This window comes from Wyeomyia smithii, chromosome 3 (assembly GCF_029784165.1).
Source record: "Wyeomyia smithii strain HCP4-BCI-WySm-NY-G18 chromosome 3, ASM2978416v1, whole genome shotgun sequence".
Lineage (NCBI taxonomy): Eukaryota > Metazoa > Arthropoda > Insecta > Diptera > Culicidae > Wyeomyia > Wyeomyia smithii.
The window spans coordinates 256,118,308-256,190,396 of record NC_073696.1 but is presented as its reverse complement, the minus strand read 5'-3'; the positions used below and the strand labels follow the sequence as shown (position 1 = coordinate 256,190,396).

The window sequence follows — 72,089 nt, the reverse complement described above, 5'->3', positions numbered from 1 at the left end:
CCCTTTTTCTTATTACTCACGTGGGAAAATAGTGTAACGCCGGCCCTTTAATACGGTGCCGTTTTTGATTTTATCACGGTCAAAAAAATGTACCCTGAATTTCGAGAAATGATAAAAATCAGTTTTTTTGTTGAAAACTATTGAAATTACCGTGAACTTCGGAAAACTACGCGAGTTATAAGCATTTAATATTGGGGAAGAATTATTACATATTACGATTTCAAACATTCATTCTACAACCTTCCTTACAAGCACGACGAAAGGATTTATCCTAATTGCAAATAATCGAAAAAAAGTTATCGAAAAAATAAAAATTGAGAGAGGTCGAAATATTTAAAAGAAAAGTAAAACAGCCAAAAACAACACAGCAGACGATAATTTGAAAAAGTCTGAGGTTAAAAATGTTAAACTAGCCAGAAAAGTGCAAAGCAACATAAAACCCAAAAAGGAAAAACACAATAATTCTAATGTGAAATAATTGAGAAAGGTTAAAATATTGAAAGTGTCAAGAGACAAGGAACAACAGCATATCCGCAATCTCGTAAAAAAAGAAGCATGAAGGAATTGAAAAGTAAAAAGATACTACAAAATTAAGGTAAAAAATTAGAAATCATTCGCAATGTCGAAAAGTGCAGCGCGCCTTGCTCTTTACTCTTTAAACATTCTGATTGAGAAGATTTTTTAGAACAATAGTAATTTATTTTCTAAAGAAAATCGACGACAGGCCACCAAACCTCACCTTCCATCTTTGAATTCTAAATGGAGAATTTTGCAATTACCTGACTAACTCAATTAAATTTCATTAATTATGAAACATGATATCCTGCAACACCGATACTCGTTCATTCGGCTCATTAAACAAGTGCAGATCGGTCTTGTTTAATGAATTGATGAATCATTCCGGCTTGACGATCGAAATCATGTTTGCCATCGGTTATCGATTCCAATACACACAACCGCTACTGCTGCTGGCGCTGCATCAATTTTCTTCAATCAAGCGAGTGTTTTATTAGAGACCACGTTTCGCTAATTGGAATAAACGAAACCATCCGGGGCTCGTGCCACATTACTTCTTCCATTTTGCACGCGCGTTTGAAAGTTGCCGGACGGCCGCTGGCTGTTTGTAAAAGGAAATGTTGGGTAAATCTTTCTGGGATCGGCTGGCATACTTTGTACGGATTTGTAAGGAAAAAAGTCTTAATTAGTTATCGTCGCAAAGTGCTATGCGAAACATGTGATATTGGGTTTGAGCTTTAAGGTTTCGCCTTGCTCGGCTAGCTTACTCGGAGCTACTACTTGCCTAGTTCCCCACAAAGCCACTGAAATTTTCGGAAGAAGCTTCATCGAATATACCGCCCGTCTCGTGAATTTTCATTGCTGAGCATCATTAGGATGTATCATCAAGCCAAAGTACGTAACGTTAATAAGATTAGTAATGTTTCCGATGATAACTCAAGTTGTAATTACTCCTAATTATCATGTTCGCAAACTCTCGCGTCAGCACCAATTTGTTCGCTGTCTGTTTGAATCCAGTTGGCTTGTGGGTGGATTTCTGAGAAGGTTGTCACGAGCATCATTCAAAATTTGTCGTTGTTATATTCATTTGGCTTGGAATCTCGTCAGGAAGATTAATCGGTTTTAACACCAACACGCTGGTAAATGCTTTAAGAGGCATGAAAGTTAATTTTAACCTTACCTTACCTTACCAAACAGTCCCAAGCCGTGGTGTGGCTTTGCTGTACGTAAGAGTCGTCTCCATTCCACTCGGACCATGGCTGCAGTTCGCCAGCTCTGCAGTCTGCGTAGGGTCCGCAGGTCGTCTTCCACCTGATCGATCCACCTTGCCCGCTGTGCACCTCTCCGTCTCGTCCCTGACGGATTGGTTTCAAGAACCAGCTTTACCGGGCTGTCGTCTGACATCCTTACAACATGCCCAGCCCACCGCAGCCTGCCTATCTTAGCGATGTGGACGATAGATGGCTCCCCAAGCAGCTCCTGCAGTTCGTGGTTCATTCGCCTTCTCCACACTCCGTTTTCCATCTGCAGTCCACCGAAGATGGTACGCAACACCTTCCGCTCGAAGACCGCAAGGGCGCGTTGGTCCTCCATAAGCATAGTCCATGACTCATGACCGTAGAGGACTACCGGTCTGATCAGCGTCTTGTAGATGGTGAACTTGGTGCGGCGACGAATTCTACTCGATCGGAGCGTCCTCCGGAGACCAAAGTATGCACGATTTCCTACCATAATGCGCCGTTGAATTCCTCTGCTGGTATCGTTGTCGGCAGTTACCAGTGAGCCCAGATTCACGAACTCATCAACCACCACGATTTCATCACCACCAATTTGAACTCGAGGTGGGAGGTTAGCACTGTCCTCTCGTGAACCCCTTCCTTTCATGTACTTCGTCTTCGATGCATTGATGACCAGTCCAATCCGTTTGGCTTCAGCCTTTAGTCCGATGTACGTATCCGCCATCTTCACAAAGGTCCTAGCCACAATGTCAATATCGTCGGCGAAACCAAACAGTTGAACCGACTTTTGGAATATCGTGCCACTCGTGTTAATTCCCGCTCTTCTAATGACACCTTCCAGGGCAATGTTAAATAGTAGGCACGAGAGCCCATCACCTTGCCTTAGACCTCTTCGGGTTTCGAAGGGGCTCGAGGGTGCCCCCGAAACCCGAACTACACACATCACTCGATCCATCGTCGCTTTGACCAACCGCGTCAGTTTGTCCGGAAATCCGTAGTCGTGCATAATTTGCCGATCGATTGTGTCGTACGCCGATTTAAAATCGATGAACAAATGATGTGTGGGCACGTTATATTCGCGGCATTTCTGCATAACCTGCCGAACCGCGAATATCTGATCCGTGGGGGCGCCGGCACCCATAAATCCCGCCTGGTAGTGCCCCACGAACTGCTTCGCAAATGGTGATAGTCGACGGCAAAGTATTTTGGAGAGTACCTTGTAGGCGGCGTTCTACAGAGTGATTGCCCGGTAATTGCAGCACTCCAGTTCGTCGCCCTTTTTGTAGATGGGACACACAATACCCTCCATCCACTCCTCCGGTACTCGTTCTTCCTCCCAAACCTTGACAATGACCCAGTGCACGGCTCTAGCCAGTGTTTCTCCACCGTATTTCAATAGCTCGCTGGGAAGTTGGTCCACTCCAGCAGCTTTATTGTTTTTCAGCCGACCAATCTCCTCCTCCACCTCCAGAAGATCGGGGGCAGGAATTCTGATGTCTTCTGCTCGTGCACCAAGATCAATTGCTATACCGTCCTCGCGCTCTCCTGCATCGCCGTTTAGATGCTCGTCGAAGTGCTGCCTCCACCTTTCGATCACCTCACACTCGTCTGTTAGGAGGTTGCCGTCCAAGCTCCTGCACATATCGGCTTGCGGCACAAAGCCTTCGCGGGAGCTGTTCAGCTTCTCGTAGAACTTCCGAGTGTCGTTAGCTTGGTACAGCTCTTCCATCGCTACGCGATCTCGGTCCTCTTGCTGGCGCTTCTTCCTTCGGAGGACTGAGTTTTGGCTGTTCCGTGCCTGTCGGTATCGTTCCACGTTCGCTCTCGTACAGTGTTGCAGCATTCTCGCCCGTGCTGCATTCTTCTCCTCGACTAACCGTTTGCATTCGCCGTCAAACCAGTCATTTCTATGATTCGGGGCCCTTGTACCTAGTAGCGCTACTGCAGTGTTACCTATGGCGGATCGGATGCTCCTCCAGCCATCTTCAAGGGTAGCTGCGCCAAGCTGCTCTTCCGTAGGAAGCACTGCCTCCAGCTGCTGCGCGTATATCTGTGCAGCCTCGGCGTCCCGCAGCTGCTCAATATTTGGTCGCGGCGTTCGACTTCGGCGGGTGTTATACACCGTCGATAGTTTTGAGCGCATGCATACAGCTACTAGGTAGTGGTTCGAATCTATATTCGCACTGCGGTAGGTGCGAACGTTGATGATGTCGGAGAAAAACTTGCCGTCGATTAAAACGTGGTCGATTTGGTTCTCTGTCTGTTGGTCGGGTGATCTCCAGGTGGATTTGTGGATACCTTTGCGGGGAAAGAAGGTACTTCGGACTACCATACCACGGGAGGCCGCAAAGTTTACGCACCGATGGCCGTTATCATTAGACACGGCATGCAGGCTATCTGGTCCGATTACCGGTCTGTACATTGCCTCCCGTCCTACCCTAGCATTCAAGTCCCCAATAACGATCTTCACGTCCCGTCGCGGGCAGCTATCGTAGACCTGCTCCAGCTGCGCGTAGAACGCTTCCTTCTCGTCGTCGGGTCTTCCTTCATGTGGGCAGTGCACGTTGATGATGCTGTAGTTGAAGAACCAGCCCTTTATCCTCAACTTGCACATCCTTGCGTTGATCGGCTGCCACCCCATCACGCGTTGGCGCATCTTACCCAGTACTATGAAGCCGGTTCCCAGCTCGCTGGTGGTACCACAACTCTGGTAGAAAGTAGCCGCCCGGTGCCCGCTTTTCCATACCCTCTGTCCTGTCCAACAAAGTTCCTGCAGCGCTACGACTTCGAAGTTGCGTGGATGTAGCTCGTCATAAATTATCCTGTCGCATCCTAAAAGCAGAGCGATTTGCAGTTCCATGTCCCAAGTTTCCAATCGTAGTCCTTATTTCGTTGCCTAGGTCTATGCCGATTATTCCGATCCGTATTATCTCTTACGTTGTTTGTAACATGTTGTTTTCCGGGGCGGCTCGTTGGGCCTTCCCCAACCCCCTGTCTCGCCGGGGGACCATCGTGTCAGCTCTGTTTAGAGTCCCACGCTGCCACCAGGACGTTGATCAGCCGCTCCTAACATGGAGATCAGACGCTGTTTTGAGCCGCACCATCTTGGTGAACAGTCACTCGGGTTGGCGAAGCATTTCCTCCACCGCCGGAATATGGTTAACGCGCCAATGATCGCGTCGCACCTTCTCACTTAGCTATTGTCGGATGACAACATTGCCCAGGCAACACCAACCAGTTGTATCCATGTTTCAACCGGCAGTCTAGTGTGATCATATGACTCGTGGAGGTGTGAGATAGGAACTTGTGAAGGCCGAAGCTATGTTTGACACTCCTTCCAGGTTGTCAACTCACCATTTGATGCCCGTTAATTTTAACCTGTCGGTACCAAATAAAACCGCACAACTAAGGGTGGTTTTTTGGGCTCAAGACATTCCGCCTTCCAGGAAAAGAAGATAAAAAATCTTTTTGATGAAAGAGTTGAGAAAAAATTGACTAGGAGCTAATTAAATTATATGAAAAAGTCAAGGTCGTGAACTGCGGTTATTCTGGTAGAATATTGCAAAATTCATAACAATGCGCACAAATTTACGAAATCCAGTCCGGTGATTAAAAAAATTGCCCTAATGGTAAGGAATGAGCACTTGGAAGGCAATACTGAAACTGATAATTTTTCAAATGGCTTATGCAAAAATAATCTGGAAAAAATTAAATCTTATCTTAAGTCCATTTTATTTCTAATTTTCTACCTTTTAAGCATAAAACTAATAAAACTTCAGAATGTCCTCCTACTTTTTCCAAACAAAAATTCTGCACATAACTATGGAACGAAAGTACAAGCCGGTACCAACTTTGAAACTGTTATTATAAAATTCAAACCGGTAGATAGTTTCAAACTATCATTGATTACACACATGACTTTTACAAATCGTACAGTAATTAGTATTCTATCAGCAATGGAAGAATAAATTTCGCATTTGAACTCAGGATAGCATCCATAAAACCGACTAACAATTAAATATTTCTGCACGAACATAATACCGAACAACTTCGTTGAACTGCACATTTCCGGGTGACCAACGCCAGATTTAAGTTACCCAACTGAGGGGAATTATTATTCCTGCTGCGGTTTCCGGATAAATGCCGGAAAATCAAACCATTTCGTGGAGGGTCGAAGGGAGGGACTCGCTGTAAGTCGCTGCTCTCTCTAGAGTGCAGAGACAGCAGAAAAGCACAGCCGAATACACACAAACGATATCGTTCGCGTCGTTCCCGCGCCGCTACGGCGATGCTGTCGGTGTCCGGATCGTGCTGCAAATCTCGAATGGTGCATAATGGTGCAGTTTAACACAGGCAAAGCGGCAGCGGATCGAACCGACCGCCAACTGTGAGCCCCCAAAGTTGGATATTGTGGCTTCCAGTTAACGAGAGGCGGTAATTACTTTGTATGCAAACAATTGCTGGTCCTTGGTGGAGATTCATAAATACTCGGGGTGGGCGGGATTAGCAAGCATGGTATTTTACTGCAATAGCGGACCCAAATAAGTGATGTTCATTGAGAAAATAATTTTCGAGGATTCACACCTTCCGATTCCAATGCAACTTATTTAAATAACTTCCCCAATCATTCGAATAAACTGAGTCAGAATGAACAAACAAAGTGAGAAACTATTTGTGTGACTTCTACTGCGGTGAAATGATATTCGTTGCTTAGCATTCTATCACATTAGTGGATAAAGTGGAACAAATCATTCTTCAAAGTAAATTAATTGTCTGGCCCACGCGCCGGAGCGCAGCTTATTAAACTGCACGAAAGCCTTTATTGCCTTACCGCTACTTATTATCAACTGCGGTAGCGGAATTAAATCCCTTCCTGCCGCACAACCGGCAGAACTCACCTGGTCGAAAACATATTTCGCATGAATAGATAATGACTGTTTCATGTAGTGAGCTGAACTGCAAACAAAAGCGCCAGCTCTATTCAATTGCTGCAACAAACGCACACATACATACACGTGTCCTTTTCTTTCTTTAATCGAACACTGTCATCCAACTTTTCCACCCGTTCAATCCATTATTGTGGCGGTTGGTTTAGGATATCCTCTATGGGTGAAATAGTGTAAGACGCGCTACTAGTGTGACTCTAGTACATATTTGACATTTTTACCATTTCTGATATTTATGTTATTTTTTACATTTTTGACTTTCTTTAATTTAAAGTTATCATCGAAGAGATAAAAGAAGTCAGAGTACAAATACAGTGAAAAAGAGGATTAAATAAAATGAATAGGTTGAAAAATGATGAAAATAACAGGAGGGTTGTGTGCAAAGCCACGACCGCAAGGTTGAAGTAGAATACTTTTACAAGAAAGATAACCTTGCGTGTCAGTCATTTTTTCTAGTAAATAAACGTTGACTAATCAGATCAATCAAATTTTGCGCTTCAACAAGGATTGACAATTTTCAATAGTATAGTAAGTTGCTTGTCATGGTTGGGGCTTGACAATTTTTAAGTTTTGAGATGAAATTTTTTCGGATGTCGTGCTCATGATTGAAGAAAAAGATTATTGAGTACGTTTTGAGACACGGAAATAAAGTAAAATTTATAACTTTTACAAATTTAAAAATGTAAATTAACTCATTATAAAATATTAGCTCTTCAATCAAGTTTTTTTTTTCATCCTGAAAAGGACAATTTGTTGTTCAATTTAGTATCGGATAAGATGCCGATTACATCTTTGCGTTATCACTGATAGTGCGAACAAAGCATTCGTTGTGATAAAGTAAACAGTGAAATGCTGATATAACACTCAAAACTAGACGGATCACGTGTTGTCAAAATGAGTGAACTTTTCATTGAATGCATTTACTAGAGCCCACTACCGCACAGAGACTGCATTTCACTAAAGTGCCTCACTGCATCAGCCGCTATCGATGCTGAGATCCGCTGCAACTAGTGCGCTATCCATATCCATGCCACAGTTGTGGCCGCTATACGCTGCCATTTGGTATCCGCTGTTTATGCATGAGCTGGCCCAGCTGCTATCGTTGCTGGGATCCGTTGAAAATAGTGCGCTATCCATTCCTACGGCACAGCTGTGGCCGCTATCCGCTATCGCTGGTGCTGCTGCTAAGGGAGGACGACTGCTGTTGTCGCTGTCTAGAACTATTATGAGCGGCTTCGATTGATTGATTGATTTCTTTTGAAGGGACTTCAACCCCAAACGGTCATTCGTCCCTAATATGAGCGGCTTCGACTAAAACAGGCTCTTATATAGAGATGAAAAGCTTATCGATAGTTATCGATAGGAGTAAGAAATCATCGATAACTATCGATAGCCGCATCAGTCGATATTTCCCATCGTCACTTATATACTGACAAAGAGCACATTTCAAATTCTAAAGTCTATGTTTTTGTCGACTGTGCTTGGGAAGCAATCATGTTAACGACTAATCAATCAATCAAATTTTGCGCTTCAACAAGGATTGACCATTTTCAATAATATAGTAAGTTGCTTGTCATTATTGGGGCTTGTTTTTTAATTTTGATTATGCGAAGAATTGATTTTTATGCAGATAGTAAAAGTTTCGGCTGTCGTGTTCATGACTGAACGAAAAGATAATTCAGTACGGTCTGACACACGGAGATAAAGTAAAATTTATAACTTTTACAAATTTGAAAATCCGAATTAACTCATTAGAAAATATTAACTCTTCAATCATGTTTTTATATCATCCTGAAAAGGACAGTTTGTTGTTCATTTTAGTATCGGATGAGATACCGATCACATCTTTGCGTTATCATTGACAGTGCGAATGAAGTGTTCCTTGTGATAAAACAAACAGTGAAAAGCTGATTTAACACTCAAAACTAGACGGCTCACGTGTTGTCAAAATGAGTCAACTTTTCATTGAATGCATTTACTAGTGCCCACTATCGCTCAGAGACTGCATTTCACAAAAGTGCCTCACTGCATCAGCCGCTATCATTGCTGGAATCCGCTGCAACTAGTGCGCTATCCACTGCTACGCCCAGACTTCCCGTGCACGTGCTTTTTTTTTTCAAGCGACGAGAGAAATCTTTCTCTCGCTCGTAGAATTTCCATGTATGTGCGACGAGACGAGACACGTCACATGCAATTTGCAGGTTGCTCTTTCGCTTCTCTTTCGCACTACGAACTGAGCGAGACGCCCGTACTGTACATACTTGATACAGCTAGTGCGCTACAGCTCGTGACTCGTGAGACTTTCTCGTGTACACAGACTTCCTGTACACGCGCTTTTTACTCAAGCGACGAGAGTTTTCTTTCTTTTTTTTTCGGTAAGAGACTGCGGCGCACCAGACGATGTCTCATAGCTTTACGAACTAAGCTAGACGCCCGTACTGTACCTTAGTGAACTTGTATATTAGAGAAATGACAAAGCATTCACCGTTAAGGAAACTGTCAACATCAAAACGGGGGAGCTGTATAATTTTGCATTGCCGTTATCCGTTTTGATGTTGACAGTTGCCTTAACGGAGAGTGTCTCTGCGTCTCTCTGGTGTATAGGCTGCCTAACGTACCTACATACGATATATGCCGTCAGACCCTTCTGTAGGTGTATTAATCGGAAGAATTCACAAAACTATATAACTACGATCAGATTATTACGAACCTTCAGAACCTGATTTGCAATATCTATACACTAAGGTCACTTTTTACGCGGCTTTTTTACGCGGATTCCGGAATTCATTCGGTGTTTTTTACGCGGATTCCTGAATTTAAGCGGTATTTTTTTGTGTGCGGATTTCGGTTCCTCTTCACTCGGATTGCAGAATTTACGCGGTTTTTTTCACGCGGATTCCGGAATTTACGCGGTTTTTTACGCGGCATGTATTTCCCGCATAAAAAGCAACTTTAGTGTACTCAATTCGAAAATTCTATCCAACATCAACATGTACTAGAAAATATAAACAATTCTAATGGTTTTACTATTTTTAACTCCGGAAAACTTATGTTGTAATTTCAAACCACATTTTTTATTCTTAGAACTACAAAACAGAGTTCTATCATAAGATAGTCAATGACATCTAAACCGACGAAAGAAACACTTCTGTTAACCAACGTAACACACTCTGCATCCGGTGAAAAGAAAAATATTACTCATTTTCATACCGTTAGCATAATAAGTATAGTAACAAAACGTTCTTAACTCATGTTAACAAAAGTCGAATGAATTAATCATAGAATTTTGAATTGATAAATAAATGAACTAGGTTATATCATTGATAGTTCTAACAGTGTTTTGATGCATGCTGCTATAACACCGTAAATAAAAAAACATAAAATCCCCTGCCTGTATCCTTCTGCGCAAAATCAATTTCCTTCTCGCACCATTTGCGCGAAGCAACATGCGAGGCAAGCTCGCGAGACGAGCTCACGAGATTTTGCACGCAAGCTGTCTCAAGTACGCGTCGCCCATGCACCGCACTCGTTAAGTTGCGAGACGAGGTATCTTCGTGTACGTCGCAAAAAATTCCCATGTGACGAGACATGGCTCGTACGAATGGTAAGTTTTCTCGCTCGCACGCTGCACACAGCACGTAGCGACTGAATGAGAAACGAGACTTGTAGCGCAAAGCACACTGTCTCTTCTTTGTGCGAGCGAGATTTCAGGAAGTCTGGCTACGCCACAGCTGTGTCTGCTTTCCGCCATCGCTGGTATCCACTGCACTGCTACTGCTGCTGCTAAGGAATGACTGCTGTTGTCGCTGTCTAGAACTATTATGAGCGGCTTCGACTGAAACAGGCTCTTTTATAGGCCAAATGGCATGTTTAAAATTGCAAGCTATATGATTCGACCGTACTTGGGAAGCAATCATATAACGACCAATCAGAGGTCGAATTTTTTGTTTTGACAAGGCTTGACTATTTTCAATAGTACAATAGTGTGAATAATAAATTTACAATTATCTTCTTTTGGAAAGAATCTTAAAAGATTTTCCAATCTATTGCTACAAGAACGAAGGAAATCCATCGAATACTAACCGATTTATTAGCATTTGAAATTGGACATATTTTTCACTTTTTTCGGTTTTAGATTTTCATTTCACATCCCTATGTAGCCGAACTTCCCGAGAGAAGTATTCTTCTTCAAAAAATGATTGGAAATCCAGAAATCGTCTAAAATGTTTTAAAAGAAAAATAGAAAAGTTAAATGATACTGAAGAAGTCAATGATAACACAACTAATCCGATAAAATTATCCCGTTTGAAGTTGAAAATTTGTCGGAGCTTTTTAATGAAATTACTTAAACAAGTAAAAAATACAGTCATCTCGTCATGACTCGATGTTGAAGGGATCATCGAGAAAATGAGGTATCGAGGAAAGAATTTACCCAAAACCCCCTGCAGATGATCTGAGGTAGGACACAAAGTGCTTACAAGTGTAACAACTGTACTTGCGCTTGTGATTAAGTTTTCATCAATTTTGCAGTATGAAGCAAAGAAGTCAGCTATGTCCTTCTCGTCCATAGTGCTTTCAGAATCAAGCTCTGGTAAATCATTTTAAGGTGTTTGAAGTATAAACCCTTCTTTCGTTTTCAGACCTAGCTCATGACCTTATGAACAGATTTCGCGCCCAAGTCTAAAATCCTTTTTTCAAAAATAACAAACTTCTTCTAGGTTTTCAAGCGTGCTTTATGAGTGACAGGAAGAGACTCCACATTCTAAAAACACTGAGGTGTCTTCTTTTTTCCATCTATGCTTGCAGAGCATATGATGGACAACCGTCCTTCGAGTATTTTATACCGTGGCAGATCTCTGAATGAATGGTATACGTCTTGTCAGGTAAAACTTTGTGAAAAGGTCTAGAACGGTTCGGCCAACCCAGCCTAAGATCTCCTACTTTCCGTACTTTTTTCATCAACAGGTCCCTGGTGGAACCTTTCTTCTAAAGCCATTTATTTTTATCCTCGATTATAGTCGATACAATGCTTTGAGGAATACCGAATATTTTTGCCATTTCTTCAGACGTTGACCTATCTAGAGATACATTTCGAATGGTCCTATCTGGCATTGATGCTAATTAGAGAAAAATGAACTTGAAGTTTCGTAAATCTATTTCAAAAGCCAATTTCAACAGAAATAAAATTCAATCACTTTTATGACCTCCAGTGTACAGAAAGAACATCGGCTATTATGGCTATTTGAAGCACTTCATTTTTAACGCCTGAATATGTGAACTGGAGCACCCAAATGGGGCTACCTACTCACAGATCGATTGTTGCCACTTCAAGGATCGGAGTGTCTGATGAAGTATTGCCCTCGAACTGGTTGTAAGATCTCATAACCCCTACAAACCGATAGGTATGCCTTTACAAAAAGGCCACTGCTTGTACTGTAGCTTTTATCGAGACATACCTTTTTGTCAAATAATTCTCTTCCGCTCCCTGTTCCGCTGACAGGGGCCGTTGCAGCGAACCTTTGTCAACGAATTCTAGTGTGGTTTTCGAGAGGGACGCTCCACTACGGATCTTGCCGCAACTCTTGGAAAATTCCGAGAGTTCGATTTGCAAACTCACAGCCTGTTTATAGACTTCAGGACAGCGTACGATTCAGTTAAGAAAAATGGGTTATGGCGGATATACTCAAATACGGTTTCCCAACAAAACTGATTAGACTAATACGTGCCACCCTGGACGGTTTCACATCAAGCGTCAGAGTAGCCGGTGAGATATCGGACGCTTTAATGACGTCGAATGGTTTGAAGCAGGGTTTGACGGGTTGTCAAACTTATTGTTCAACATTGCATTGGAAGGTGCTATGAGGGCTGAGGTGCAGAGAAGTGGCACCTTTATTACGAAGTGTAATATGTTCCTGGGGTTTGCGAACGGTATCGTCATAATTGGTATTAACCGTAGAGCAGTGAAGAAAGCCTCTGGACTTCTCAAGAGAGACTGCGGGAGTTGCGCTTATCATGAACTCTACCAAAACGAGGTGCATGTTGACTGGTAGAGAACGTGGTAGCCCGTCGGATGTTGACCAGCGGTGGTGATTTGAAGTAGTCGACATTGATGATGTCCGACGATGATGTTAGCCGTGAGATAGAGAGGCGGATAGCAGCCGCAAACTCGTACAAAACTTGCACTCCATAAAACACTGATTCTCCCGGTGGCCCTCTGCAGCTATGAAGCATGGTCACTAGCTTAGCGGCAAGCTCTTGGATTTTTTGGGCGTAGGATCTTGCGTTGAAAGCATGGCAGCAAACTGGTAAACGGCTGACGGATGAACCATGGACTGTACCAGGCACGCAAATCAGCGGATATTGTCAAGCTGATAAAACACGGCAGGCTTCAGGCACATGCCCAGCCTAAATCCAGTGAAAGAATCAGGAAGAAGGAATCCCGATAGAGACCGTCAAGACCGTCTTTTTGTTGTCTAGAAATAATGAGCGAAACCGATCAATAGCGGCAGCGGCCAAAGTCGTTTAACCCTCTAGTGCCCAAGTTAAGTTCTAGACGGGCTTCGGTAAAATCACTATGAATCGTTATAAACACCTTTTAAGTATTTATAGAAGCTTTTTAGAGGTTTGACTGAAGACCGCCATAAGGCGGCATTGGGCACTAGAGGGTTAATCGAGGTTTCTTGGCGCAGATCAGGAAAGCCCCTCTGGAGAGGTAACCTAAAAGATAACTGGATAACACGTGTACTTTATAGGAAGAAGCATCCAATTTAACTGCGGCCCTCATTAAGGGAAGACCCGACGGGAAGGAAACGTTCTACACGCAGTTGAAGCAGGTTTACGATAGCCACCCGCGACGGGACGTGAAAGTCGTGCCAAGATTCGGGAGAAAGAACGAATACCGGAGGAGTGGATTGAAGATAAAGTGTGTCCCAGTCGTCGACACTCATGAGTCCCTTCGAATGTTGAAGAGGGTTACGGTAAGGTGATGGGTTATCCTTCTAATTCAACATCGCTTTGGAAGGTGAGATACCGTAAAACGGGGCGAATATAAACAGTCTGCGATATATATTGCAGTGTACAAAAAATACTATAATGTATAGAATGAATATAAAAGTTTCAAAACATGGGTCTTGCCTCCCTTTATTAAGGGTGTAACGTCCATTTTAATAAAATAAGTAATTCATTGTTTTATTGAAAAGAATGTTACATGTTTCTATTCACCCCGCAATGGGGCGAATAGAAACACTCGCAATAAAATACGTTTTCCTTGTTCTGATAGAAAATTCTAGTTTTAATTTGAAGAAAACAGAACAATTGCATCATATTTATTGATATGAGAGGCAAGAAAACGATATAAAATATCAAAATAGTGGAAATGTTCGGTTTATTACTTCATGTTTGTTATCTTATGAATGAATATGTTCTATTAAGGTCCTTATTAGGAACAGAAGGACTCGGGGTTGGGTCAAGCATTTCCACCGGTCTGGCATCTTCCGGTGTTTCATCTAGGACACGACATCCGGGAACCAGTGCTGATAAAAGTCATTTTCCTCAGCAAATTTTTTCGAAAATTACAGCCAATCATTTTCAATTTTCACTTCCAATGATCGCAGCACTCTTTCAGATACACTAGATTTTCGTCCTTGTAACGTGCTGTTATACTCAGATGAAATAGATCGCGCGCATCGTTCACGGTTACGGAATAAAATTTGACGACAAATCCAACCAAATGATCTTCACTTCAAAGCGAAAAAAAAAAAACAAACAGTCCACTCAACCAAAATGAACCTCACCGAAACACTTTTTCACTGACACTGACCGATGCCTTGACAATCTTCGGTTACTGATAAACTGATTTTGTTGTCTTACTTCCATCGCATGAAATATAATGAGGTGTTTTGACAGTTCACTTCCATGCCAAAAACGGGAAGGGAGAACTCTGAAAGGATTGTAAAAAAATAACGTTTATGGATGCTTTTTTCACTTTCACTCAAGAGTGTCAACAAATATCAACCCTGCCGGGAACATTTTGTCTTGGTGGAACTGAAACCTTGATTCATATCTCTCGGGTCAGTCCTTGTCGAGCATCATGCAGCAGATAAATCAGACTTTCATCACGTTTTTGGAAACTAGCGTGCTGGTCTACTGGATTGAAGTCTAAAGGTAACATCCGATTTATCACAGAGTAGTTGATTCTAAATTTCGTAACCGCTTGACAAGGAAACAGTTTTTTTGCGTAAAATCTCAACAGCAACAGGCGGAGCGAATACGTTTTTGGACTCTTTTGTTGGTAAGTCCTGACCACCATGGGCTGAAAATACACAAAACAATGTTCAAGACATCATTGTACATATAAAACATTATAGCATTTCTCAAATCCACATGTTTTGGTACAAAAAATAGCCACTACGGCGTTGTTTCTATTCGCCCCGTTAATCTGAGAACCGCGAGTTTTCCATGAAACATAGGTAACGTGGTGATGAATAACTTACGGCAATCCTTTAATTCACCGTAAAAACTTGAAATGCTTAACTACCGACCCAGTATATCTCACGAACAAGTTCTAAGTGAAGCAGAAGGGCTTCCACAGATAAAGTTTTCTGGTACTCGGAAACGTTCAGAATTTGAGCCCCCATTTTGCATTTTTTTAAGCAAACCGACAGTAGTGCTGTTAACCCAAAAATGGGTTTGCAGGACTTGTTTATTATTGAACTATCCAAGAAAATATTTTTTGCATGGTTTTCAAATGTAATCGAAGACTTAAAATCGCATTTTTCAAGTTCGGAAGTTTTGTTTCTATTCGCCCCACTGTTTCTATTCGCCCCGTTTTACGGTACGTAGAGCTGGTATCGACACGAGTGGCACGATATTCAGGAGGTCTGTTCAGCTTGTCGTCTTCGTCGATGATATTGATATTGTAGCGTACAGCAGGAGGCGCACATCAGACTAAAGTCTGAAGCCGGGCGGGTTTGACTAACCATGAACGCGTCGTAGATTAAGTACATGAGTGAAGGCGGTTCCCTAGAAGACAGGGACAACCTCCGAATTTAAATTAGCGATAGTGAAATTAAGGTGGTAGACGAGTTCGTAGAATTGGGTTCACTAGTGACCAGCAGAGAAATTCGTCGACGCCTTATGGCTGGAAATCGTGTCTACTTTGGACTCCAGAAGGTGCATCACTTAAAAACAAAATCGCCGCCGCACGAAGTTGATCATCTACATGAGCAGGATCAGTAGTTGTCTACGTCCACAACACTTGGACCATGTTCGTGATGGATCTCGTGTCATCCGCAGAAAAACTTAGTCATCCGCATTAAAAACTTAGTTTTCGTGATGCTATGAGCTGTGTATTCCAAAGATTAAAGTATCCTTAGTATAATGAGTGGTAACTTTAAACAATTAATGTAGAAAGTGATGCGTTATTGAATCGAAAAGTTTGATTGGTTGTCGGATGAATCCCGTAGTAGCTATGTGAAGCAGTGCGACGAGTCTGTTTTTTTTGGAGTAGGAAATGAGGATTATTGAATTGAATTAATGTCCAAATATTCTATCAAATTTTAAGTGTTAAAGTTAGTCTTTAATGTTCTAACTTCGTGTAACATCTAAAGTAGACTGATAGGATTTCGTTACAAGGATTTTTTTCTAGCCTTCAATTGCGTGTCAATGTTCATGAGATGAAGATAGACTGGGATGAATAATGGAAGAAATACTGCTAAATGCTAAGAAAATAACCACTTGATGCAGGAATTCTTCAATACTGATCATGCAAATATTTCAAATTAATTGGGCTATGGAAGCATTAAATCAGCTTTCAGCTTGTGTTTTACTGCTCATGCTCAATCAAAGCAAAGCAAAGCCTTGGTGCTACATTCCGTATCTGAACTCGACCATCTGTTTATTACACAGACTCCACAGCCAACTGTTAAGTGTACAGGACAATTGCGGGGCTAGTGCTACGATCCTACTGACACTAACAGTCTCTCCCGAGCCGAGACTCGAACCTACGACTACTGGCTTGTTAGGCCAGCATCGTATCTCGAGACCAGCTGGGTGCTCAATCATGGTGCTTAATTATCTACTTTCCAACTGTTGAATTAATATTAAAATTACATTCAATTCCCAATGGTGGCCCTTTTTATCCTGCATTTCCCCTGTCACACCGCAGACACGGCCGAGACAAGTCGACGCGCAGGTTGAAAAATGAACAATCAGAACAGCCAGTCTATTGCATAGCGACACAATACAGGAACAAACTGCATGCGATGGGGGAGAGGGGAGTAAACATCGACGAGAAATCCATCAATCGGCTTCCGGAACGCAAAACGCCCGTCGCTAGCCCGGTAGCGTCACCGTGGCGCACTCTATCTAGCGGGCCATTTGTTCGCTGAGCCGCATCGAAAGCAGTGCCGGACAGTCACTGACGGACATCGTTACCGTCAATATCTCCTCATCCGGAAAAGCGCTGGTCAGTTGTTCGGTTTGTAGGTAACTTGTGGTTGGTGGATTATTTTTTCGCCATGTCGCTGGGAAGCGGTTGAATTGGACCATTATTCACAAGTGAGTGAAAATACGGTTTTTTGTTTTCTGTAACTATCTCTACTGACACGCCTTGCACGAATCACGTGGATGTGACGTCAGTGCAGCACTTTTTACCAACTATGTTTGCGCGCTGAACCTTGACACAATTTTGCACCAGGCACAATGCGAAAAAAAAGAACAACAACAAAACGAATCACTGCCAGTCGTAGCTTCCCACACCACCTCCCGGCTTTTTCCTTTCGGTTCTACGCCCAGTTATAAACCTCAAAAGACGTCGGGTTTCACAGTTTAGCTGCTCTGTGTATGTCGCTACAAGTCAGGGATTTTTCCGATTGCAGCTTGCAGCGACGGCGGCTCGGCAGCAGTAGCAAATAATTGTGTGGCCGGTTGTGAACAATTTGCACGCAAAAAAGAAAAAGGAGAAAAACTAACACCCCTGGCGACACAAAATATGAACCGGCTCCAGTTTGTAACGACGATATGCGGACGTTGCTTCGAAGGTGCCCTGTGGGTTTGGACATCTCTCGGTTGACTCGGTTACTGGCTCCGTTCGCCGGTTGACTGGTTTTACAGGCAGAGTAGCACAAAAAGGATTTTTTTCCTTCACCTGAATATTTGGTTACTTTTTCTTCCTCGTTTTTGTTGTCTTGTTTGAACTATAACTTCAACTTTAACTTTAACAAAAAAATAAAACCTTGGTACTATATTTCGATTCGGAACTCGACCTTCTGTTTATTGTATACAGATTTCGCTGACACTAAAAGTCTCTCCCGCGTCGAAACTCGAACATACGACGACTGGCTTGTTGGGCTACAATCGTACCTCAGGACCAGCTGGGAGTCTATAACACTGTTTGTTTTTTAGTTTTTTGCTGCTTATTGTTTTTTGTCGTATCAAGCAACACGAGTAGCTAGGTTGAATTATCATTTGGATCGTGGATTATTGTGGTGGTTTGCTCAGTATTCCAACGATAGTTACAAGCTGTATTCTGTTGGTTTGAATTTTTTTTACATTTTTCAACCGCAAAGCCGAGGAAGTTAATGAAAGTGAAGACCAACATTTCAGTAGTCTCCTCGACAACATTTCTATTTTTTAATTTATTCTAGCGGTGTTTTGACCAACTGGTAATTTTAATTTAATTGTTTTGACTATCATACAGTTGTCTGTCAATTTTCATCGGCATATTTTTGGCTGAAAAGATAGATAAGTCCGGAAACACTTGAATGCTGCATGATTCAAACACCAGTACACATGCAGTTTTTCTAATTAAATATTAACTTTAATCGTCAGAAAAATGTGTTAATTATTTTCTACAACCAAAACGTTGTTAGACTGGTGTGTCATTATAAGTGATATGAAGATTGTTCGTGATTAATAGACATAACATTATTACCATTTTCTCTTGACAAATTGTAAACAAATGTACAGTTGTTATATTCTGTCGAATTTAACCAGCCGCTTTAGAATAAGATCAACTCTTTTGCTACATTCAAACACACATAAAGTACTCAGCAGTAGATAAATATTGCAAAACTTATAGTTAAAGTACATATCGGAACGTTCGATGCTTCATTGTGTGCTTGTTGATATCCTGCTATGACCGCACTAACATGCGAAGAAACTTCTTGACTCATACAACGCAGATGTGAAACTGCAACTTTTCATGCAGCAGAAAATATTTCCGCCTGTTAGCCCATTTGCCAGTCACATTTCCTGCTGTTCGTTTTTCGAGCAGTTCCGGAATGTGTATCGGAAAAGTTTCTTTTTGCCATGAAGTCACTGTACAAGCAATGCTAGCTTTTCACATCATGTCGAACCTCTATACTGGGGCAGTACTCTAACGACAATATTACTTCCTAGTATAGAATAACAAACAGCTGCTAGTGGGCTGCTAATTGTACTCCAAACTACAACTGCTTTTACTACTACTAGCGAGTATTGTGGGCAGTGAAACATGGAACACTTCCGTGCTTTACTCGTTGGCATTGCTTCTGGAAAAGGCGGATGCGTTTGTCATGCAACCGGACGACGGTCGGTGGCACAAACAGTTTCATGCAGACATTCGTGACAATCCTCGGCCCCGTCGTCTGTCCTGCTGCTAACCCTTTTTACGACTTATTAGCGTTAATAGCAGTTTCCGGTTTAGCTTTAACACGCACGAGACTGATAAAGTAGAAATAGGTCAGTATTATTGAGGGGAATCTGTTTAACGCTGTTCTAGCGGAAGTGGGGTGGAAAGTTTATGTTCCTTAATCCGTTTTGTGATGTTAATGTTTAGACACCCAAAGTTTATGATTGATTAAGAGCGGTTTAGAGCGATTATTGGTTGTTCTAAAATTTCTGCGTTCCAACTAACACGAAAAACATTTTAGATTTCTCTTAGTTTTTATTATAAGGTAGATGATTTCCTCAAACTTTTGGTGAAGACAGTACTTTAGACGCTAACCTGTACCATAAAAAATATAGCTCAAAAAAAAAAAAGGCTTACTTCCTCCTGATAGTAAACAAGTTTTCACCAAGTCATCTTTAAAAATAATTATCCTTCCTGCAATATTCGGTCACTGCGAGACGTGTCGGTATAAAAGGTGTGCCACAGGCACCCCACTTATTTCCAAAACTCTAAATATTAATGTTAAGTAACAAAACCACAAAAACGGCGTGACGCGGTGTGGCCGGGCCGTGGGCAAACTGAGATGGTTAATTATATGTACACAGCTCGCTGGCTATTACGGTCACCCCACCACCGCTAGATAGAAGTGTCTTCCCAGGCGTAGTTATGTTCGTTGGCTTATCCGCGCTGTTTGTCAGCTCCGAGCGTAATTTATTTGTAATCAGTTATTTAACCACCTGGCGGGGTGGATTCGTTTATTCTCACGCGTGGACTGATTTGGCACCTTAATACAGGCGTTAGGTCGATGATCCTTCGGCGTGGGTTCAGCGGGAGAGAAAAAGGTTCATCGATCGAAACTAAGCAAAAGGACAGTACTGTTTTTAAATCTGTATCATTTTTTACGACCGTAATAGAGCAAAACTCGAGCTAAGATTTTAACATATTCAGCATAGCATGTAAAGAAACTTAAAGATGAAAATATATTAATAGAAAATTTACTATTTTATTCTCAACAGCTCATTCCTTGAAGCACCGTACTGCATAGCACTCAGTGCAGAATGGCGACTAAGCGGATTTGGACCACAGACCAGCATATTGAGAGTGAGTAATTTGTTACTGCTTACTAATTGTTGTACGTTTTCATAGTTGAATTGAATTTTGCATTTTTTTAGTAGGTGTTAAAGAATTTACGCAGGCTTTGAAATCATAAAATTCTACAGTTTTTTGAATATTAAAAGAACTTTTTGTAATTTAGAATGCAAAATCAATCGATTATTTTTTTATGTGTAAGCTCTTACTGAAAATTGCTTGTACTTGACATGTAAAGTTTTTCGAGCCAAATTACTGTAACGAATTTGAACATTTTCGCACAAACCGCACGATCGACATGCGGGTATGCGTTACGCACATAACGGCAAATTCAAGAAGGAAGCCAACATTCTAAACACTCTATATGAAAACCTCTTAATGTGTACTGCATAATGAAGTGATGTTTGCAGGGCGGTTTCGCAGCCAAATTTTTAGATATAGCTCGATAAAAATCTGAAATTCTCACTTTTCTTAAAACTTGTTGACTCCTTAGCGAAGCACACGCCCGAAAGAGTCCGCCGATATGACCTTGATAATTTCTGCTGGATTTGTTATTCATTCTAAACAACAAATTTTTGGTAGCCAACAGCACAACTACACCGAACATTTGAAATATAACATTCTTACACATATGAACATATATTAACACATATACATGCAATTATCATTCAATTTTTTTCAAATATATGATGCGATTTTGTTTTGATTGTGGTATAATCGATTTGTACTCATATACTGCGTATAAATATTTAGATTGTTTATGTCAACTTTAGTCAGTGGATTTCGAATAATGTATAATTAAATGTTGTTACTTATACATCAATTTGAATGATCTTATCAGTGAAAATAGAATATTTTAACGCAGTTGATATTACTGATCGTTTCTGAGGAGCATCCAATGAATGGGCAAATACCAATCAATATGGGTTCTTGAAACCTGGATTAAACCCAGAATCCGACCTCAAACCCCATTTTTTATCCAGATGACCATTTCTGGTTACCTGATAATCATAAAATCATAACATCCATCATAAAATTGCCGAACTGCCTAATCAGGGTATTTCTATGGCGACAGTTTCCGATCAACAGCCTAAAGTGACAAATATTATCCAATACGATTTGGGGTAGTGGTATGATACCCGGGGGCCAGAAATCATCTTCAGACGCCATTTTAAATTACTAGACAATAGCTTCAGGTTTCTGGAAACCAGTCTAAAAGGGACAAACATTACGCAATGTGAGTTTTTTAGTACCTGGGATGATGCTCAGAGGCCAGGAATCAACTTCTTACTTCATTTTGAAATCCGAATTTGCGACTTCCGATTTCTAGGAAACATCCTTCAATTTCAAAATATAATCCAATAAAGGTATCTTTGGATTTTAAAATATTGATGTTGTAGGAATTGATTTTAGAATATTGATGTTGAAGGAATAATTGGAGCATTGTATTTGAAATTTAACGTAATATTTGTACTAAATAAATAGTTTTTCTATCATAATGACTCCTAATTTCAAACTTTGGTCAAAGCAGCTAGTTTTAAACAGCCTTTGGGTTTTGATTCTTTGTAAGTTTGAGGAACAACCTGTTCGTTTGACACCTGTTTTCTTTCAATAAGTCGTGTAATCTTTGAGAGAATAGACTTTCAATATTTATACAATTTAACACATAATGGTTAAAATAAAAATCCGATTACAACAAAAGTGTGGCTTCGAAGGTCAAACTAAGAAAAAATGAAAAAGTGAAGTTTTCTGAACACGTTTCTTTACATACCCTTCGAACTACATGTTCAATCATCATAAAATTCGTTATTTGAGGGTTTTGAAGACAGTCCTATTTTGTTCAAATCGGTTGTGTAGTTTCTGAAATAAAGGTGAAACTCCACTCTTACATTTTGATACATAACTGACAAAGTTACAGTCCAATCATTAAAAAATTATTTTACAAACGGTTCAAAAAACAAGCTTGTTCTTTTGATACCAATTTTGTTCGAATCGGTTGTGTAGTTGGAAATCCGATAACAATTAAATTCAATAGGGTCTTATGGGGCAACTCGACCTTTCATTTGCGATTAGATTCATGCCATTCATTCATGCCATCTCTGAGAAAATCGAGTGAGAATGGGAGACCGTTACAAACATACACAGACACACACACACACACACACACATGTGGTGATTTTTTTCCTGTCCACCTTGGAGTTCGTAGCAATCACGTCCGCGCGCTGTAAATCTCGTCGAATGAATGTCTAACGTCTCTCGAATCTTTGATTTCCACACGCATACTCTGGCAACCAAGGGAGAGAACATTCTCTCTTTTTCTCTCTCTCTCGCATCAAAACTTTAGAATATCGATTGTTGAGCACACGCACACACAGCTGGCGGACTAGGAAAGCAACAAACCAATACACACGGTATCTGTAGCTTATGTCGTGTGAGCAAATCACATTGCAAGCGGAGGGATTCAACGTAATAAATAACCGTGTGTGCATATGTTACAAGTATTTAACTCCACTCTTAGAAATTCTCTCGGTAACAATGATATATATACACCGTTTTAGTATGTTGATTTTGTTTGTTATTCGGTTACATCGTCTCACCTCCCACAACACACACATACAGAAAATGCTCAGCTCGCCAAAATAAGTCGATTGATATACAAAATTTGACCCTTTGGAGCACTTTTATACCTTTCATTTTTTCAGTTATTGCTATACCTTTCTAGGAGAAAGGAGAAAGATAATGTTCCCAAATTGAGCTCAGAATGGCTGAAATCGTCTTCTAAAGACAAAAAAAGAAAATGATCCCAAATTGAGCTTAGAATGGCCGAAAACGCCTTCTTAAGGCCAGAAAAGGCCAAAAAAGGAAATGATCCCAAATTAAGCTCAGAATGGCTAAAATCGCCTTCTAAACGCCAGAAAAAGACATAAAAGAAAATTATCCCAAATTGAGCTCAGAACGGCTGAAATCGTCTTCTAAAGGCCAACAAAGGAGAATGATCCAAAATTAAGCTCAGAATGGCTAAAATCGCCTTCTTGAGGCCAGAAAATGCAAAAAAAAGAAAAAGATCCCAAATTAAGCACAGAATGGCTGAAATCGTCCACTAAAGGCCAGAAAAGGCAAAAAAAGAAAATGATCCCAAATTAAGCTCAGAATGGCCGGAAACGCCTTCATAACGCCCGAAAAGGCCAAAAAAGAAAATGATCCCAAATTAAGCTCAGAATGGCTGAAATCGTCTTCTAAAGGCCAGAAAATGCCAAAATAGAAAATGATCCCAAATTAAGCTCAGAATGGCCGAAAACGCCTTCTAAACGCCAGAAAAGGCCAAAAAAGAAAATGATCCCAAATTGAGCTCAGGCCAGAAGAGGTCAAAAAAAATGATCCCAAATTAAGCTCAGAATGACTGAAATCGTCTTCTAAAGGCCAGAAAAAGCCAAAAAAGAAAATGATCCCAAATTGAGCTCAAAAAGGTCGAAAACGTCTTCTTAAGGCCAGAAAAGGCCAAAAAAGAAAATGATCCCAAATTGAGCTCAAAATGGCCGAAAACGCCTTCTAAACGCCAGAAAAGGCCAAAAAAGAGAATGATCCCAAATTAAGCTCAGAATGGCCGAAAACGCCTTCTTAAGGCCAGAAAAGGCCAAAAAAGAAAATGATCCCAAATTGAGCCCAGAATGGCTGAAATCGTCTTCTAAAGGCCAAAAAAGAAAATGATCCCAAATTAAGCTTAGAATGGCTGAAATCGTCTTCTTAAGGCCAGAAAAGGCCAAAAAAGAAAATGATCCCAAATTAAGCTCAGAATGGCCGAAATCGTCTTCTAAAGGCCAAAAAAGAAAATGATCCCAAATTAAACTTAGATCTAAAGGCCAGAAGAGGCCAAAAAAGAAAATGATCCCAAATTGAGCTCAGAATGGCCGAAAACGCCTTCTAAACGCCAGAAAAGGCCAAAAAGGAAAATGGGCTCAGAATGGCCTAAAACGCCTTCTTAAGGCCAGAAAAGGCCAAAAAAGAAAATGATCCCAAATTGAGCCCAGAATGGCTGAAATCGTCTTTTAAAGGCCAAAAAAGAAATTGATCCCAAATTAAGCTCAGAATGGCCAAAATTGCTTTCTAAACGCCATAAAAGGCCAAAAAAGAAAATGATCTTTAATTGAGTTCAGAATGGCTGAAATCGTCTCCTGAAGGCCAAAAAAGAAAATGATCCCTAATTAAGCTCAGAATGGCTGAAATCGTCTTCTAAAGGCCAGAAGAGGCCAAAAAAGAAAATGATCCCAAATTAAGCTCAGAATGGCCGAAAACGCCTTCTAAACGCCAGAAAAGGCCAAAAAGGAAAATGATCCCAAATTGGGCTCAGAATGGCCGAAAACGCCTTCTTAAGGCCAGAAAAGGCCAAAAAAGAAAATGATCCCAAATTGAGCCCAGAATGGCTGAAATCGTCTTCTAAAGGCCAGAAAAGGCCAAAAAAGAAAATGATCCCAAATTGAGCTCAAAAAGGTCGAAAACGTCTTCTTAAGGCCAGAAAAGGCCAAAAAAGAAAATGATCCCAAATTGAGCTCAAAATGGCCGAAAACGCCAGAACAGGCCAAAAAAGAGAATGACCCAAATTAAGCTCAGAATGGCCGAAAACGCCTTCTTAAGGCCAGAAAAGGCCAAAATAGAAAATGATCCCAACTTGAGCCCAGAATGGCTGAAATCGTCTTCTAAAGGCCAAAAAAGAAAATGATCCCAAATTAAGCTTAGAATGGCTGAAATCGTCTTATAAACGCCAGAAAAGGGCAAAAAAGAAAATGATCCCAAATTGAGCTCAAAATGGCCGAAAACGCCTTCTAAACGCCAGAAAAGGCCAAAAAAGAGAATGATCCAAAATTGAGCTCAGAATGGCCGAAAACGCCTTCTTAAGGCCAGAAAAGGCCAAAAAAGAAAATGATCCCAAATTGAGCCCAGAATGGCTGAAATCGTCTTCTAAAGGCCAAAAAAGAAAATGATCCCAAAATAAGCTTAGAATGGCTGAAATCGTCTTCTAAGGCCAGAAAAGGCCAAAAAAGAAAATGATCCCAAATTAAGCTCAGAATGGCTGAAATCGTCTTCTAAAGGCCAGAAAAGGCCAAAAAAGAAAATGATCCCAAATTGAGCTCAAAAAGGTCGAAAACGTCTTCTTAAGGCCAGAAAAGGCCAAAAAAGAAAATGATCCCAAATTGAGCTCAAAATGGCCGAAAACGCCTTCTTAAGGCCAGAAAAGGCCAAAAAAGAAAATGATCCCAACTTGAGCCCAGAATGGCTGAAATCGTCTTCTAAAGGCCAGAAAAGGCCAAAAAAGAAAATGATCCCAAATTGAGCTCAAAAAGGTCGAAAACGTCTTCTTAAGGCCAGAACAGGCCAAAAAAGAGAATGACCCAAATTAAGCTCAGAATGGCCGAAAACGCCTTCTTAAGGCCAGAAAAGGCCAAAAAAGAAAATGATCCCAACTTGAGCCCAGAATGGCTGAAATCGTCTTCTAAAGGCCAAAAAAGAAAATGATCCCAAATTAAGCTTAGAATGGCTGAAATCGTCTTATAAACGCCAGAAAAGGGCAAAAAAGAAAATGATCCCAAATTGAGCTCAAAATGGCCGAAAACGCCTTCTAAACGCCAGAAAAGGCCAAAAAAGAGAATGATCCCAAATTGAGCTCAGAATGGCCGAAAACGCCTTCTTAAGGCCAGAAAAGGCCAAAAAAGAAAATGATCCCAAATTGAGCCCAGAATGGCTGAAATCGTCTTCTAAAGGCCAAAAAAGAAAATGATCCCAAATTAAGCTTAGAATGGCTGAAATCGTCTTCTTAAGGCCAGAAAAGGCCAAAAAAGAAAATGATCCCAAATTAAGCTCAGAATGGCTGAAATCGTCTTCTAAAGGCCAAAAAAGAAAATGATTCCAAATTAAACTTAGAATGGCTGAAATCGTCTTCTAAAGGCCTGAAGAGGTCAAAATAGAAAATGATTCCAAATTAAGCTCAGAATGGCTGAAATCGTCTTCTAAAGGCCAAAAAAGAAAATGATCCCAAATTAAGCTTAGAATGGCTGAAATCGTCTTCTAAAGGCCAGAAGAGGCCAAAAAAGAGAATGATCCCAAATTAAGCTCAGAATGACTGAAATCGTCTTCTAAAGGCCAGAAAAAGCCAAAAAAGAAAATGATCCCAAATTGAGCTCAAAAAGGTCGAAAACGTCTTCTTAAGGCCAGAAAAGGCCAAAAAAGAAAATGATCCCAAATTGAGCTCAAAATGGCCGAAAACGCCTTCTAAACGCCAGAAAAGGCCAAAAAAGAGAATGATCCCAAATTAAGCTCAGAATGGCCGAAAACGCCTTCTTAAGGCCAGAAAAGGCCAAAAAAGAAAATGATCCCAAATTGAGCCCAGAATGGCTGAAATCGTCTTCTAAAGGCCAAAAAAGAAAATGATCCCAAAATAAGCTTAGAATGGCTGAAATCGTCTTCTAAGGCCAGAAAAGGCCAAAAAAGAAAATGATCCCAAATTAAGCTTAGAATGGCTGAAATCGTCTTCTAAAGGCCAGAAGAGGTAAAAAAAAATGATCCCAAATTAAGCTCAGAATGACTGAAATCGTCTTCTAAAGGCCAGAAAAAGCCAAAAAAGAAAATGATCCTAAATTGAGCTCAAAAAGGTCGAAAACGTCTTCTTAAGGCCAGAAAAGGCCAAAAAAGAAAATGATCCCAAATTGAGCTCAAAATGGCCGAAAACGCCTTCTAAACGCCAGAAAAGGCCAAAAAAGAGAATGATCCCAAATTAAGCTCAGAATGGCCGAAAACGCCTTCTTAAGGCCAGAAAAGGCCAAAAAAGAAAATGATCCCAAATTGAGCCCAGAATGGCTGAAATCGTCTTCTAAAGGCCAAAAAAGAAAATGATCCCAAATTAAGCTCAGAATGGCTGAAATCGTCTTCTAAAGGCCAAAAAAGAAAATGATCCCAAATTAAGCTTAGAATGGCTGAAATCGTCTTCTAAGGCCAGAAAAGGCCAAAAAAGAGAATGATCCCAAATTAAGCTCAGAATGGCTGAAATCGTCTTCTCAAGGCCAAAAAAGAAAATGAGCCCAAAATAAGCTTAGAATGGCCGAAAACGCCTTCTCAACGCCAGAAAAGGCCAAAAAAGAAAATGATTCCAAATTAAGCTCAGAATGGCCGAAAACGCCTTCTCAACGCCAGAAAAGGCCAAAAAAGAAAATGATCCCAAATTGAGCTCAGAATGGTCGAAAACGTCTTCTTAAGGCCAGAAAAGGCCAAAAAAGAAAATTTTCCCAAATTGAGCTCAAAATGGCCGAAAACGCCTTCAAAACGCCAGAAAAGGCCAAAAAAGAGAATGATCCCAAATTAAGCTCAGAATGGCTGAAATCGTCTTCTAAAGGCCAAAAAAGAAAATGATCCCAAATTAAGCTCAGAATGGCTGAAATCGTCTTCTAAAGGCCAGAGGAGGTCAAAAAAGAAAATGATCCCAAATTGAGCTCAGAATGGCCGAAAAAGCCTTCTAAACGCCAGAAAAGGCCAAAGAAGCGAATGATCCCAAATTGAGCTCAGAATGGCTGAAATCGTCTTCTAAAGGCCAGAAAAGGCCGAATAAGGAAACGATCCTAAATTAAGCTCAGAATGGCCAAAATTGCCTTTCAAATGCCAAAAAAAAACGCAAAAAAAAATCCCTAATTAAGCTCAGAATTGCCAAAATCTCATTTTGAAGGCCAGAAAAAAACCAAAAAAGGAAAATCCCAATTTAAACTTAGAATCGCCAAAAACGTCTTCTAAAGGCCAGAAAACGCCAAAAAAGAAAATGTTCCCGAATTAGGCTCAGAATCGCCAAAAACCCCTTTTAGAGGCCAGAAAAGACAAAAAAATGATCCCAAATTTAACTCAGAATCGCTCAAAACCTCTCCTGAAGGCCAGAAAAGAAAATGATTCCAAATTAAGCTCATGGATATTTCATAAGGGTATTTCCAGAATCGTGTTGATATACAGAATACTCTTACCGGATCAGCAAGTTTTCTATACAATTGGACAAAAAATCAGTAGAAACTGTAGCATTTTTTCATTATATTTTCTCAACAACAAAAAAGCATTTGTTCAAATGCATATCAAGTAGGTAGTTAGTCTCCAGTTTATGGGTTACTCTTTTTAGGTTTAAATTTGTGTCACGCAGATGTTGGCCTCCTCAGTCGTTTGTCTGCCTGGAATTTACTTTGCTCGCATTTAGTCGACAGCTATCTAACAGTTGGACTTCCCAAGTGTGATAGAATTGTGTAACAGAAACTCTTTTCCTGCACTTTGCATAAATGCAAACTCACTCTCATTCACTGGTAATCCACTGTAGAGGGTCGATGAACCGAACTCAATCAACAATCGATGAAAAAAGTTCAAAGTGCTCCTACGGGCTCCAATTGATTGTTGCACAGTTACACATCGCACTGTGGAGACAAACAGAGTGTACTCAATAAAATGTAACTTCCGTCACGTGTTCATAACCAATATCGCACAAAAAAGGAACTAAAGAGAAAAAATGTAAAGTATGAGAGTAAGAGAGATAGACAGAGTGATACAGTAAAACCGAAGTGCTGAACTGCCATCATGCCCAGCAATCTATCGGAAATGGAAATGTTTGAGCGGGGTTAAAATACAGCGCACTTCCTCATCCGGCAGCGGGTGCCATTGCTGCAGTATGCATTGTGCCAAACCCTCCCCCTCCCCCTGGTCAGTTGCATCGTCCTTGGGACAGTTGCGTTTTACGTTTTACAGCACAGTTTCCATCCATATATATTGAGGTAGGATTAGGGTGCAGGAGGCGAGTAACGATAAAGCCGGTCAAACAATTTTTTTCCTCCCTCGCTTTTTTTTTTGTCCTGTAAAGTCAGTAGCCAGTGTGGTGGAAAGTCATAGGGGAAAACAAGCATCTAACCGGAATGGCCTATTCTGTCGGTTTAGTCGTGCTGAAACTTCATTTCTGTCGCCGGAATTTAAAACTGAATGATAAAATACTTTGAATTGAATTGAGTTTTTTATAAAATGTTAGATCTCGTTCCAGTGCACATGAACAAGCTTTTTGTAGAGCACTTTTTTTCTTGTACACTAACCAAGCAGAAGAGAGCAGAAAATCGAATCGAGTCTAGTTACGACGATCGAAGCACAGACAAATCAAACGTAACACTTTGATTATGATACCGATTAAGGCGTAGATTATTGGGGCGAAGGTCAGTTATAATGTTTGATACTCAAATGATCACCATCAAGTTTATTTGTCAATGATAGCGAGTAGCAGCTGAACTTGTATGTGGTTGCTTGCTATTGGAAGTTGTACTGCAACTAGTTATCGCGCTTCTATGGTCACACACTGCAATTGGCCACTGGCGGATGTCAGTTTACGGCATGCTGCTGATTCCGTATTCACGTCAGGGCGAACGCGGAGACGAGAGCCTTGTAAATGTTTCATAAGGAAAGCATGCATACCTTTACCTACATTGCCCTTTGATTATGGTTTGAAGAAAAAGATGTTTTTGTTGAGTTGGTTCTTCAGGGTATTTAGAGTCATATATAACTTACTTTACAATTCTATCTAAGTTATCCAACTTTGGCATTCGAAGCAAAAAACAAAATCGGCAATCGAATTCAACCGTTTATCATTACAAGTTTACATTTTCGATGGGAAAAAATCGCATGCAAATTTCTATTTATGCATGAAACGTGGTATAAAAATGACTGCTCAAGTAACATTGTTCGGCGATACATTAACGCATTAAAAAACAAAGCGTCTCCATCACAAGTGAACATGACACTTATTGTGTTCAAATCAGAGCCACAGTCTCTGAGAGTATTAGGGTATTACGATTTTAATATTTAGATAAATGATGGTAGAACTTAATATCGGAATATTCGCGAAGCCCGAAAGGTTGGGAACCGCTGGTCTAGCCAAATGCTTACACAAACTGAAAGCTTGTAAAAATAGAATAGAATAGAATTTCTATCAACAAGCAAGAGATAACGTTATCATAGGTTTACATTGGCTTAAAAAAGCAGTAGAAATTTGATTTTCCCATGCTTTTGTTGAATAATGGTTTTACATATCCAATCCAAACAAAGCGGATGTGACCTTTTTTCTCACATTAACCAATATCTATCAGGGTGGTGTGTGGAACCATGTTTTACCCATCCGTCACCCATCACATGCCACATTTCCATTTTCACTGACACATGAAAGTTCAAATAATAACCATAGCTCAACATACACTCTAATATGTCAGTCATCAATTAAACCGACAGTTACAACTTCACTCAACTCTGTGATTGAATTCAAGCGAATCGGTGCGATACCTCTAACTTCAATCCCTCAGTGCACTAACCAGATTCTACCCTGTTGTTTTTTTTCATCGCTCTTTTCCAACGCATTTCCATTCCGACCCACCGTCAGGCCAGCTGACCGCCAAGATAAACAATGCGATTCACAGCAGCAGCGCAGACAGACCATTCACCGACAGTACGGGTTCGGGTACCGGGAATGGCATCAATACCAGCCGGAATCCCTACCTCGTGGGGGTGCAATCAAGGTAATGAGTTGAGTTATTTGCTTTATCGCCCCGCTCGGGCTGCTCGTCGTCATATTTCGAAACAAAGCGCTCTGATGTCGAGTGAAAGCGTTTCTCTTATCTATTTTGCTATTTTACTCGTAATGGGTCGTTTTTTATTTTCTCCAGGACAAGAAGAACAGAATGGAGCATTTTATGTGATTAGTCCTATTCAATTAATAATGTATTGTATTGTTTGACGGATATTAGTTTGCATTATTCTTTCAAAAATATCAAAGCAAGGCGTGGGTGAAAAATTGATTGCTTATTTATTTCTTCTTTTCTCATTTTCCACGGATTACACGGAAACACGGCATGTGGGATGCGTTTGAACGGTAGATTTCGACGACGCTACTACCACAAATCCATCTTTATCATACTGATCGTGGTGATCGTGATTCTCCTTATCGGACTCATCGTTGTTGCCTGCTTACGTAAGTATATAAAAAATTGATGGATTTATTCAACCCTCACTCAAGTATTACATTCGGGTTTGATTACAAATCTCCAGAGTTTTTTAGCTCTATCTGAAAGTTTTTTTTCGGAATGGTTCACTTCATAGCTGTGGAAATGCTGCCAAAACACAGAACATAATTTATATCTTACGCGTAGAAGGCGAATGAAAACTCAATTACCCTTCGGTCAAGTTTGTAATTGTTTCGTATACTCTCGCATGGTAAGGTCTATTATTTTCATCAGTTGAAGAAAACGGGCCTCAAACTCCGGAATTTTGATCAATATCGACAATTTCAATTACGGGAACGAATTCTCTGATTAATTAGCTGTCTTACGAATATATGACCGTTCATCACAGAAAAATTTTTGAATAACAAAAATTGCAGTCAGGTACTGACGGAATCTCCCCGCAAAACAGGTGCAAACAGCCTTAAAAAACGTTTTGGTGATTTGTAGAAAATTGTCAAAACAGTTTTAGAGGCTAAAGGCTGGAGTTGTTACAAAGAAAGAGATACTGAATAAATTGATACCGCAATGCACAGGAAGCTGCATAAGCTGCTTAAAGTAGGTTCCTTACCCTACGTTTCGCATATTTGTTCCCATCTTGTTCGAATTCCATCGGCCTTGTTAAAGCACGAGGGATATTGATTATGATACATTTTTAGATAAAAAAGCTGAAAGTTCAATTCGATGTTTCTACATTTAATTGGCGTTTGGTGAATCGTGAACATTCTCTTTTACTTTCTTCTTCCAGCTCGAGGAACCAAATTTTTATAAATAATTGCTGATCATTATAACCAGCATCGTTGCAATAATTTGAATGAAAAATAGTCCTACGCACAGCCTGATGAACAATTCCATAATATTCCGATTTGGCTGAAACTTTGTATAGATGTCATTTGGTCGGTGTTAAGTCATACCGGGCCAAGTCGCAAAATTGGTAAAAAAAACGAGTTAATGATAGCATTGAATCAAGATTTACTTCAGCTACAACACACAACAACCAGAGTTGATTTATCTCTCAAATAGCACAAATTATGGCATATTTTTTTCTGAATGATCGAAGAAAAGCAATCATAGTGTGCAGTCAGAACAAACCAAGTGTTAGGTTATCGGCAACTACAACCCAGTCACTTTGTAAAAATCAGCAAATGGACGAATATTCAAGTGATTTTTCGGATTTCTCTTGATTAGAGGATACTTTCTTCCATCATTCATCGGAATCATGTATGTTTTACACACAGAAATGTACTTGAATGTATTTTTTTGACGAATTTTGCTATCGCTACGCTGACCATATATCACGCTTTATAGTATTCAGACAGAGTGGACTATGTGCCAAGCAGGAAAAAGTTGTAATTTCCGGAATTATTTGCATAGGTTTGAAGACAGCATAAGTTAATTTAAAAGCTGCAAGGCACCTTATAAAAAAGTTTCAGAACCCGTTAGCCAAACGAGTATACTTTACCAGTAAAAGTAACGAGTGTGAATGGTCCACTATGATTGAACATATAACTAGAAAATGTTAGTCTTTAGTGTGAGTAACACAAAAATTTTCATTTTTAAAAACAAGTTACGATTATAATAACGATTCTGACCTCAAAAATAACGACTCTACCAAGGAATCATATCCTAAAAAGGTTGATAAAAATGATAATAAAGTGAGAGAGGATGATTGCGAGAACATTTATTGAGTTTGTTCAATTACATTTTATATAACTTGTATTATTTTTGGTGCTAAAGAAGCGAAAAATGAAATTTTAAAACTTTTTAACTGTTCGAATGATTGGCTATAAATATTTTTTTTTTTCAATTGATCAGTCACAATGAACCAACTTATTACATATCATTCTTTTGTTCAGTCAGAGTGGACCAACTTCACCTAGTCAGTTAAGTTACCGGTCATTGTCGAATTCATAACGCTGTTTTTCTTAATTGTCACTTAACATGATACAGTCAAAGAGTAACTCCTGCTCTTACTTTACTTACTTTTTTGGCTAACTAATCGTTCACCGGTCTAGGGCCGAACGAATTAGAGACGTCCAGCTTCTTCTGTCTTGGGCAGCCGTTCTCCAGTCTCCCCGTACACCAGCAGATCATGCATCTTCTTCCACCGCGTGCGAGGCCTACCACGGAGTCGACGGCCTCTTCCTGGTTCTCTACTGAAGGTAGTTTTGGCGGCTCTCTCGTCAGGCATCCTGGCTACGTTTCCAGCCCACTGAAGCCTGCCCCGCTGTATTACCTTCACTATATCAGCATGTTTGTATACCTGGTACAACTCGTGATTCATGCGTCTGCGCCACACTCCATCTTCCAGTTTACCGCCAAGTATCGATCGCAGAACTTTACGCTCAAAAACTCCGAGCACTCGTCGATCAGCTTCCTTCAGCGTACATGCTTCATGTCCGTAAAGGGCCACCGGGAGTATCAGCGTCCTATAGTTGTAGCTAGTTTTGTGCGAGTTTGCAAACTACGGGACCTTAGCTGGTTACGCAGACCGTAGAAAGCCCTGTTCGCAGCTGTAACTCGTCGTTTCACTTCACGGCTCATATCGTTGTCACATGTCACAAGCGTACCAAGATAAACGAATTCGTCAACCACTTCAAATCGTTCCCCATCTATCTCCACCTCAGCACCAACACCACGGGGACTCCCACGCTCTCTGCCAGCTACCTTGTACTTCGTTTTGGCAGAGTTAATGACAAGTCCCAATCTCGCTGCTTCTCTCTTAAAAGGTACGAAAGCCTCCTCCACGGCCTTACGGTTGATACCGAGGATATCGGCGTCGTCCGCAAAACCATCAAGCATGTAAGATTTCGTGATGATCGTACCGTTTCTTTCCACGTTTGCTCTTCGTACTGCACCCTCAAGAGCGATGTTAAACAGTAGGTTGGAGAGCGCACCCCCCTGCTTCAGTCCATCCAACGTTACGAACGCGGCTGATGTCTCGCCAGCTATCCGCACGCACGATTTTGATCCCTCCCCTGGAACGCCCTTGTCGAAAACCAGCCTGGTATTCGCCAACAAAGGATTCCGTTAGCGGTCTCAATCTGAAGAACAGGATACGGGAGAGCACTTTATATGCGGAGTTGAGCAGCGTTATCCCTCGATAGTTGCCACAATCCAATCGATGGCCCTTCTTATAGATAGGGCATATGAGGCCTTCCAACCAGTCGTTCGGCATTTGTTCGTCCGCCCAGATTTTTAGTATTATCTGGTGGATCGCATAGTACAGCCGCCCGCTTTCCGCTTTTAGAAGTTCGGCCGGGATACCGTCCTTCCCAGCGGCCTTGCCGTTTTTCAGCTCACTAATCGCCTTTTTCACCTCCTCCTGTGTTGGTGGCTCCACAGCTTGTTCGTCACTCATAATCGATCTGGGAGCAGGCATCTCCATTTGGATGCCTCCAGGTGTGTTTCCGAATATTCAAACATGGAAAATAGGAGCTACATATGGCCATTCCTCTGGCCGCGGCAAAGTTTATCAGCCTCAGGCCGTTTTCATTGGTTGACGAGTGGAGGCTATGCCTTCCAATGACCGGACGGAAGAATTCCTCCCTCCCAACCTGTGCGTTTGCGTCTCCGATGACGACTTTTACGTCGTGTTTTGGGCACTCGTCATAGATTCGCTCAAGCTTGTCATAGAACTCATCTTTGACTTCATCGGATTTGTCGTTTGTCGGTGCGTAGGTGTTGATTAAACTGTAGTTGAAGAATTTGCCCTTAATCCTCAACACGCATACACGGTCATCTACGGGCCACCACCGGATGACTCTTGTTTTCTGATTTCCCAGCACTACAAAACTGACGCCCCGTTCCGCTGCTTTGCCGCCACTGTAGTAGATGTGGTACTTGAAAGAAGTGCGTGCAATAGGGTCTACTGCACGGAATTCCCTTTCTCCGGAATTTGGCCACCGAACCTCCTGAATCGCTGGGATTTCGACTCCCTACCGCTGTAGTTCTCGAACAAGCAAGCCAGCCCGCGCCGGTTCATTGAGAAATCGGACGTTCCAAGTACCCAATTTCCAATCGTTCACTTTAATCTTTTTCCGTGTTCGTAGCCTAGGTCGTTGCCGATTGATCCGTTCCTTATTTCTAAATTCGTTGTTCGTGGTTGATGAAACGTATCGGTATGCTACCTTACCAGGGTCGCGATACCTACATCCTACTGATGGGGCTGCCATCTTAGGTGTAGCTGGCGAGATACAGCATTCCATAATTCAGCCGCCCGCTCCGGGTCAGACGCTGTTGTACGCCGCCCCTATGGGGATACAGCCGCGTACGACCCCCTTCCCAGTCAGCATACGACCATAGTTTCCACCGGGGATAATACCAACATTACGAGGAAATATGAAAATCTTCAAAATTCACAGAGTAGTAAACTTCAAACTCGTTTTTCTCGAAATAACCAAAATGTTACTTGGTCCGGTCTGACTTAACACCGACCATTTTGTACTTTCATATGGTACGGTATTGATGATTATAAATATTTTTATAGCCGGAACGGTTTATTTGATCAGTGTGACGTCTTCGCAAAAGTTGTTAATATTTTTTTTTGTTTTTCCGAAAAAAACATGCACAATAAAAAATGTCTTATTTCAGAAAACTTATTCTCGAATATCTTATTTTTTATAAAGGTTAGCTAAACATTGATGATTGTCATTGATGATTATAAATCCATTATAAACCGTAAGACTACTAAATAATTTCAAGAAAAAAGTCAAAAATGTTATTCTTCTTCTTCTATTAAATAAAAATAAGCTAGTGCCTGTAAAACGGCGTTTCGCTTGAATTAGAATCAACAGATTTGAATGATTCTTTTTGTGTTTGTTTTGTCTTGATCTCCGACGAGTTAATAAGCAATAAAAATAACAATAATCAACTGATAAAGTTAGAAAAAAATTGAAATATATTTTCGGTTTTTCCCGCCTTTCACTCCAAGAACAACTCCATTAAATTACTATGATTGCAGGCTATGACCGGTAGACAAGTTGTTGTAGCGTTGTTATTGAGGCGTCGTTGTTGAGTAAACAAGCACCTGTTATTGATTCACATATTAAGTGATATTTGTTTTCGCTGCATACTACACCATTTCTATGCAAAAGAACTATAGCGTGGTAGCAACAAACTCGACATGCATGTGAATACTCTCAACGTGGCTTCGATTTTATTCAAGGGCATATGCTTGATAATGTAAATCTTATTTCTGGCTTATTTGAGCAAAGTTGCAAATAATCGTTTTATTTATCTGATAAATGAAAATAAAGAACAAGAATAACACTACATGAGACGACTGGCGCTTTTCGATCTCTTACTGATGCAGTAAACCCCACTGTGACGTGAGAGTTACGAAACAAAAGCCAGCCACCAAACAATACTCTCTACTGAGTAAATGATGACGTGCGATAAAGTGTGCAAGCGATGCAAAATTGCTATTTAGCGAGGTCGTCCTATAGGTCTTGCGGTGGTGTAATCGTAAACGCATCTGACCGGAGATTAGAAGTTGTGGGTTCGAGTCCCACCTGCTGGACTATATTCCTCGTAAATTTCTAATTAACTATTTCCCCAGTTAGTACATTTTTCAATCGTCATCTCCACATTTACTGCTTGAAATAGACAATCAATAAAACTCAAGGCGGCGGTACGAAGTTTGCCGGGTCAGCTAGTTATGAACTAAATATCCAAAAGGGCCTAATTTCAAACAAAAAAATACCTACGAAAACTAACTAAACAATGCTACAAACTTACTTGACAATGCCATAAACTAACTAGCTAAACGTTGATTAATTGTTTGAAATTCGAGAAATGAAAAATAATATGTTTAAAATTTTCCAAAATGATTTTATCATTATTGAACACGCAGCTCGAGATATACACTAAGGTCGCTTTTTACGCGGCTTTTTCTACGCGGATTCCGGAATTCACGCGGTTTTTTTACGCGGCATGTATCCCCGCGTGAAAAGCGACTTTAGTGTACTCCCAAAGTTAGATTTCCCGTGAGCACAAAGAACTTTGAGCTGAAATACAAACCAACTGAGCCGAGTGCCTACTAATGATAAACAAATTTTTAGATCTAGAACGCACAGTGGTTTAGAAGTAGAATTTCAGTAGATTTTCATTCAATCACCGTAACTTATTAAACACATTTTATGACACATTATTTGCACAAGTTGATAACGGAGGGATCACTCTAGCCTTGTGAACGAAAACCACGCTTGGCAGGGTTACTTATGCTGAACCATCACCAAAATGAAAAGATCTTCCGGTAAAACGATGAAAGCCCATTAGTTTCGAAAGTTCAATTTTTCGCCTTTCCAAAACAGCCAAAATATAAAAAATCGGTTAAAAATTAACCGCATTAAACATAAAAATGTGAGCTAAGGTCAAAAAACATGTTTTGACCATTACTTCTAATTTTTGTAATTTTGCGCAAGTAACACTTGACTAAAGCTACAACCCACACTAAGTCACATCAGAAGTTTTTGCATTTTTACATCATTTGTAGCACCGTGAAATAATTGTGCGATAGAAGCCAAAAATTCTGGTTTTCTTGAAAAATATATAACTTAGCCAAATATCAACCGATTTCCACAAAACTACTTGCATTTGATTTGGAATTGAATATACTTTCATAATTAAGAAGGGTTGGTAAATGGCTGGGCAGTGCGTACCAGCAACACACCCGTAGGGGTTCCTGGGGTAAAACGCACCAGTTAACGAAAGCAGAGTATATTCTTGTTAAAGCTGAGAGATAAAACTAATGCTATATACTGATCAATATATAAAAACCCTTATTTAATTTTTCCAACTCGTATCTGATGCTTGAACATCATAGAAAATGCAAAATACACATTTTTTTAAGTGAGTGTAATAATTTTATAAAAGGGGTCAATCGAGGCAAAATGCACTCTTCCTGGGGTAAAATACACCGCAACAAAGGGGTAAGAAGCTCCATGCAAATGAGGTAAAATGCACCCCGTCTACGGGGCAGAACTCACTCCAATATTGGGGCAGTACGACTCATTTTGTCATCTAATAAATAAAGGCAAAAAAGTTTCCTATGGAATCCCATACACTCGAGCGACATACACTATAAAAAATCGACACGTTACTGCCAAGTAGATTCTACTTACGTCTGTGCTAATAGATGATACATTTCATATCTAAGTGGAATACACTTGAGTTTCACTTCACAGCACAAAATCAAGTGTCTTACACTTCGGTTTGCCATGTCATCCATACCAAAATCAATCTTTTTACACTAAGATTTCGATGGTAGAACGCGTCAAATGCCAAAACACATTAAAATATCGTGAATTCCATTAAAAATCATTATGGGTCGACCTGTTAAAACGCTTGGGTTGGTTTATTGGTATTCATGTGTAAAGAGCATTTAGTATGTGCGTGTGATTTTTTTTCAGTGTAGTTTTGAGAATCACCGTTCTTGATTGCCTCTAGCACCGATCGTAGCTGTTCAACGATCCATGACGCCGGTTGAACTACCGGACAATGCTGCAAACGAGATGAAATGTAAGCACAAAACTTGTTTACAAAGAATCCTTTTGCCCCGAGCTAAGGGAAGCGTTATACCCCGAACGTAACAAGAGAATGTTTCTGGTTACATAACGGTAATTCTTATTGAAACTCACTGATATTTCATCAGAAATATGTTGCTCGACATATATTCGATGCTATAACACTTTTCGCTGGTGGAAAACATCAATTCAAGAGCTAAAAACACTTAATTTAGCTTAGAAAAAAAAATTAAACCGTATGCAACGAAAACTTTTTTTTTGGATTTATTCACATTTTCTGACATTTCAGTGCTGCCAAATCGACAGGGTGACTATAGAAAATATAGATTCAAATAATAGAACTATTATTTTGTTATTAAAAAGTTTCTCCATTGTAAATCAGAGAAGGTGCATCTTGCCTCAACGGTGCCTATTACCCCAGGTACCCCTACTAGTTGATATGAAATAGATCCCAGTGTGGTCCATAGCATAATTCCCAGCAACTCCTATCCCTACCTCCACGTGGTACCGACTAGGATACGAGCAACCAAGGGAAGATCGGTGAACCGGTGGGAACTTGGTCGTATGCTGACAGGGAAAAGGGAGCTGGTCTCCTTGGAGAGCAGCTTGCCTGAGCGTCTGTTCTCCAGGTTAGGGGCGGCTCAAACAGCGACTGATCCGGAGCGGACGGCTGAACTATGAAATGCGGTGTCTTGCCGGCTACACCCAAGGCGGCAGCCCCGTCGCGAGACTAAGCATCGCAGCCCTAGTAAGGCAGCATGCTGAAAATAAACATACTACGAAAAATCCAGAGAATGATAGAGGAACTGCTCCATTATTCATCTCAGCCCGTATATTCATCTCATTCAACATGTAAACACAATTGAAAGCAGGAAAAAACACATCTCTTCTTCTTAAACCCATCTGCTAATCCATGGAATGGATTCTTCTTAGTTCACTTTAGATTTCTCATAAAGTATAATCCCCAAAAACTCACTTAAGAGCAAGCCCACCAGTGGCTAAATTGAAGTTTCTAAAGCTAGTTTGGCAACTCCCATCTTAACGCGGCAACCGCACCGGGCGTTGCTATGTTGGTTTGGGAAATAACAATCCTCACCTCATTAAATTTGGCAACGCGATAGCAACGAGCCGAATCGTTGCTATTTGATGAAATGTCAAACTGTTGTTTTTTTTTGTGCTCGATAGTTGATCGGCCTCGGAAGACGAAGCGTTTTGCCTCGCTTGTTAAACACGTCGTAGGACGCAAGTGTTGGCGTGAACCACTACTCAATTTTATTTCCGATTGAGCTGAAATTTTGACAGGGTGTTTTTTCGGGCAGGTAAACATTTTGTATAGGTTTTTTATTGAGATGACCATTTTGGTTGGCATTTTGGTCTGCAACCTACACGATGCGGAAAGCTCAAATTCTCACAAGATTGGCCAACATTATTCAATAAACCTGGAAGGTTTGAGCAAATCTGCTCGGGAGTATTACCAACTATTTTCCCGTTTTGTTCGGTCGTTTTATAAAAAACCATTTTTCTCCTTTTCCGCTGTTTCAATCTTCAAAAATAACCCAAGATGCGTTCGAAAGCGGCGTTGGAAATGGTCACCGGTATAGACCGGTGTTTCCGATAAAAACATTGTTAAAACGCTGGATGGCACCTTCCTCCGCATGGCGGTCAATATTTGGCTATTTACTAGGCTGAGAGCCGCCCCGAATCTTTCCAAAAACCATTTTCTTAATCGCGTATAAGGAAATTTGTTCTGCGAAATCATTTTCTCCATCACTAGAATCAACCAAATACTCGAAAACAATTTATGCGTTCTATATTTAAGTTTTTTTTTTTTTTTGGCGGCAAATTTTCAAATATTAATAGCAAACTGTGGGAACCGAGACAGCATGAAATACATAATACAACTAATGACAGTTCGCCAGCTTTCAGTAGAATAGTCATTTAAGCCAACGTTGCGGGACGTGCCCAGTTTTACGGAATTACTTTAAATAAACATATAAGGATGAAAAAATCCATGTACGCACAAGTAAAAAAAAAAAAACCTGCAAAAGAATTATGTTATCGATAACTTGGGAAAACGGAAACAAAGTTAAAACAAAGTTTCATGAGATAGAGGGAACATTTTATGAAGTAGAAAGAACGTAGCTCATTCCGGAAACGATTGACTGACGGATAGGTTGGTGATTACTAAATCCGCAAAAAATATGCGAAATACATCACAAACAAATATTTTGCCAACGCTGGCTAGTGACGGTCTCCAGAAATTGGCAACTGCCGGTGTGAAAAAGAAATAGGGGAATTGGTAATCCCCATTAGCAACGACCGGTGCGAAAATCCAAATATCCAAAATAGCAACGGCCAGCGTTGTGAAAATAGCAACTCAAATGGCAACTCACCGATGCGCTTGCTCAAAAGCACTAAATTTGATATTACAATCGGGCATCTGCACTCTAAAACTCATTCAATTCAATCACCTGCCTCAGAAAACAAAATTCGCGCATTGTTCTATACGGTTACAACGGGACTCGTTCAGCAGCCAACCAAAGTTTTTTTGATTACTAGCGGACCACTTTTTATTTTAATCAATAAACAAAATCACTCAATACACTAAGAATACTTTAATCTTCGAAAGGTTCACCTCAAATTTCGCAAAACAAGCTTGAATTAGCAGAAATAGGGGAACTGCGCCATTATTCATCTCAGCCCATATATTCATCTCATACAACATGAAAACACAATTAAAAACAGGAGAAAACGCATATTTTCTAACTTAATCGATCTGCTAATCCATGGAATGGATTCTTCTTAGCTCACTCTAGATTTCTCATAAAATAGAATCCTCAAAAACTCACTTAAAAGCTCTAAATCTACCTCAGAAAACAAAATCCGCGCAACGCTCTATACGGCTACAACGGAACTCGTTCAGCAGCCAACCAAAGTTTTTATCATCACTAGCGGACCATTTTTTATTTTAATCACTCAACAGAATCACTCACTACACTAAAAATAGTTGAATCTTTGAAATGTTCACCTCAAATTTCCAAAAGAACAACTTGTATTAGTTTAGGTTACCATATTTGCACGTAAACAACTACAGCGGATATGTAGGTAACCTACCACGACTATAGACACTATATATATAGACCTGCGTAGTGGATGACAGCAGCACTGGAATCGCTGGTTTTTTATATTCTTGTTATTTGTTTGATACAAATTTTTCGTTATGTTCATTTTGGCTCGCACGTTTGACAGTTATTTTGGCTCGCTGCGATTCAGTCCGCAGGTCTATATATATAGTGTTTATAACCACGACGGGCTGCGACTATGTTCATTCATGATAATGTGTTTCATTCATGATCAGCGTTGCCAGGTATCCAGATTTAGCTGGATTATCCAGATTTTTGAACATGTATCCAGGTAAACAGATTTGATGTCTAATTATCCAGATTTTTCATGAATGATCCAGATTTTATCCAGATTTTATTTTCTCTGTTCCGCAAAAAGGTCATCACTTCAAATTTGGCGCGAAATTTTGCAATTTTGTCACCTTAAATTTTACGTACCTCAAGACTTATATCCGAAGAATTTAACTTTCACCCCACGAAATGACTTCCAGATTTTTTCCAGATTTTTTTTTGCCTTTTCCAGATTTTTAAAAAAATGACCTGGCAACGCTGTTCATGATTAACAGTGTGATGAATATGGGAGCGTCGTGAGATGAAAAATTGAGCAGTTATTCAAGTTTTAAGATGGATATGGAAGCGTTGTGAAAAATGGTTTTGTTTTACAAAATTTTGGATAAATCTAGCCAATTCTACTAAATATACAATGCTAAACGATTCCATAGGAGTATGTAAGCATATTTAGTTTATTTGTTCAATGATTCTGTGAAAATTTGGTGTTTAATCCGTGCATTCTTCGTGAATATCGGCTTAATGAGATGAATAATGGAGCAGTTCCCCTACGTATCGGAACAATCGTTATAGACCTAGGCAAACGAAAAAGGACAACGATTGGAAACTTGGTACTTGGAATGTTAGGACTCTGCTCGAACCGGCACGTTCGGGCATCTTGGCCAGAGAGCTACGGAAGGCAAAAGTGGAGGTAGCAGCAATACAAGAGGTGCGTTGGTCTACAACCGGAGAACGTGAATTCCGGGCGGTTGATCCAACCTCGGGCACTTCTTTCAAGTATCACATCTACTACAGTGGCGGCAATAGAGCGGAACAGGGCGTCGGTTTCGTGCTACTTGGAAACAGTGGAGGCCTGTTAATGACTGTCTATGCGTATTGAGGATCAAGGGCAGATTCTTCAATTACAGGCTTATCAACGTGTACGCGCCGACAAACGATAAAACCGAATCGTAAGGAGGAGTTCTATGAGCTCCTTGAGAAAACGTATTGAGAGTGCCCACAGCACGATATAGAGATCGTCATCGGAGATACGAACGCACACGACGGACGAGAGGAGTTCTTTCATCCCGTTATTGGTAGGGAAAGCCTTTACTCTACCACCAACGACAACGGCTTGAGGTTAGTGAACTTCGCCGCGACCAGGGGAATGGCCATCTGTAGTACCCATTTTGCACGTCTGAACTTTTCGAAGCACACCTGGAGACACCCCAATGGAGAGGTCTGCTCCCAGATCGACCACATGCTGATCGACGGCCGGCACTTTTCAGACGTCATAGATGTGCGGTCCTTTCGAGGGCCAAACATCGACTCGGGTCAGTATCTCGTGGTAGGCAAGATTCGCGCCCGGTTGTACAACGTATTTAAATTGAGATCGGCGAGGGAGATGCGTCTGGACATCCAAAGGTTATCAGCAGAAGGAGGTGCTGCAGAGTATACTCGAAAAGTTGATAGACGGATCGGTGAACCAGCTGGAGTGGACCTGAACTAGCAGTGGAAGCACGTCCATGATGCGGTCAGCGAAACAGCGAGAGAAGTGATAAGCATGACGACTGGAACCACGCGTAGTGGGTGGTTCGATGTTGAGTGCCTAGAGATGACGGAGGAGAAGAACCGAGCCTACGCCAACACTTTAGTAGCAGCTAATCGTGTAACGCGTCAGATGCGGGAGAAATACCGAGAGGCAAGAGCTGCCGAAAAGAGGCTTCATCGCCGTAAGAAACGTGAGCGCAGAGGCGGAGAATTGCTTCACCAGGCACGCCATGAGGAGCTTCTATAGAACGATCAATGGAATCAGGAACCGGACCGTCCCAGTACCTGCCATATACAATGACAGGGAGGGGGACCTGATAACCGATAAATCGCAGGTGGCTAGGCGTTGCGAGCAACATTTTGAAGTGGTTGTGAACGGTGAGGAAGGTTAGAGAGTCGTCGAGGGGAACAGGATAGAAATTGGTGAGGACGGACAATCTGTGGACCCACCAACATTGGACGAGTTGAAGAATGCTTTTAAATAGCTAAAGAACCAGAAAGCCGCTGGAAAGGACGGCTTACCGGCCTACCTTTTCAAAGTTGGGAGCGGCTGTGTAGTGCAATTCACCAGATTATCCCAAGGGTCTGAGGAACAACTACCTACGGACTGGTTGGAAGGACTCATATGCCCTATCTACAAGAAGAGACATAGGCTCGACTGTAGTAATTATAGAGGCATAACCCTCCTCAATTCCGCTTACAAAATTTTCTCCCGTATCCTGTTCTAGCGACTGAGGCCGTTACAGGAAGCCTTTGTTGGAGACTACCAATGTGGTTTTCACGTGGGGCGATCTACAACGGACCAGATGTTTACCTTGAGACAGATTCTCGACAAGTTTCGAGAACACAACTTGCAGACGCATCATCTATTCATAGACTTTAAGGCGGCGTACGACACAGTGAAACGCAACGAGCTTTGGCGAATAATGCTAGAACATGGTTTCCCAGCAAAACTAAGTAAACTGTTACGAGCGACGCTTGACGGTTTCACATCATGGGTCAGGACAGCGGGCGAATTTTCGGACCCGTTTGTGACGTTGGATGGTCTGAAGTAAGTAGAAGGGCTCTCGAATTTGCTGTTCAACAAAGCTTTGGAAGGTGTAATACGAAGGGCAGGTGTGCAGAGGAGCGGCACCATCATCACTAAGTCTCACATGCTTCTGGGCTTTGCGGACGAAATTAATATAATTGGTGTTAACCGTAGAGCAGTTGAGGAGGCCTTTAAGGCTCTCAAACGGGAAGCTGCGAGAATTGGACTCACCATAAACACTGCCAAAACGAAGTACATGGTGGCTGGCAGAGAGCGTGGTAGTTCTACGGGTGTTGGTGCTGCGGTGGAGAGGGATTGGGATACTTTCGAAGTGGTCGACGAATTTGTTTATCTTGGTACTCTCGTGACATGTGACAACGAGGTGAGCCGCGAGTTGAAGAGGCGGATTGGGGCGGCGAATAGGGCTTTTTATGGATTGCGTAGTCAGCTTAGGTCCCGTAGCCTACAGATCCGTACGAAATTTGCGCTCTATAGGATCTGATACTCCTGGTGGCGCTCTACGGACATGAATCGTGGACATGGAAGGAGGCCGATCGACGAGCGCTTGGGGTCTTCGAGCGTAGAATCCTGCGATCAATATTCGGAAGCAACCTAGAGAACGGGGTGTGGCGCAAGCGCATGAATCACGAGCTGTACGAAGTACACAAACACGCTGATATTGTCAAGCTGATGAAACACGACAGGTTACAGTGGGCTGTAGCACGGATGGCGGATGAGCGACCGGCAAAGATAGTATTTAGCAGAGAACCTAACACCTGGAAAAATAAAATCAATACCTCCAAAACCCAAAACATCCTACATCGACAATCTCCCGAGCTAAAACTCTTCCCATCATTCTTTGTGATCATCTACGGTACAGGAGCTGAGTGGTCATCCGAAGTTAAGTTTTTTAAACAGATGTTCGACGAAATGCGAAGACATTGGTCAAATGCTCTGCCTTGGTTAAATCGTTTTACTTGGTCATTTGTCGTAGACCGTGACTCTCAATAACAAACTAATTAACAGGTGAAAAACAAATTACGCAACTCCGGTGTGAGAGTCATGTGCACAAACTGACAGCAACAAAATCCAGCTTGCACAGAACAGAATTTTGCGGATAATCCTTGATTGTTCATAAGCCGTATGCTTGGATTTTTTTCATCTACCTGTTTCTGACATCTGTGTTAGGAAAATTGGTCAATCAAACGAAAAATGTATGGGGATATTCCTTGAATCATTCAACTGGCAAAAAATTTCCATTAAACTGACGACTGTTGTTGTCAATTCCCATTCATTTACACCTCCAAAATGTTCAATTTCTCGCAGTGCACTTCCCACCGGCCGTCTGCCATAGCGCAGATTGTCTTCGCACGGCAGCGGCTCTCAAGCAAAGCATGGACACGGGAGTGGATCCGTGTGAAGACTTCTACCGCTACACCTGCGGCAACTGGGCGGATGATCATCCCCGGCCGGACAGTTACACCAGTTACGACTGGTTTAGCGAACGGCAGTCGAGGATTTTGCGCAACATTCGCCAATATCTGCAGCTGAACGACAGTACCAGCGATGATCCCAAGCCAGTTAAGCAGGCACGGAGTATGTATCGAGGGTGCATGAATTTGAGTAAGTACTACAGTATAAGCGAAGATTCAGTATTAAAACTGTTTTCCCTAACAGCTGCCATGGACGCTCTCGGTTATGAGCCGATTTTTACGCTACTGAGTGAGTTCTATCTACCGGACTATCCAACGATGCTGAACATTACGGACACGAACTACGAAGACTATAGCTTCGATTGGGTGCGATCCCTAGCGAAGATACGACAACTGTTCGGGTTCGATATTATGATAGGTTTCGACGTGTTCCCCGATCCGACGAACCGAGACTTTAACAAACTGGTATTGGGAACCCCCGAAAAGAAGTCCGATTTACCTTTGTCAGTAATCAATTAGGTAAATTAAGTATGAAGATTATGTTAAGTTTTTATTGCAGCAATGAAAACATCCTACAGCACATAACGAATGCCAAACACCGGATCATGGTCAGCGAAAAGGATGATGATGATGACGACGATGATGCGGAAGAGAACACAAACTATATGAAAGCCTACAAAACCTTCATGATAGGAACTATGAAAATTCTTGTTAACAATAGCGACCCAAAAACTGATCTGGACGGTTTCAAGGACAGTTTCACGAAAGCAGCTGACGTTTACGTCAAGATGTCCAAGGTTTTGTTGAAGGTTTGCTACAAACTAATTCGGAGCTGTTTCAGCGCAATCTAATTCTTTGTTGGTGTTTCCAGCTAGACAAACTAGCGGAAAATTCCTCTAAGAGCAACTTGGCGGAGGATTCGCTCAATCTGCAAGATCTGGTGAATACCACCGCTCGGGAGCTACAGGCACTCACCGATCAGTTTCTGGCACCCAGGGATCCACTGCCGATCTGGGAACAGTACTTAGATGAAGTCTTTGACGGTGTCCCGGAGGCGCAGCTGAACCTGAACGAAGATCTAATATTGACAAGCAACGCCGATATCTACTATCTGCAGCTGTTGACAGACTACCTATCGCGAACTCCCCTGGTTCACATCGAACTGTTCATCTGGTGGAACGTAGTCGAGGAGCTTATCCTGCATACCACCACTGAAATCAGGAAGCTGCACTACGAGTACTACAAGGTGACAGCCGTAACGGAAGGATTTACACCGCGATCGCTGTACTGTGTGGGAGCGGTCAACAAGCTCATGGGTATGGCCGTAAGCTACGCAATCGCCGATAAGCACTTTCTGCGAGATACTAAACCTGAAATGCAGAGGATGTTGCGTTACATACAGGGTGCATTCGAGCGGCTGGTTCGCGATGCCACCTGGATGGACTGGAAGACCAAGCGATCCACTCTGGATAAGTCCAAAGCTATGCGCAGTCTGATTGGTTTTCCTGAGTGGCTACTGAACCAAACGAAACTGGAGGAGCACTATGATAAGGTAAGGTAGTCTGCAAAGCTATGCGTAGGATTTTCAACAAGTAACAGTAAATAACCAACCATTGCAGCTGGAGATAGATGACGCACAACATTTGGACAACATGATGCAGGTCATCCAGCTTAGAAACATCAAACAGCTACGTCGATGGCGGCTGAAGAACGTTCTGAGTTGGGACACTGTCCCAACAAACGTGAATGCATTTCATACCTTTCAGGACAACGCCATTAGTGAGTAGAAATTGTAGCTCTTGTCATTACTTTGTACTGACGACCTTTACCCCGTTGTGCATTCCGGGAGAACAGCCGTTCCGATCGCCATTCTGCAGTATCCTTTCTACCATTTGGGTCTCAAGTAAGCGCGATGGCTTGATGAGCAACTGTTTTGTGCACCCAATCGAACGTAGGCGCGCACCCATCGCACAATGCTACTACCAATAACGCACGCGTGTCTTCCGAATTGCGAACACTTGCAAATTGCTTGTTTTTTCCACCAACTTTTTCATCAGTTGTTAAGGTTGCCTATTACGCCTATTCCAGAGCACTGAACTACGGAGCCATTGGGACGATTTTGGGACACGAATTGACCCATGGGTTTGATGATAGTGGTAAGTTGTTGTGATGGTTAAAAGTTTCAAGCACCAATAGTCAATTTTATGGTTCAGGACGTCAGTTTGACCAGGGAGGTAACCTCAAGCAATGGTGGTCTAACAGCACCATCCGAGAATACGTTAATCGTACTGCATGCTTCGTGCAACAATACAGTGGATATTACATCGACGAAGCGAAGGACTACGTAAATGAGCTTGACTTTCGTAAACGCATTTTAGTACCAATCAGGAATTTTTTTGATCACAGATTGATGGCCGACAAACCCTAGGGGAGAACATCGCCGATAACGGGGGCGTTCGGGAAGCGTATTATGCGTACAAAATGTACGCTCAGCTTGAAGGCAAGGAGCCACTGCTGCCGGGCTTCGAGAACTACACTCACGAGCAGCTGTTTTTCATTTCCTACGGAAATGTTCGTACTTCATATCTAAAACAAAACAAAATCAATTTATTAAACGATATTTTCTGTCCCATAGCTGTGGTGTGAATCTCACACTGCATCCGCGGCAAAAGCAGCCCTCGATGATACTCACTGCCCGGGTTGGGTACGACTGAAAGGGGTTCTCAGTAATTCGCAGGAATTTAGCCGGACATTCGGCTGCCGGCCGGGAAGTGGTATGAATCCAACCGGAGACAAGTGTCGAATTTGGTGAGACTAAACAGCAGCTATTTTGTATATTCGGTAACCTAGAAGACAGCAACAAGTGTGATACGAGTGCAATAAAGATGTTTCTTTTATACTCTAATATAGACTATTAAGGTTACAGTTATATGTTACTAGAAAATGATGACCAGCCCTGACTAAGAAGCGAAGAGTATTCAAGCTGAAGATGATATGAAAGAGATACGTTCCATGTCAACTCTACTGGAATCATCAATCCATCAATATTTTTTACAGATTAGGTTTGGTTTTTGATGGCAACAAAATATTCATCTTGACGCTTTTTCAGTCTGCAATTTCTGAAGAGTTCTGACATCTTCCCATGACTACCATCATGGTTTTTATATTCCGTGAGAATCGCCAAAACGAGGCTTCTGTTACGTGTTATGCATCTTTTTACTTCGAATACTTAAGATTGTCAAGCTCTAGCAAGTAAATAATTGTGCTTGAGTGCAGATACACAACCCGCCATTCCAAGAATACAGATACTGATTAAACATCACATGGAGATGGAAAAACTATCTGGATAACAACGATCTCATTCATTGACGGTGTCACTTATATTCATAAATGTTGTTTTTTTTTTAACTGGCGTGAAAGTCAATCATGTTTGTCTCTGTCAATGACTTTATATGAAAGATGTTACTGGCCGAGTCTAAAAATACTCGCAGTTCATCTTCGTAGAATCAAACTGATGTGAAATAAAAATCAATCTCAAAAAGGTTCAACTCTAACGAACCAATCTGGGAAACTTTTGCGTTATCATCAATGCCGAGTGAGGATACAAATTTGTAAAATTACTCACTCGAACCGGTTTCCATTGAGAGATACGGAATGCAATGTGTTCCGTCGTGTCTCAGCTACTGGCATCCCTATTAATTATTATTGCCTCCAAATGCACTTTTGCACGGTTCTACTCACAAACCATAAACCGACCTGCTGTTGATGGGAAAACTATTGCGGATAGTAATTTTCGCACTATAACCTCTCTCTCGCGCGCGCCTCGGTAATGCACAAAGTAAACGGATAGCCGATTGTAAAATAGTAGGTAATAGTGTTGCAGGTGTTATTAGCTCCGGACCTGTTAAAGGGAATTTAAATACTGTCAATTGTTGGTCGTCTCCGGTTAGTGTTAAGCTGACCGCGCGTGTCGTACGATCCCCGAAGTTGCGATCGGATGGCGTTTGCCAGAGTTAGGTGCTGATACGGTACGTGGCCGGGTTTCGGTTAGTTCTACAGCAAACATTGGAATCGATTGATCGATTTGAGACGGGTGGGATTGTGATATGAAAGATTTACAAACGAAGCAGCGACTGAGGATATAGTTATCAACTGCAACGGATTATGATTACACTGTACAAATGGCGGCGAATTTGCGAAGTCGTTTCTTGAAGTATAGAGTTTGAGTTTGTTAATTACAGAGGCTATGTTGTGCTGTTAATCTATTCGGTCAACCTTTCCATTTCTTTTAACATTTTAACATTTGACTGAATTGACAAACTGCTAGTTTTATTTTGAAAGGCTCATCCTCCGAAAATTTCGGTCCTGGTACAATCTAGCTGCTAAATCAGGTAGCAGTTCAGAGGAAAAACCATTCTCAGATATCGTTGCTTTATGCGAAAACCTCAAACTAGTGTTAGAGAACGCCTGAATATAATAAACAAATTTTGTTGCGTGGTGGCTCCTCGTTGTTCTTGGTAGAATCCAGAAATGCGATACAAGATATGATCTGGTAGAAAATTTCAACAGAATTCATGTTAATATAATAATTGTGGCACTGGATTTTACAGTTATTTTAGTTGATTTTTCTTATACTTTTATCCTGAGCCTGGCGAAAGTTCGTTTTTTTTTACTTTTCCTTCAACTGCCTCTTTAAAATGTTGACTATAGATTTTCAATGTATCTATTTCAATTTGGTTTGATTTTCACTACCCGTTAAAAGTTTGGAATCGCTCCACTGAATAGTTCAACACCTAGTCTGATTATTGCAGCACCTCGACAAATCATCTTCTAAAATGTCAGATTTATGTAACTCCATCTCGTGATTTCGACAACCAAAAGAGAACTGGTCTTCAGCAATGTTGTTCAGGAGGTCATGGGGTTGTCTTCGGTGGACAGTATGGTTTGAAATTCGACCGCAATGCGGCGCTGGGTAAGTTGTGAGTTTCGGCAAAGTTTTTCAGGATAGCAAAGGCTTCTGGATATTATACAGCATCCACTATGTATTTTGGTCTAAATTTATCTCGTAAATCCAAGCACTTAGAATGCTAAATGCTGCTCTCCAGGAAAATTGTACATAAGGCCAGGAGCTTCGGGTTGGCTAAAAGTCTGAAGTGCTACCCGTACGTAGTGCTAGTGCGCATGAAGTTTTCGTGTTTTCTATTCCTTTTATCTCGTGAGTTCAGTCGCTTACAAAGTTGCAGTCTTCAGCAAAGTTGTTCAGGGGGTCAAGGAATTTTGGTTTATGGACAGTTTGGTTGTACGTATTTTTCCCTTCCCCCTCATCACTGCGACCTAAGGCATTTGATGTATTGTGATATTACTGGTATCACTATGGAAGTAAGTGTCACACACTTATCATTCAAATTCGTGCTTGTGTATGAGATGTTACACTTGTATTTCTAGCTTACTACTGCTCTACTATACCGAACCAACTACTATAATATTGCCAAATCACAATTCCTCAGAGCTCTCTCCCTCTCTGGCCAGGTTTATTCTAAGTGGGACTTATTTTGTCAAAAAGAAGTAGTCTTATCGAAACCTCGTTCTACGTGCCAATATCTCTTATTGTGTTTAGTTTTGAGTGTTATGAACTAAATTTATCTTGATAATCCAACAACTTACTGCAGTATTCAGCAATTTATTATTTTGTTCTAAATTTCTGTCTACAATTTTTCGTGTTCATTTCAAAGAAGTGCTTTTATTTATGCAGCGTATAACTTGTAACGGCGCTTGTAACTTGCATTCAAATGAATGTTGAAAAATAACACTTAATTTTACTTATTAATCATTTGGCTTGCCTTTTGGCAACACTTTCACAGTCTCTGGACTTGTTTGTTGTCAAATTATTAATATAAGTTGTCGAAAAACCAATAATATAAACAAAACGTCTTGAACTTTTTTTTTGTTCCCCTTCTAACTTAAATATTCTTGAAAGGGGGAGGGGGGTGATATAAAATGAGATTTAAAATTGTAACGGCCTACATAAATAAATAGAATAGATTTTTCATCGTTTTACAAAATGTTGCTTGCTATCATCATTAAATAATACAGTGTACTTGTGTTCGTCGGTTTTATTTCCATCGAAGCTTTGTTTACTGATGTATGTTGGTCGAGATTGAAAAAATTGTGATTGAACAAGCAAAAATCTGCACACACAAATATCAAAAACATAAAGACATTCAAAAAAGAATCTGAAAGCTCTGCAAAAAGTTTCACTGGCTTTATGAACAATTTTACCGAACGCTCAACTGTTAACTAGGGTGCACAGTGGTCCAATAAGGCAAAAAGTAGAATTTAATTCCATAGCGCCTTTCACCTTCATCTTAGCTTAATAGTGTCTTCGGAACAATTATTTGTATGAATTACCCGCATGATCGCAAATTATCAAAAATTATGAAAAGTATATTATATCAAAAATAAACAAAAAAATTATAGCAGGTTCAAAAATTTGAAACTTTGTTGAACAAATGAAAAAACCTTTCTTCATTTGGTACAAAGTTATGAAGTATATTATATGGAACGTACTTAAAATTTGTGCTCAACTTTTTTAGTTGCATTTAACACGGAAGTGTAGTTCGGATGAATTGTTGGAACACATAGAACACACGTTTTGGCCAAAGATCATACACCTCCAAGGCTTTACCTTACAAAGCTATATCATAATTTAGCTTTTTTTTCGATAACTGCAAGAATGTATAGTTCAAAAAGAGGCAAGTCATATCATGATGTCAATACCTTTCCTTGAAGTTAAGCTAAAGTACTATACACTCTTGTAGGTTCCATTTGTCCCAATCCACCCATATTAGAATAGATTTTCATATATTAAAAATACTAACGTTTTAGTGTTAAAAGATAGAGGAATGGTTATTTTGGCAAAGTTTTATAACGAGCAAAAATATGAAATTTTGCTGAGCAAACAAAATTCTTATCTTAGAGTTTAAACGTATTTTGTTCAAAAGTTAGTTGAATGTTAGTTTCGTGTACTTAACTTTTGTTAGTTACATTTTACAAAAAAACTTTGTTCTAAAGAAGCATTTGTGCATAGAAAACACATGTTTTGTTGAAGACTACACATCTCCCGGACCTTCTCTTACAAAGTTATAGCATATTTTAGTTTATTCTTTCGACAACTTTAACAACCTATAGATTGGAACAGATGGAACTTATAACATAACTTTGTAATGAAAAGTCCGCCAAGCATTGCATTTTAAAATTTTGTATGAGAAAACACATTTGTGCATACCGTTTCATAGAGAGTTCAGTAATGCTTTATTAATGCACTTCATCACGTTAAAGTATAGTATTTTAGATGCTCAATAGCTTTGCCGAAAACACTAAGACGCTGGGATGCCTCTAAAACAAGTTATAGCTATTCAAAGTTGATTTTGTCGAGTTTTATGCTAAAAACCAATTCTTATCAACTCAGTGCTGTCAGTAAAGTATTGAGGAATAAAAAACCTGCCTTCAAAAGTCTTGAAACGTATGGTTTGAGCTCTCTAGAATGGAAAATGCAAAATAAACAGATTTTCCCATAAAAATCTTCATACAAATTTTGAATGCAATGCGCCAAACGGAGATAAAACCAATCGACTTACGATAATCTTCAAGATTGCTTAGGACCCCGAAAAGAACAAAAAACTTAGTTCTGGCTTCTACTATCAAGTTTCACTATTTATACACAACGACGCCCCACTCTACTGTCCACCATCCAAAAGCCATTGATTGCTGAAGACCGCAGTTTTCTTTGAGGTCGGAGTCGTGAGAAAAGTTAAGGTCAAAGTATAAAGAATACTGTGCACACTAGCTCCACCTAGGAGTCTGCTGCAATATCAAAACTGGCTGTTGCAATATTCAATTAACATTACCAAACTATAGTGTATGCTATTGTCGTATTTTCGTCATTCTGACGAACAACTTTTTTCCCGCAAAAGGGAGGGGATCACGTTGATTTGTTGTTATTGTATCTTTGAGTATCGCTCACACTGTTCTTGATGAACAGTTTTCAATTAAGTTAATCCTATGTCGAGTTAAACCTATTGAAATTTTGTAGGGGAATTGTGGTAAAATTGACATGTTTTACGTAGAGCAGATACTTACCAATCGATTTCTGAGATTATTTTCCTTAATATACGAAATAATTTGACTATAATATACGACATAGTTTGACTAAACGCTCTACAAATTTGATACTATTTTACTCCGTGAAATATATTAAAATCATGCCAAAACTTTTTTCATAGAATCACCGTTTTGAAGTCAGTTTTTTGTCCGATTTAAGTTCTTTTTTTAAAGATGGGTGAAAAAACGCTGTTGGTGCTTATTACGGGAGTCACTTCACGGCGAAATAAATTTTACTCTCACGCTCACTTCACTTTTTTAGACCAATTCCCGATTCCACCTCAAGTGAGGTGACGAAAATCACCTCCGTGGAGTGAGATTGGCAGTGAAGTGAAATTGAGAATAGGACAAGTGAAACGAGATTGTTTCCCAGCTCGGAAATCTCTAAGTCCCAGAAAGTCGATTTTTTCGTTTTTTTTTTGGTAACACCAGATCTTGACGTGTTTTGCATTTCTAAGACATTCGGTATCTAAAAAAAAGGTGTTTTTTTCGGTATCGAAAATTTCCGTAACAAGTTTGCATTTTTTTCATCGGGCTAGACTCCATAAAGCCCTCTCTACAGATCACACAAATGGGCTTGGCCGCTTAAAGAACGAAAACGGTCAGTTCACAACAGACTCTCAGGAAACACTTAGTGTCATGATGGAAACACACTTCCCAGGCTCGACTCAATTGACTTCCGGAAATGCACAGGACTTCTATATGGCTCAACCTAGCTCAATTCACGACAAGGTTAAAGCTCAAGAATTAGCCAGTGTAATATTCACGACGTCAAGAGTTGAATGGGCAGTGGATTCCTTAAAGCCCTTTAAATCGCCGGGGCCAGATGGGATTTATCCAGTGCTTTTACAAAAAAGCAAGGATATTATAGTCCCCTGTCTGGTGGAGATGTTCAGGGCTAGCATGACACTAAGCTACATTCTGGGTAAATGGCGAGAAGTCCGCGTCATATTTATTCCTAAGGCTGTAAAACGTGATAGGACGAGTCCCAAAGCATATAGACCAATCAGTCTAACTTCTGTCATTTTGAAAATGATGGAAAAAATCATTGATCTACACATCAAATTATCTTACTTAAAAAGTAGACCATTAAACAAAATTCAGTTTGTCTATCAAACTGGTAAATCAACTGAAACAGCACTCCACACGCTGGCTTCAAAACTAGAGAAGTCTTTTGAGGCTAAAGAAATCTAACTGACAGCCTTTCTTGATATTGAGGGAGCATTTGACAATGCTTCTCACGAATCTTCCAAAAATGCTATGAAAAAACGCGGTCTAGACATGTGCATCTTGAATTGGACTATCACTATGTTATCAAACTGGTTGATAACAGCCAATTTAGGAAGATCAACTTTAACGACAAAACCAACAAGGGGTTGCCCACAAGGAGGGGTTTTATCTCCCTTATCGTGGTCTCTTGTTGTCGATGATCTTCTTAACAACTTAACGAACCTAGGATACGAAATCATCGGATTCGCTGATGACATTGCTATTTTAGTCAGGGGTAAATGCGGATCTACTATTTCCAATAGAATGCAATACGCCTTAAACTACACACTTAAATGGTATAACCTGGAAGGACTAATCGTCAATCCTTCTTAAGCAGTCATAATCCCATTTACAAGAAATAGGAAGTATAATATTGCAACTCTTAAGTTGGGAGACACACAGTTGGTGCTATCCAAGCGAACCAAGTACCTAGGTGTTATGCTTGACCACAAGCTCAACTGGAACGACCATCTAGAGTATGCGATCTCAAAAGCAAACAACGCTCTTTGGGCTTGCAGCAATACATTTGGCAAAAAATGGGGACTCAAGCCAAGGATGATTCACTGGATATACTCGGCAATAGTGAGACCCAGAGTAACTTATGCCTCGCTAGTGTGGTGGCCTAAAACTTCACAATTATCAGCTCAGAAAAAGTTAGATAAACTACAACGTCTGGCATGCTTATCAACAACAGGAGCAATGGCCAGTGCACCATCTAAAGCCTTAGAAGCTCTTTTATATCTTCTACCCCTACATCAGTATGTACAACTTGAAGCCGAAAAAAGGTGCTCTTAGGCTAAAACGTGTTAAATTATTTCAGGAAGGAGATCTACAGGGACATTTACGAATCCTCAAAAATTTCCAACTGAACACCTTAGTAACCATGAATGAAGATCGAATGGACTCTAAGACTAGCTTCAGTGTTCCTTTCAAAGTGATTTAATCCAATCGCACCGAATGGGATGAAGGAGGTCCTTAGGTTCGTCCAGGATCAGTCATATTATATACAGATGGCTCTAAAATGGGCGAGTCTACAGGCGCTGGGGTCACTGGACCAGGAATCAATATATCAATTCCAATGGGGCAGTGGCCCACAGTTTTTCAAGCGGAAATAAATGCTATTCTAACATGCACAAGTATTTGCTTGGCTAGGAAATATAGGTATGCCAATATCTGCATTTTTTCAGATAGTCAAGCAGCTCTCAATGCTTTAAAAGCATACACATGTCAGTCGAAGTTTGTATGGGATTGTATTCAATCCCTACGACAACTCACTGTAACAAACGTTGTCAATCTATACTGGGTGCCTGGTCACTGTGGTATAGAAGGAAATGAAAAAGCCGATCTCTTAGCGAGAATTGGTTCTTCAACTGCTTTCGTCGGGCCGGAGCCATTCTGTGGGGTATCTGATGATGATTGATGCCAACTGGAAGTCTTACTCCAAAGCAGGGCAATCTAAACTATTCATTGCACCATGTAAAAGAATCACACGGAACCTACTCAGTATGAATAAAGCTGATCTGAGTACGTTAACTGGCCTACTTACTGGGCACTGTCCGAGTAAGTATCACCTTAAAAAATTAGGTAAACTGACAGATGACTCATGTCGTTTCTGTAATTCTGAAGTAGAAACCTCGGAACACTTACTGTGCCAATGCAGCGCATTAATTCAGCAAAGACTGCGTATTCTTGGAAAAGGTATCCTCACGCCTAACGAGATATGGTCTGCTGAACTAATGAAGGTAAGGAATTTCATCAAAGAAGTCATACCTTCTTGGGGTGAAATGCAAAGTCTGGGTGCGACTATCACTGATACCCATAGTGATGGAACGAACTGACAGTGCATAAAAATTAACGCGGAGTATACCACAATATATCTAACTAATGGTAGCAGTGGTCATAGGCTCCTACAGAAAAAAAAATCGGGCAAAAAAATGAAAATTTGACCGCTTTAAGGCACGGATCAAATTCTGATTCGTTTCGTTACTGAAGAATAAATCCAATATTTACCATTAGATCACAAATCAATCAACTTTAAGCCTTATGGCATCTTCGTGGAATCATTTCACCGTTCAAAATGATCGTGAATTAATTCCACGCAAAACGTCGCTTTTTCCGTTTCCACTTCACTCATATGACACTCATAATAACCCAGACTTCACGGCACATTTCACCTTGCGACGTTTTTCTCACTTACGTGAGTCCTGTAATAGGACTTCATTCACTTCACTCTGATTTCACCGGGAAGTGACTGCCGTAATAAGCACCATTATGTGGACAAACTCTCAAAATTTTAATATTTGGCTTAAACAAAATGGCGTCGAGAAAATATTGAAAATATTCGATTTCTCAAAAATTCAAAGTGGCGCCACTGATGTCCCTTGAGGTGAAATAGGTCCAAACTCAGGGAAATTTATTTTTGATCAAAACCAAGGCAGAAATAAGAAACCGCGTTCATCGCTCAAAATATCAAGTACGATTGTTAAGTTGTTTTGTTCCAAGCTTAGATGTCAGGTGATGCCATACGACATCACCCACCGGGAATTGGTTAAATAACTATACATACGATATCTAAAAGACAATAGAAAACCAAAATGTTTCATACAAATCTTCTGAGTCATAAGTCATTTCGGTTTTTCTATGATATTCAAATCGCATGATATACACATCGCACAATTTTCATGTGCCACAATTTTCATGTGACTTTTCTGTTCCATCTTTCAGCCTCTGTTGTACTACTGAATAGATTCAGTTACAGTCAAACCTGTTTTTGTGCGAGGAATAGGGACCGCACAAAATAAATCGCATAAAAAAAATCTTCCGAAATTTCACGTGTAACTACAAAACAATATTTCCACAAAATTATTGAAAAAACTTATTTTATGCAGTAGATAGGGACCGCATAAAAAATTCTGAGTTGAAAATAACTCATAAGTTGGTGATTCTGATTCAGAATACCTATGAGAACAATTTTAAAACTTCTGATCAATAGACGCAATTTTTTTAAACATATTACTCTTCCCAACCGCTATCCTTCGTAGGCTAGCAATACGTGACTTTTCCTTCGTAAAACTGACTCAAATAGTAATTTTTTGACGCAACACTAATTTAATGCGTTAAAATTCATTCCAAGGATCGGAAAAACTAAATGGCTGGAAACCTTGTCGGATATGGTCCTTTTTCATATACCACACAAAAAAAAATCGCACAAAAAACGCTTGAAAAAGTTGCACAAAAAAAACGTCGCACAAAAACAGGTTTGACTGTATTTGTATTTTGATAAAGACAATTGAAGTGTCTACTATCTAATGGTATTAAGGTGAGATGGTTGGAGTGAAGACAATTGGCTTAAACTACAAGTGTATGAATCTTTTGTTCAAAACCGAAATTACTTATGACTCAACCCAATATATATTTCAATGTCCGGCCCTGTACATCGAGTTTTCATTGGCAATCGAAGCAATTACCAAAAACATTATTTTAGGTAATATGCATTCGAGGTTCAACCACCCTGTTTATTTTCTACAATATGCTCTAAAGAATAAGCTATTGGAATGATTTCTTTTTTTTTTTGAAATATAGATTCTTGTTTTCCACGTTCACTGGAGTCGATAACTAAGTGTTTTTTCATAAACAAAGCTACTACAGGATGGAGGATGAGTGCGGTTATTCTGTACTTGATTATTATGCTACCAAAATAATCCTTCAAACGAACTAGTGGTCAATCGTTTCTTTTTGTAGTTATCCGGTTCCGAAAACTACTACAAGTTTGTTTAAACATATCGCGGTCTAATGAAGTCATTACCTCCGAGATTTTGAACTCAAGTGTTGTGTGAGAAGCTCTATTGGTATCTCATTCAACAACGATGGATTAAGGTCAGGGCTGCTGGGTGGCCAAACGGTCTTCTCAGTAAACTCTGGAGCAAATGATTCAAATAATTCATGTGCCTTCTAAGCGTTTTATCAGGAGTGTATGCTGTTTTATCTCTTTCCCAGGCTTTTTTAATTTATGGTCGAACTCGACATGCTAACAAGATGCATAATTGCATTGACACTTGTTCTAACACGAAGAAAATCGACAACCTAGAAAAGAATACTCTCTTATTCTGCCAACAGTGTATTTTGACAGTTTTTTTTTCACCTGCAATCATTTGCTATACAGTGTTGCTAAATTTATTAGGATCGTGCTTCGCTAGAATTAAATATATTGATTTGAAATTCAGTCCAGAAATGTCGTTCTTACTCTTTGCGTTGCTGGTTTGCCTTTTTGCTCTAGTTTGCTAAATCATCATGGGAAATGATGATACAGAAGGAATACAAAAGCGTCGTCGGATGAGTAGCATATCGGGTGAAACGAAGAAACGAACGAGGAGGCTACAATAAACTTCTTCGAGAGCTATGTTCCGCTATTATATCAGAACTTTCTGCGCATAAAGATAATTTATTTTCATATCCTTTTTGAGTTGGAATTTCCCTTGAAAAAAAAGCAATATTCCGTACAAGCATTCCGATTGAATGACTGGAGGGCGGATTGGATAAGGTTTTCTATTCATGATGCTTGTTATTATAATTGTTGCTGGAAACCGGCCCACGACCAATCTTTTTTATAAGTCAATATTTTTGCCTTTCTCCTAGAAAGGTAGAGCAATCACTTGCAAAACCGAAAGTATAAAAGTCCAAAGGACCAAATGGCATATATCACTCGACTCAGCTCGACGAGCTGAGCATTTTCTGTATGTATGTGTGTGTGTATGTGTGTGTATGTGCAGATTTTTATTCTCACTCACTTTTCTCAGAGATGGCTGGACCGATTTTCATAAAATTAATTGCAAATGAAAGGTCTTGTTGTCCCATAAGACCCTATTATATTTCATTGTAATCGGATTTTTAGTTTAGAGGTTAAGGTTCAAAATGTAAAAATCATGAAACATCATTATCTCGAAAACTATACAGCCGATTTGAACAAAATTGATTCCAAATGAACGGGCTACCTGAAATACCCTTTACTTTTGAATTTCATAAATATTGAACAAGTTGTTTCAAAAGTTATAACATGAAACGTGTTCTGAAGACTGTTTAGTCTCACTCATGTTTCTCAGAGATGGCTGGACTGATTTTCATAAAATCAGTGTCAAATGGAAGGTCTAGTTGCCCCATAAGACCCTATTGATTTGTTTTGCAATCAGACTATTACTTTTCCTGTTATGCTTAAAAATGTGAAATCCAGCTATGAATAGGAACATATTCCGAAGACTACTTGGACTCACTCAATTTTCTCAAAGATGGCTGACCCGATTTCCACAAAATTAGTGTCAAATGAAAAGTCTAGCTGCCTCATAACACCCTATTGAATTTTACTGTAATCGAACTGTAACTTCGTCTGTAATGTACCGAAATGTGAAAATCACGAAACTTCATTATCTCAGAAACTACACAACCGATTTGATCAATATTATTATCAGATGAGCGGACTAGTTAAGCGTTAACTGATGAATTATGATTGAACATGTGGTTTCAAAATTTGGCTGCTTATACGTTCCCATTTTATTTGATTATAATCGAACTTAAGCAACCGTTATGTATTAAATTGTCAATAAAACAACGAAAGTCTATTATCTCAAAGATTACATGACTTGTTGGTACATAACTAGTGTCATACGAAGGAGTCATCTCTCAAACTTACAAATAACAAACTTCATAACAATTTGATATGTGGCTCAAATGTTATGGAAAGAAAAGAAATTCAAAGACTATTTGAAACTATACTCGCTTTGATCGATATATGTGGCCTCAATATAATTTATATGTGGTGTTGTACTATTTGAACGTTCCAAATTCATTGATTCCTTGCGATGTGTTTAAAGTCTGCAAATGCACGACGAATCGGCCATAGGATATGATCAAAGTCAAATAACAAATCGTTCGAAATGATTGGTTTTATCGAAATGACAACATCCTCGGCTTTTGGCTTCTGTACATCGCCTTAATTCTGTATATATCCATATTGGGTGGTATTCGGTCATTTTCAGCAGATTTGGCATCAATATAACACCGGAAATACCCATTTTGGGAGGAATTTAGTTCGCGAGATGTGCAGAAATTTGAACAGAAACATGTGCTTCCAGAAGAGAGAGGGACGTCGAACCATTATGGACATATCTGTTACCTCCAAAAACACTCTCATACCAAATTTGGTTGTATTTTCTTGATTGGTTCTTGAGCTGTGCGAAAATTGTGTTTTATTTGCATGGGACCCCTCCCTCATAGAATAGGGAGGGGTGTCAAACCATTATGCACATATTTGTTATCTCTAAAAATATTCACCTGCCAAATTTGGTTCCATTTAGTTGATTAGTTCTCGAGATGTGCAAAAATTTGTGTTTCATTTGTATGGGACCCCTCCCTTCCAGAAGAAGGAGGGGTCTCAAACTATCAAAGGAACCTTTATCGGCACCAAAAACCCCTACATACAAATTTTCACGTCGATCGGTTTGGTAGTTTTCGAGCCTATATGAATCAGACAGACAGACCGGACTGCATTTTTATATGCATAGATTACATCAATTTTTTAGAACCTTAAGAGTGAATATACATTTATTGGATTGAAGCGTTCATGTAAATCTATTTTTACAAATAATAAGTTTGGATGAGAAAGGCTGGGTCCAAGCATGGAAAAGTTCACTCACTAGCAATATTCCATGCAAATGTGTTCTTTGATTTATCAGTTATCGTTCAACTATTTCCACTCGCGTACAAGTTTTCCATAGAAACGCTGCTGATTGTTTTTCGCTTCTAAGAGTTCCGAATACCATAGAAGGAGACTGAATGATTCAAACACGATAGTATTTATTGTATCCAAGTTCACTTGCATTCAACATTATCGCGAGAAGCTTTGAGATATTATCGCCAGTGATACGAAATTATGAATCCAAATGAACGTTAGATTGCGTTCAATTGATTGCTTGCCGGAGCAAATAGGTATCATCAATGCTTACGGAAATTGTAGCATGGTGCATTAGCATCTAATTCTTGAAATCACCAAGAATCATCGTGGTATATCACGGTGAAAGCACGACGTGGAGTAGCCGAATCACGCCTACAAGCAACCAACATTTGAAAGAATCATTGCGATCGCTTGAGTGCAATCGTTTACGATTTTTTCGTGAAACACTCGCTATATGTTGCTCGCTCCGCCTAAAGCAGGCAATACTGAAACAAAATCATCAAAGAAAGCTACCATATATTTCTTTGCTCTAAGTTGTCTCTTGCAAGCTTGAGAATGTGTAACTTTTAATAGCGATGGTTTGCTAGGATTGAAAGCTTATAAATAGCACGTTCTGAAATGATACCCGAATGATTGTTATGCGATACGAGTTTTTCCATCCTTGGCTGGGTCTGACCGCTAGGTGGATTAATTTAGGTTTTTTCGACAGATTTCCTTTAAAAAAACAATACCGTGTTCGCGTTGACATTCTTACTACCGTAAGTTTTCTGAAAAAATAGTTGCGGACCTACAGATTTGTTCTCCAAATCCCTTGGCTCACTGTGATACCACACCACAACGATCTTCTTCTGCAACTAATCCACCGCTTTTTCTATACCGCAGCTTTCTGTGCTTATTCTGAACCTGCTTCGCTTCAAAGCTCTACACTCTTCGCTTGACTCTCAGTACATATGCAATTCTGTTCCATTTCCTTCGAAGAATTTCCAAAATGTCAGAAACGGAAGAAAACAACTTCATGGGTAGGATGTAGCCTTGTCGATCTACAAACAAATCCAACACTGATTCGTACGATTTCAGCGATGAACGTGGAAGCCGCCCATAAGTTCCGTGTGGCAGGATTTTCCCACAGACGACGTCCGAACGGCACTAAGTCAGGTCAAAAGTATTCATTCTATTTACCATTATAACATCATTCCAATACCATTTTTCTGTTGGGTTTCTTTCAGCTCCTGTCGCGTTTTCTGTCGAAGGTTTTTTATTTGTATTTTACTTCTCGCGGTGGTTCTGCTCTCTTCCGTTATATACGCCGCCATACGTTATGGTAACATCAATTTGACTTCTGAAAAGTAAATTAGTTATTAAACGTCACTCTCCAGCAAGAAGTCTGCCAGACGTTTGTCACACCAAAGAATGCCTACGATCCGCTGCTGCCTTCAAGCAAAGCATGGACCTAACGGTAGATCCCTGCGAGGATTTCTACTCGTATGTGTGCGGTAACTGGGCAGACGATCATCCTCGTCCGGAAGCTCGCGGGGAATATGATTGGTTCGGTGAACGGCAGATCAAAATCTTCCGCAATATTCGAGCTAAGCTGGAGACGAATGCTAGCAAGTCGGATCCGAAACCGGTTGCACAATCGAAAGCGATGTACAAATCCTGCTTGAATTATGGTATTAATGTAAGCTAGTGCAAGACTAACAGACTGACTGACAAGAGACTATTTTAAGCTACTCGAAAGCGGGAAGGGTTCAAAGCTGTGGGTAAGTATTTGAGAGAGTTTGGACTACCAGCGGTTCCTACGCTACTCAGTCAATCGAGAACCTCAGCCAGAAACTTCAAATTCGACTGGATAAGTTCGGTTGCCAAGATTCAACGAACGCTTGGGTTGAATGTGATTATCGGGTTTGATATTGTTCCTGATCACTTGGATAAGAATAGAAACCGGCTGACGCTGGAGTATTTCTATTCTCCACCCGATTTTCAGTTTCCGTAAGTAACGTTACGTGGGGTTCAAATTTTCATCAGTAATTTAATCTTTCAACCAGATTCTATGAATGGTCAAAGTTCAAACCGAATGGTCACAATCGACTGGCTAGGAGAATCAAACAGAACAGTGATGAGGAGGAGGACGAGGATGAAAATGAAGAATCGTTCAACCCAGAGGAGGTTGCCGAAGTGCTGGAACAAACCGTGGAGGCAATCCATCCAGGCTTGAACATTATGAAATGGAAAAACCGATTCCCAACATTAGCTGAGCAGTTCATAGACTTTGACAAATCGCTACCAGAGGTTAGTAAAGTTAATTGAACCCAGATGGTGAAACTTATTCTGCATTTGTTACCCAGCGATATGAGCCTGAGGAAGAGGAAGAGCCAGATTATTTCACTGTCGAACAATTGCAAAACCTTACCGATTCATATATCACCCCTAGAAAGCCCTATCCAGTTTGGCAACGCTACCTGGACGTCTTGTTCGCCGATATCCCCGATGCAAAACCCAAACTGGACGAAAAGTTGCAAATCGATAACGGTACAGTCCAATATCTACATAAACTAGTAGACTCTGTGTCGCGTCAGTCGCTAGCTCACATCGAATTGTACGTCTGGAGCCGGGTGGCAAGTTTCCTGGTTGATCACGAGCTAAACGACATCGAGTCCGAGCAGGAATGTGCCGAAAATGTGCACCGATTTTTTGGCTTGGCCGTTAGTTATGCCATTGCAGACTCTGACTTTTTAGCCGAGACGAAACCCCGTATCGAAAGAATGCTGAGGGAAATCGGGACCGAGTTTGATCGTATGGTACTCGAAACGGACTGGATGGATGCCTACACGAAGTATGCCTCGCTGGAGAAGTCCAAGGCAATGAAAAATTTGGTTGGATTTCCGGATTGGATCGTGGACACCAAAAAGTTGGAGGAATACTATGAAGGACTAGAGATCGATGAGGGTCGTTATCTGGAGAACTGGATTAATGCAATCCAATTTCTGCAGACGGATAAACTACGCTCTTGGCAAGTCAAAAACAACCGAGTCTGGGACATGGATCCGACGGAAGTTAATGCATTCTATCTGGCTGACCGAAATGCTATTTGTGAGTAACCAAAACCAATATTAATAATTTGTCTGATCTCTTATTTTTGGTTTCTGTAGATATTCCTATAGCGATTATACAGTATCCCTTTTATCATTTAGGGCTAGAGTAAGTGAGCTCCACACGAAAAAATAATAATTGATTAATATCAAGTTTCTTTTTAGAGCACTGAACTACGGAGCGCTCGGTGAGGTACTTGGTCATGAGCTAACTCATGGTTTTGATAATTCTGGTAACACTAAATTGAAACATTAAATTTCCAAATCTAATGATATTATCAACTCGTGAACAAAACCAGGACGCCACTATGACAAGAACGGAAACATGAAACGCTGGTGGTCTAATCATACAATACAGGAGTACGACGATCGGGCCGACTGCTTCGTAGACCAATACAGTAGCTTTTATGTCAAGGAAGCAAAGCAATACGTAAAGTTTAAAGCAGTTGATCATTTTCATCAAATAACAAGTTTTTCTTTCGCAGGTCAATGGCAGTTTAACTTTGGGGGAAAACATTGCCGATAACGGAGGACTTCGGGAGGCGTTTTGGGCCTACAAAGCGTTTCAAAAAATGCATGGCCCCGAACCGAACCTTCCTGGGTTCGATGGTTTTACCCACGAACAGCTGCTTTTTATTTCGTACGGAAATGTAAGCTTAAGATTAGTGACTCCTTCTCCTTGCCACAAATTGATTATTATATGTTACACAGCAAAACTGCCAGATAATTTCACCAAGGGCCGCTAAAGGATTCCTGGAGGATGAACATAGTCCGTCCCGGTTTCGAGTACGGGGAGTCCTAAGTAATATGCAGGAGTTTAGCGACGCTTTTAACTGCCCGGCTGGCAGCGCTATGAATCCTCAGAAAAAATGTCGCATCTGGTAGTTTTGGCCTAACCTGAAGTTGAAGACTTATAGTGTATACAAAAAACGTTGTCCTGGTTTTTTTATTGGAACCGTCGACAAGAAGTAACAAAGAAGAATGTAGGAAAAAAATAGATAAGATTAGTTTCTAGATACTACCAATGATTTTATTGAAACTATTTGACATCTTCAAAAAAGTTTTTCGAACACCTATTTGTATTTTATACTGTATATAAATTTTTTGTTCTTATTTCTGTTGAACCGTCGGAATTAAACATAAATGAAGGAAGGAATATATTAGAGCATTGTAATTAAAAATAAATGTAAGAAATTAGACAAGATTAGTTTTCGGATAAAAAACAGCAAATAAAAAACAATGTATACCTCGAGTTACATTGGAATATAAAATATAAGCTTGATTGTTTTATTGACAATTTTGTATTATATTCTATTTAACAGTGAATACAAAAAATGGTGTTTACATTATATCGTCTGTTATAACTACGAGATTTAGGGCAAACGCGTTTATGGAGTTAGCAATGAGCTCTTAGATTTTATTGAAACTTTCTACGTCAAACAAATCAATCAACTTCTAAAGAAAAAATTTAATGTTTGGTTTGTTAAATTTAATTTTGTTAGCTCTTTTCCGAAGTTTGTTACTCAAAATGGCGCTTGGAGTCAATTTCCTACCTCTTGGCAACATTTTGGCTCCGGAAATACCCATATTGGGTGGTATCCGACCAGTTTTAACTGTTTTTTAGAAACCACCTTGGATTTAATAATGGCGTCTGGGGTCAATTTATACCTTCTCTGCATCATCCCGATTATTTAAGGCTGTTTTCCAGAAAAATTGGTTGACGTATGTGCTACTTTTGCATGCAACCTCTCTCTTTCAAAAGCATGGGTTCAGTAGTTTCCAAGTTTTAGGGTTCCCACAGACAGGCAGAACTGCATTTTATATATTTAGATATCTGTTAACTTTCTAACCCGAAAAACAGCCAAGAAATGGTTTTTGGAATTTTTCTGGTTTTTCGGAAACCCAAAGTTTATTAGTTTAAGAGGGAGTTATTTTCATTAGCCTCTCAATTACTAAGTGAGAAGTTGGCCAAAAAACAAAACACATTACAGCCATATCCTATTATCAGAAAGAAAGATTCAGAACTCACCATGGGGGTGCGTATACTGGCACTGCAAAGCCTTTGATTTTACACTATTTTTGTCGTGCCCGAGGGTTCTCAGATGTTCATTTCACCTATTATGTCTGTACGTGTGAGCTATGTACAAGAGTTTTACTGGACTTAAGCCTGTATCAGACTAACCGTTGCAGCGGTCAACCGCTACCGTTCCGTTCTTTTTCGACCAATCAGAACACAGCGGTCGACCGTCGCTTGTTGTTGTTGCAAAAAATAGAATCTTTTCTATTTTTGCCGCCGACCGTTCCCAACGGTTGCCGGCTGCTGTCATTGACATGGCGAAGGCAAACGAATCACTTCACACCTACACAAGATCACATATAGAGACTTGACAAATGAAAATGTGTGCTTCTCTTTTTGGCACACACGACAGCCAGTCAAAACATTGATAGCATCGGCAACGCTGGTTGGCGATGTCAATTTTCGACCAACGCACACTGGCAAAAATAAAACCAAATTCCCACTAATTAAAATTGGTCAACAAATTGATTGGCGATGGTTTCATTTTGGACAGGGCACTCCGCTTGTGACGGTTCTCTTTAGTTTAGTGTAGCCTGTACGAATAGACTTAAATTATTGAGAACTGGCGCAGAGGGTCCAAAGCCCCTGGAAAGGAGAATGGTTGTAACAGCTCTTAACCATGGCTGTTACGTAAAATAATGGTTAAACCCCTAAGCTAAGGTGTGACGCGACCCGTGCCGAGAGATGAATGGTGGGGGGGTTTAATAAATTCCCAGCCGCTAACGGAGCCTGTGGAATACCTGGCGCCCTTCCACAGTAACCTAGCCTTCTGCGTTAGGCTATCGTGACACGCAGATGACCCCTTCTTTCGTGGCAAACTCGTGGGACTAAAAACTGGAGTTAAACAAATTTTCAAAAAAGGGCCCCGGCAACCTCAACCTGTCGGAACAAATGGAGTCAACACACTCCATGGCGTGCAGCCCCACAAGGCTGCACGCTACAGGCAGAACCGAGGAGATGGAACTGGAGATGGATTTCAACCTCGACAGCGAATCGCTGGACGGAGGACCTTCAGTTTCATCACTAATCCTCGGTTCGCCAAGCGGGAAAGAAGAGAGCCCGACGGACAGTCTTCCCGATCCGGAGACACAGCCGATTGACAAGGGGAAACCTAAGTCACCTCGTGCTGATGTCAAACGGCTCTCCCAATCGCAACGGCGGCGTCTTAAAAGACTGCTAAGCCTGGAGGTCACGCGAGGAGGCCATAGGCATAGCTCGTCAACCAGTCGACCAAGCTGACCGCTCAGGTCAGGTCGCAACCAAGCGACAGCGGTCGACTGAGACAGCGTCGCCAAACACAAGCGCTAAGGGCCCGAGCAGCAAAAAGCCCCGGGACTTGGCTTGCGCGGAGCCCCCTGCACCGCGACAAACGTCAGGGGTAACATATAGGGAGATGCTGGAGGCCACGAGCCTGTCTATCACAACGATAGACTATCCAGCCTCCCTACTTACCCCTGAACAGTTAAAAACTGTTCGAGATGCCATTCTGGACTGCATTGCGGACCAGGAGTCACCGGCCATCAGGCCCAAGTTTAGGAGCTGCCGCCTAAAAAACGGTACCCTACAACTTGACTGTGCCGACAACGACACAGTTAGATGGCTGGAGACCACGGCGTCTTCTCTCATACCGTGGGAGGGAGCACACCTTAGTGTTTTTCGCACGAAGGACCTGCCGAAGGCCCTAAAATTTGTAGGGTACTCCCAGGACAGTGTGGACACCACAAATGAGAGAATTCTCCGTCTTCTCCAAAATCAGAACGACGGTTTCTCCACACGTGCATGGCGAGTATGTCATCGCAACGTTACTGGAAAGACTGTCGAATTGATGGTGGAGCTGGACCAACAGTCTGCTAACCTCATAGCGGCACAGAGCTTCCTGCTGAACTACAAGTACGGCAAAGCACGCATGCGGCAGGTTGGCAGAAAGTCCTCAAACACAGGCACGAAAGGTTCTGATGCGAAGGCAGGAACGGTACGTTCGGAGACTCCAACATTTCAGGAATCCTAAGAAAACCAACTGGAACTCTTTTAAGGAACGTTTGGTCAATTCGAGAACATCCTGCCACCAAAATATTCGAACTCCAGGTGAACTGGACATCGCAGCAAGTGACCTACAGCACAGAATCACGGAAGCTTTTATGTCAAACTGTCCGTTAACAAATCGAACCGTCTGCCGTGATGTGCCCTGGTGGAATGAAACTCTCAGCAACCTTCGTCGGGAAGCTAGACGCTTGTTCAACAGGGCTAAAATCACGTCCAACTGGGAAGCCTATAGAACATCCCTTACAAAATACAACGCTGAGCTACGCAAAGCCAAAAGGAGGTCTAGAATTCGATTCTGTGAAGACATTCAGACTCTACCTGAGGCAACGCGACTGCAAAAAGCGATGTCCAAAGATCACACGAATGGTCTTGGGCAGTTGAAAAAGGAAGATGGTAGTCTGACTGTCACCACCAAGGAAACGCTGGATGTTCTTATGAACATTCACTTTCCTGGATCGACAGCAATCTCCGGTTCGAACGTCGTAGAGTTACAGAGCCTCGAATCCAGACGCATAACGTCACGTGAGTCCGCAGCGCTCGCTCGTAGAATCTTCACGGAGACTTCTATCAACTGTGCACTAAGCTCTTTTGAGCCTATGAAGTCACCAGGACCGGATGGCATTCTACCAATCTTTCTACAAAAATCGGACGGAGTCGTTATGTCCGAACTCATCAGCCTCTTTCGAGCCAGCTTTACTATGGGACATATCCCGGTCAACTGGCGAAACGTTAAGGTGGTGTTTATACCAAAGCCGGGCAAAAAAGACAAAACATTGCCCAAAGCTTTCAGACCTATAAGTCTGACGTCAACTCTTCTCAAGTTGATGGAGAAAATTACGGACAACTACATCCGCAGTGAGTTTCTGAAGGAGTTACCCTTACACAAGCATCAATATGCCTATCAACAGGGTAAATCTACTGAAACCGCTTCGCATTGCCTAGTGACGAAGATCGAGAAGTCCTTGAAATATAAAGAGACAGCGGTCTGCGCTTTTCTTGATATTGAGGGAGCTTTCGATAACACGTCCTTTGCATCAATTTACACGGCTCTACAAAATAAAAGAGTCGACGATACTACAATGAGCTGGATCCAAGCAATGCTTTCGAGCAGGAAGATCACAGCTGCATTGGGGGATACGTCTGTCACAGTAGGGGCAGTGAAAGGGTGTCCTCAAGGAGGAGTTCTCTCTCCACTGCTATGGTCACTGGTGGTAGACGTTCTCCTAACCAAGCTATCACAGCTGGGCTTCGAAGTCATTGGATATGCTGATCGTTTTGGATATGCTAGTCGTATGCAAACGGCACTTAACACCACCTCTCAGTGGTGCTCAGAAGAAGGGCTAAACATTAACCCCGCTAAAACGGTCATTATACCATTTACCAAGCGTAGAATGCACACAATCATTCCTCCGCTACTGAATGGGGTAAGACTATGTTTCAGTAATGAGACCAAATATCTTGGAATCATTCTGGATAAGAAGCTGAACTGGACTGCTCACCTAGACTACGCTATCAAGAAGGCAACTTCAGCTATCTGGGCTTGCAGTACACTGTTTGGCAAGACCTGGGGGCTAAAACCACAATTAGCGCTCTGGTCTTACATCACCATTGCTCGGCCACGTATAACCTACGCAGCCCTCGCATGGTGGCCTAAAGTAAATGAAAAGACAGCTCAGGCGAAACTTACCAAAGTCCTACGATTGGCCTGTCTCTCAGTTACCAGTGCCCTGCGCACAACACCGACAGCAGCCTTGGAGGCCTTGCTTTGCTTACTTCCTCTACATCTCCATGTGAAGAAGGAAGCAGAGCTTGGCGCACTAAGGCTGCAAAGAAATACAACGATGCTCGAAGGTGACCTAACGGGTCACCTAAGCATCCTAAAGGAGTTTAAGCTGACACCTTTAGTAACAACAGTCTCGGACTGGATGGAAGCGAAGCCAAACATGGACGTTCCATATATAGTGATCGACACAGATCGCTCCATGTGGAACAATGGAGGGCCGAGTCTTCCATCGGGCACAATCCGCTTCTACACGGATGGCTCAAAAATCGGACCCCAGACTGGTTCAGGGATCTACGGACCAGGTATAAAGGCCACTATCTCAATGGGTAAGTGGCCAACCGTCTTTCAGGCGGAGGTATACGCAATGTATATCTGTGCTATAACATGTCTACATCGCAAATATAGACATGCGAAAATCGGAATCTTTTCGGACAGTCAGGCGGCACTAAAGGCATTAAAGTCTGCTACATGTGTCTCCAGACTAGTCTGGGAGTGCATCGCAACACTCAGGGTACTCTCCCGCCTCAACAAAGTTATG

General features: G+C 40.9%; 1 protein-coding gene across 1 annotated transcript; it reads left to right on the top strand.

Annotated features, from left to right (window-relative positions):
- The first annotated feature begins 17,121 nt into the window (after positions 1-17,121).
- LOC129729211 (uncharacterized) lies at positions 17,122-66,869 on the top strand. The gene is made up of 26 exons (XM_055687706.1): positions 17,122-17,257; positions 20,366-20,450; positions 30,862-30,997; positions 31,355-31,449; positions 46,300-46,596; positions 46,651-46,909; positions 46,966-47,215; positions 47,278-47,958; positions 48,026-48,185; positions 48,261-48,301; positions 48,334-48,562; positions 48,620-48,750; positions 48,813-48,977; positions 49,042-49,214; positions 51,218-51,378; positions 55,129-55,322; positions 63,652-63,880; positions 63,936-64,229; positions 64,287-64,548; positions 64,605-64,848; positions 64,905-65,649; positions 65,709-65,757; positions 65,814-65,881; positions 65,948-66,078; positions 66,134-66,298; positions 66,360-66,869. The coding sequence occupies exons 2-26, from the start codon at positions 20,408-20,410 to the stop codon at positions 66,531-66,533; spliced, it is 5,376 nt and encodes a 1,791-aa protein (XP_055543681.1). The 5' UTR covers positions 17,122-17,257; positions 20,366-20,407; the 3' UTR covers positions 66,534-66,869.
- Positions 66,870-72,089: the final 5,220 nt, after the last annotated feature.

Coding starts and splice junctions, on each gene's coding strand:
- LOC129729211 (XM_055687706.1), top strand. CDS start 20,408: ATGGCGACTAAGCGGATTTGGACCACAGACCAGCATATTGAGA. Junction 46,597..46,650: donor TCGAGGGTGCATGAATTTGA/GTAAGTACTACA, acceptor TTTCCCTAACAG/CTGCCATGGACGCTCTCGGT. Junction 64,549..64,604: donor CCACCCGATTTTCAGTTTCC/GTAAGTAACGTT, acceptor TCTTTCAACCAG/ATTCTATGAATGGTCAAAGT.